Here is a 53,022-nt window from a genome sequence, read left to right on the forward strand (position 1 = left end):
TAAAAACAAAAAGAAAAGAAAAAGATTTTAGAGATCGGGGAATCCCTATGCAGATCATGTGATTATGTGACCTTTCAACCTACTCTGGAAGTAGACATTATAGGGTCTTCATAATATTGAAAAAAATGAATAACTGAAAAAGATATTACTGAAGTAAATTGCAGACTTATAACATATCTTATTCAAAATCAATACTTGGATAAATTAATAAGGGTATTTTACATGCTTTGTTATAAAACTAGACAAGTGTATTGGAAAGATCAAGACTGTATAAAACATTGTTAAATCCATAGGACTACAATGAATATGGACTCATTTTATCCAAAACCTAATTCCTCCTTGACTGTACTGGAGCATTTATTTTGTAGCTACAGTAGAACACACCCTGACCCCAGAATCCAGAGAGAGGATTATGTTAGGTTACCAAAGTGGGGAGGAAATAACAAAGGCCTTCGTGATTATAATTTTCAGTCTATTAGCAATAAGAACCACATGACCAAGGCAAATTAGTGGTGTATATTTTTTTTAATTGAAGTTATTGCTGGATAGATCTACTAAGAAGAGATTTCTTGTTTCTACAGAAGTGATCTGACTGGCTATTGTTTTTTTAAAGGCATTAAAGGTTGTTTTCAGCTATGCGTTCAATGTTCTGATCAGACACAATCCCTTCTGTGTCTGAAAGCACCTGTCATTTCCTAACCATCCCTGTTCTAAAATCAGCTGAGTGTTTTCAACTGGAATACCATTATAAACTCGGAGCTGAACTGTTTTTACAGTAGAACTGTACTGAAGTAAGCTGATGAAGCGAACGGCTATTTCCAACCGATCTATATTCTTTCAAGGAATATATTTTAAAAGAAAAGTTCAAATAGCATGCTATTGGTCAATTAATGTCTGTCTTTATATTAATTTACAGTCCCCGTGACTGAACAGATATGTTAGGGTAGTCAACGGTCAGGCAGGAAAAATAGTCTTAAGAGTTATGTTGTGTACTGTTATTGACAAGAAAAGCAAACAAAACAAACAACAGGCATCACTGTACTCCTACCTAGTTCACCCACCCACCCACCCCTAACTAATCTTTGTTTTGTGTGGCCAGGTTAAATTTGCTTTCCTTCAATTAGGTCAGGTCGTCCATTTAAAGACACAGATTGGCCTGCTCAATTGGACCAAAAGTTGTAAACATTTTAATCTCATTCCTGCCAAACCCACAAATATTAATACATATTTATAATATGCGTAATACTTAAATAAGTAAACCCTAATGTTACAAATAATTAGGACAACCATATGGTTCTCAAATATCAATTGTATTATTTAAGCTCATACATTAATACACAGTATGCAATAACCAAGCACTGCTCTCACATTGTTTTCTATGTTGGCCAAACTATTGTTTAAATGTGTTATGTGAAAAATAACATACTGCTCTGTTTTGACATTTCAAATTTAAACTGAATCTTTGGAAACTATGAGGAACTTCAATATATATTTTGATATATCGTTTATATGATTCCATAACAAGGTTGTTTTTTGCAGTGAAGGTTGTGTGCATGTTTTGTCTCATAAAGGCTGGAAACAATATACCCTGCTCCCTCCTGTCTTAAATGTGATGGTTTGCAGTCTAGCCAGACTGCTGGAATTCAAAGAATTTTGATCATGTTGAAACCTATGAATCACAACACAATAGCAAGCAATCCTCTCGTAGCTGCCAAATCATTTATCCAGATGTTTACCAGAAGTGTCCACAAACCTAGTACCTGTTATCGTCATTGAAGTGTAACAGTATTTTAATATTTAACTCAAATTCATTTAAGGACATTTTGATAAACTTCAGGATGAAGTGTAAAGGGAGTGCCAACTTGTGCTTTTCCTACATGCTGTTACAGTATATGTATATTTATACAGTATATAAATATACATCTTTGCTGATTTAAGGCACAAATACACTCCAGCCTGTTTCATAAATCCTGGCTATGAAAACTATCGCCATTAAAATAGCTTCAAAGACCTGCTCACAATAAGAACATAGGACCTATCCAGAAAGCTTTAACTGAGGAGTTATCAAAAACAGCGCTCTGGAATTTTAAATGGCTCTTTTTTAATTCATACAAATGCAACAAACAGATTTAAAAACTGTCGTCATTAATACACGACTCCCTCAACCCTCTGTACAGTGAAACCTGTAAGGTGGTTTAGTCATGGCTCCCATTTGCCCCATAATTTTATGAAACTGTTATCTGTGTATTCTGCCTTTTAACAAGAATGAAACTACTAGTGGACTGGCATTATTGGGTAAATGGGAGTCATAACCATGCTGTCTTATAACAGGTTCTGTGGTATTAAACTGCATTTCAATAGCATTGGCATTCTCTGAGGTTACAACACACACAGGTTAAATGCGGTTGTCAGTTCAGCTCTTAATATGGTTTGCATACACATACAGTTCGATTACAAAGGGCAGCGACAACTGTTAACCCTACTTGAACAAGTATCGAGTGCAGTTATTATTTCAGTTCGGTTAGTTAATGCGCACTAATTGTGTGTGTGTGTGTGTGTGTGTGTGTGTGTATTACAACAGCACTAACACAACCACAGTTGTTGCTCAGTGGATTTCTGCGCAACTAATGATGTCATTGTTTATCAGACATTTTGTGTGACAAACATGGCAAAAAAATATATAGGTGCCTGATGAGCCAAGTTGATTTTGTAATATTGATGAATAGAAAATTCATAACAACGGTAAATAGTCCACACATATAATACTTTTTTTATTTAATCAAAGTGCAGTTGTATAATATTTTGTTGTAAGAAACAAAAATGTGTACAATATGGGTCATCCCCAAACAGCACAGTGTAATTCGTTTTTCCACCGATAACGAACATCTCATTGGTGTGTTCTGGCACTCCAGGAAATGTCTCAGTAAATGACAGAAACACATATACGACTACTTAGTCATGCGTACGTTGGACACCACTCAAATGTTGAGTGCCCAAAAGACCGCCCAAATGTTTCAATGTACCGTCATGGTACTGCAGATCGTCACCACTGTATTTAGCAGTGCAGAAAAAGCAAAACAGCATTTCCGCTGGTTTTGCAGAAAAGAGCATAGCTGTGCTTGATGAGCTCTCGATTGATTACGTAGAGTACTTTCTTCCAAAAGCATAAACAAAAACACAGCCTCCATGTTGTCACACAAAACCTCATGATCGGCATGTAATGAGTTCAGTGGTTTGTTTAAACAGGGAGTGCACTCACTTCAGTAGTGAAAGGTGTGTGTGTACAACAAACAACCGCAGTGAGTGCCGTTTGTAAATATGGTTATCGATCAAACTACACTGTGTGTGTACGTATCCCGAGTCAGACAGAACACACATAGCACAGTCTCATAACCAAGGCTCCATACAGAGAGTGTTGTATTATTATTATTATTATTATTATTATTATTATTATTATTATTATTATTATTATAAATGAAAAGTTTGCCTGTTATTTAAAATGATAGTAACACTATAAAAATGTCTGTAATTCAAATGTAAGTACAGTACATATGAATAAGCGTATAATTTATTGTTAAATTCAAATTAAGTAAACAATATTTCATACTTACCCCTAACACCAACATAAATACACACATTTTAAAAATACTGCCAATATGAGCAAATACGGAATATATCCTAAATGAATGCTTCAAATTAATTCAGTACAGGTAATATGTTCTATTTGAATCACTGGCCCTTAATTTAACCCATACACAAAACAATTCTACAATGCAATCTAAAACTGCATGTCTTTTTAAAGTTCTGTCTTGTTCTCTAGAACCGATGTGTGGCAGTGGAGAATAGTGTGTTATTTAATTCCATCTCTCAGTGGCTGGCTTTGTTTCCCATCCCTAAATGGAAATGATTAAGAGTGAGTCAGGAGTTTTTGTACAGGTAAGTACTGTGCAAAAGTTTTAGGCAGGCGTGAAAAAATGCTATAAAGTATAGGTCAGGGGTGGCCAAAGTTGGCTCTTCCAGTCCTGGTCTTTGTTCCAGCCCTGTTCTAAATTGTTTAATTGAACCAGTTTAACCCCCATCCAGACTCTGAAGAAGTTCATCATCAAATTGTACCTGTTAAACCAAGAGTGGAATAGCCCTCTGGGACACCCTTGCTATAGATGGTGTAGTGGGGTAATCCAGAGCCTTATGTTTTCTTCTGGTGGCCTGGATTCAAATCCGGGTAAGGAAGCAGGTGAAATGAATTATGTGGTCTTAGTGAACACAATTAAGCATTATAGACTGTCTGACTTGAGACAGGATGTGCACAGGAGTTAAAGAATTAAAGGAGATGAGATTAATAGACACCTCAAATCTCACGCCTAAATGCACACTTGGAAGCATTTGTTTCAAACTCTCACACTCTTAAAATCTCACTCTACACAGAATGCATCAATTCCATGAAACACAAGAATGGCAATGCCTACACCACAGATAATTTTATGTGCAAGAAGTATACTCTGTCCTATTCTGTAGGTTACAAGGCTGTAATGTTAAATTTATACTGTATCATGAAACTGGGTGTAATTCAGGTAACTGGTTTATAAGCTCTACCCACCGTTGACTTTGTTGATTACCTGCCCTGATCTGTGTATTACATGTTTATTGCTGCTTTCTTTGTTTCTGCTTTGGTTTCTTTTAATATACTGAGGTCAGTTGTACATTATTATTATTATTATTATTATTATTATTATTATTATTATTATTATTATTAACAGTGATTGGTCATTTTCCTATGAACTTAATGTTTTACAGCCTTATTGTAATAGTATTAGGTGGTGACGTGAGACCCTTGTATTATAAGATTGCCTGTGTGTTGATGATAAAACTGCTAACCTCAATTAAAAAACAAACTCTACCACCCGTACATGGACACAACAAAACACCGGCAATACAAACAATAATGGTCTGCAGATTTAAAGATGAGAAATTTGTGGAAGAGCAGAAAAACATACGTACTCATAGAAAAACAAGCGACATAAATTGAACAAGAAGTTGCCCTTTGTGGGATATTAGACAGTTTAGACTACGGGCAATCAGAAAGCAGAGGCTCTTGAGTGAGGAGGAAGTCATCCAACTTCACTTTAATTCTAGCTTAGGTTTCTGGTGACACTAGCGCTCTTACATCCTTACAACCTTGTTATGCACAGTTGAGTGTACATTATTCCTTATATTATTATTATTATGACAAAATATGTTACTCACATGTCCAAAATCTAGAATACTTGTCTGTTGAGCTATTGCCTAGTGACTGACTAAAGTGTTGCTGATCAATATTTGTTTTTGTAGCTGTTTAACTTTATATCCAAGGTGACATCTCATCTTAGTTTTTTTACAACTTTCTCTGCCTGAGAATTAAGGGAGGCATCAATGATTCTTTTGTGATAACACCACACTGTACAGACGTTTCAAGCAATCACGTGTTTGACTTACTTCGGAAATGCAGTAAAGGTTAAAAGAGACAGACAAACCCCTCTGTGGAAACTTCCATACAAATTTGTTTCCTATTGATTTGTGTGAGAAGGATGAACACTTTGTATTTGCACTCACAGTTGCGCAGGTTTGATCTGTTCTAGACCACTGGACAGTTTGTGCTATCTTTTAAAAATCAACAAAGCTTCTGTCCACACCTAGTACCTAATAATGGTATCACAGTAGGCTGAATACGAAACAAGCAAAAGGTTTACTCTATTTGTTCAATCCAAAAATTCTTTAGACTATGGGTTCAAATCCCTCGGAACGTATGCTGATTAATTACACTTTCGCCAAGGTAGTGTAACTCCAAGAACGTTTCCTGGTTTATTACTTTTAACTATGTGGCCCTTAATTTTAAAACAATACCCTATAACCCAACCCCCAACACACATATCACAATAGGTAACCGTACACGTGGCCATTTGGCTTTATTATTTTTATATGACCACTTATTATGATAACCTTCTCAGTCCCTGCGTCAATATTAAATAGACATTGGGATTTTCGTTTATGCTAGGGTTTTTGAGGCTGGAAACTAGAATACGTTATGGTTCAAAGTCCCAGCACCAAAAAAACTTACGCCATGGGTACCGAAAATAATTAAATAATAATAATAATAATAATAATAATAATAATAATAATAATAATAATAATAATAATAATAATGTTTTCTATTCCTTCACAATTTCGTAAGGTGGCCACTACTGAAAATGAAATCACAGCATTGTGATTTCAGCCCCAAATCCCATGATACGAACCATCTCTATACATACAGCCCGATATGTCTATTTATTTGTATTCCTAATTGATAATGTGTTTATCAAATTAAAATCATTCCACATTTGCTTTGTACATTTATATTTTTCTGAAATGCTTAATTCAGCTAAGACTTAATTGCATAGCAGCCTGAGTGCACATTTGCAGTTTAAGTAGAATTGAAAATGACAGTTTCAGCATTCAGATGAAAATTTACAATACAGTCAGGTACTGTACATCACTTGTTTAACCAGTTTGAGCTGAGCCTAAAAAAATACAATTGGATATTTCAACCTGGGAGAAAACGGGGTAAAATCAATTGGCCACTACTACATTTATAAAAAAAAAAAAAAAAAAAAAAATAGCATGAATGGTACCGCAGCTAATGGTAATAGGAATGTAGACTAGGGCAGATTAGTAAGCTGTTGTATCAAACTTGTTGGGTGTGTAGCACCACATCTGCAGTGATAAGAGTGTGAGATCAACTAATCATTTATTGCATACACCCACCTGTGGTATTTGTTGTAAGGGATCATTCATATGGATTTATCCTTCCTAAGAGCAACCTACAGTAGAAACTGCCCCCTTCCAAAATAGGTTTATTTAACATATGTCTGTACTAATGATAGATTCTCCTGTGTCCTTATTATTGATGAGTCACCATGGGAAGCAATGGCAAGCCTGTGAGATGTCACCTGACAGGAACTAACTTGCACTGGTGCCTTCTTTCTACACCCACTAGTGGTACTTTTATTTTTAGGAGTCCCAGAATACTGCTTTCAAATGCACTGATGAAGCTGGTCCTTTTTGTATTCCCCAGGTGAAGGACAACAGCCCTAGGAGCACCATGTCTGTGAAGCAGGACAGCGCCCCGAACAAATGGGTGTCCCTGAAGAAAAAGCTCAACCAACCGGATTTGGAGGACCAGGCCGAAGCCAACTTGGAGAACTCCGACCCCGAGCTCTGTATCCGCCTGCTGCAGGTGCCCAGTGTGGTCAACTACTCTGGGCTGAAGAAGAGGTTAGAGGGCAGCGACCACTCCTGGATGGTCCAGTTCCTGGAGCTGAGTGGCCTGGACTTGCTGCTGGAGGCCCTGGACCGGCTCTCTGGAAGGGGGTGCTCGCGGATCTCTGACGCCCTGCTCCAGCTCACCTGCGTCAACTGCGTGCGAGCTGTCATGAACTCCTCTTGCGGCATCGAGTTCATCGTGGAGAATGAGGGCTATGTCCGCAAACTGTCGAAAGGTGAGCACTATGGTGACCCATTGGGAGAAGAATGCAGTATTCTGGTAGTTTAGAAACTGTTCGAAGCTGGAGTGCTATGCAAGTCAAAGGGCTGACATTCAAGATAACGCTGATGGATAAAAACACTGGTGTTCTGGGAACATTATTGATAGTATCAAATTGCATACATCTGTATGTACCTTAGTCACTCTCATATTTTTATGATACCGGTTGATTTCTTTCTGCCTTTACAGATGAGATAAGAGATATGTATGTTATTGACATACTGCACATAGTGCATGGTCGTTACACTTTAAAAACTGTCAGAACTATGAATTAAGTTGTGTCCTAGAAATAACCTATGCTTTTAAAACATAAAAATACCAACTATTTTCTCTTAGTGGAGCAATTTAGAACAATGTAAACTTGTATAAATATAGCCTATTGTATCTCCCCTCACAATAGTTCTTATACCTTTGAATAGATAAATACTAATCAGCAGCAATCAGAAAACAAAATGGATTTTGAGAACAGAAAGTCTTTTATGTGAATCTTAGGATGTAAACATCCAAATAAAAGGGGCCCTTATCTGTCAGCCCTTTAGGACATGAGTGTTTGGTGCTGTAAAAGGCCTGCTCACACATTTCATGCTGAGGACACTTGTCATGAGCTTTTCTAATTTAACTGTTAACATGATGGGCGGTTAAAGGGCAATTGCAAATAAAATATCTCAAAAACAACAAGGATTGTTTCTGCTCACCACGTTAGAGTGGACCCTACTGGCCAGGCACTTGGTGCGCTCAGGCAGACACCTGCAAGGCAAGGTTCCTGGGTGTAAAGAGGCAATTAGCTTGGGGATTGGAAGATGCACATTGACCTTCAGTTCTCCTGAGCAGTTGTGGGGAATTGCTGCAGTAAGGGCATGCAATTGGACAATCCAAATCAGGAGAAAAAAGTGGGGTAAAATAATCAGAGACTCTGAATTAAAAAAAAGAAAGGAAAGTCAATGCTTTTCAGTTTGCAGCATATTCAGATTCTGTACAATCTTGCCTGTACTGGTTTTGTTTTTACTGTCAACATGCTCCAGCAGTGGCACTGGAACAGTTTTTAAAGTGGGGGTGCTGAAAGCCATTGAACAAAATCTTAACCCCTGTATATGATGGAAGCCATGCAAAGCCAATGGGATTCTACCGCACCCCCAGCACCCTTGTGCTCCAGACTAATGTAATGAGAGCAGTTGCACTAAAATCACCACAGGTAAAGGAAAGGAATGAGAAGAATAATGTAGTGTACTCGATGACCCCTAACATGATGAGTTTGTATGTTGTGTTGCTTGCAGCTTTGGACACATCGAACCTGATGGTGAAGAAGCAGGTGTTTGAATTGCTGGCCGCCCTCTGCATGTATTCCACTGAAGGATACAGCCTGTCCTTGGATGCTTTAGAACATTATAAGGTGAGTGGTATGTGTGTGTAGGCCCTGCTAACTCAATGACACCTGCCTCTCAAGACCACCACTGACCTGCGTAGGCCTGCGTGGGGCAGCACTGGGTATTACACAATGAGCAGACAGGAGATGTGAAAAGTGCTATGAACTACTGTGCAGTGGCATTGGAACAATTCTTAAAGTGGTGGTGCTGAAAGCCATTGAACACAACTGTAACACCTGTATATAATGGAAGCCATCCAGCGCCCATGCTATTGTACACCAGTAACAATGATGAAATAACCTAATGAGCATTGAATAATAGTGAGATAAATCAATACATTAAAACTGCTCTTTTTTTGTGGCCTTGCAGTATTTTTATTTACTGACACTGCTGTAGACAAAAGTTTTACTGTGTGCATTAGGAAAGAACAGGAAAATAGTAACAAAATAGAAATGTTGCAAAAACAAAGTTACAAATATATATATATATATATATATATATATATATATATATATATATATATATATATATATATATATATATATATATATATATATATATATATATATATAAAATAATATAATAAGAAACCTTTATACAAAAAAAAGTTATTTTATTTAAAAATATGAAATTTACCAAGCAGATCATTACCCTATATGTTTGCTAACCATGGCATCCCTGACAAGTAATGCTACTTAATATCATATTAAATAGCTAATTGCGTTGATTTGAAAGATCCCAATAAGATCATTAGAGAAATTAATACTTTGCAGTACTTTCTAAGAAATAATTTGTAACAGGAGTAAGTTTCTAATACAGTGTTATTTTAATTCAAGGTGCCCTCTAGTGTCCAGCATTGCACAGTACAGTACATGACTGTAATAGGAGACAACATCAAGTCATTCTTTTTTGTTTTCCAGTTGATATTAGTTGCAACTTTTGCAGTTTTCATTGTAATTTTCAAACTTTATTCCAACATGTAATCTGAAATAAAGCTTGTCTCTCCTGCTATACCCATGTGTTAGTACTAGAATCAACAAACAGTCAGCTTTAAAACTGTCCCTATATGTGTGTGTATATATATATATATATATATATATATATATATATATATATATATATATATATATATATATATATATATATTTGTAAAATTGCAAAAATAACCATTCAGAGCAATTGCAAACATCATAAAAAGCTAATGGGCAGTAAGACAAAATCTAAAATATGATTTAATATTTTGGTTGTTATATGTGGGTTGTTCATCCTGACAGATTGTAAAAAGCCAGCTGTATCGCTTCAGCATGATTATGAACGAACTCCAGTCCACTGACAATGTGCCCTACATGGTGACTCTGCTGAGCTTCATCAACGCACTCATCCTGGGAGCAGAAGACCTGCGATTCCGGGATAAGCTCAGAAATGAATTCATAGGTAATGTGCTTGAATTCTATTGAGAACATGAGCAGCTGACCGGTACTGAAGTGGGATAGCTATCTGAGCCCTAGAAGACGCACTGTACCACTTTTATTAGTACTGGTACAAATATTAGTACTTGTTTGGTCATGGCATCGGAGGACGGAGGCCACTGACCTACAGTTCTCAGATTGCTGAGTTTTGTGGAAATTCTAAATTGGGGAGAAAAACTGGGGTAAAATAATTGTGCACTAAAAGAACTAAAAAAAATGGGGGACCTGGTTGGGCAGTGAGTTAATGCACCAGCCAGTGACCTCGGAATTTGATGGTCTCTCCTTCAGTGAACAGTGGTCCAGCAGACCACTTGCCAGTGATTGTACAATCCTGGCTCTGTAGACCAATCCACTTTTCACAAGTATAACAACTAAAAAAAAAAAGGCAATCCTGAACACATTTCTTTCCTTGCAAAAGTCTAAAAAAAAAGCCCTTTCCCACTGGTGCAGCACATTTACAGATAAAAAGTAGGTGAGGGACTCAAGGCAGTGACACATAACTGCAGCTTTACAAACAAGGCTTCCAGAAACCTGAGGAGGATGGGGTAAGTCTTCATGGACCTGTATTACAGTGTTGTATTTTTCTATGTATAGTACATTATACTGTAAAAAAACAAAACGCTTTACAATATCTTCACAACTTAACCCTTTAACTGTCAAACATAAATGTAATTGTCAGAAAATTCTGTTTTACAATACTATATTTATAAATAAAGATATACAATATCCCATTGGATTTTATTCTTAATGTTTAGTGAAAATTATGACAAAATGATAACAAAAGACTAATGATGTATATTAATATGCTATTCTAAATTATATAATAAGTAGAATCTCTCTGCATTTCAATATCATTAGGATTCCTAATCCATTCTACAGCAATGCAATTAAATAACTAATAGAATAGTTTCAGTGTCTAATACTGGAAAATAAAGACAAATAGCCATACACATGTACGAGCGGTGTATACACATACACAAGATCAGTTTACTTACATATCTTTCCCAAAATTGAAAGATTTGGCATTCATCTTGGACTACCAGGTTAATCCAGGTGCCACAGATTTTAGTCAGTGTGATCAGCTCAGTGACTAGTCTGACGATCTCTGGTCCTGGCTTCCTGATTCCAGGGGTGAAGGTCTTCCATGCTTTGCCACCTGTCCCACTCTCAACTCCATGTGCACTGAACATCAGGTCTTCTCATGTACAATTAGAGACACTCTAGTGTTCAGTTGCCATCAATTAACCACTACAAGTTCCACTATTGCCCCAAAGACTTTGTTATTAATTCAGTACAACACCCTGAAAAACGTTTACTTGAATGTATGAAGGCACATATTTGCACATGCATCTTTTGGCAATAAAAAGCTGTGTTTATAAACCTATGGGATTATGAACCCTATTAACAAAACTCACAAGTTATTTACAAACAAATGAAATCTGTTCATTTAATATGAAATATGAGCTTTCTTTTTAGTACAATGGACCCAGTTTAACCCAAGTTTTGGAAGTAAATATAAAACCTATAAACGGCTTAAGCAGAGTATACTCTCTTTATATTCTGATAAAGTATAATCCTTATTTCAGAAATTCGTAGGATGCTTACAATGGTATATACAGCTGCACGTGCTGTTTTCACAATGACAGTTGGTTGTTATTTTCTTATTGAAATAGTTACAATTCAAAATCTTGTTTTACAGCCTAAATGAACTGTATACCAAAAATGTGAATGGACACTTTCTTATAGAACACTGGACAGGAATTCAATTTTTGTTTTTGGATGCAGCCAGTAAAGTTATATACCGTTCAACCTAGCATGGTGTCAGTCTCATTCTCATTCTCTATAAGTGCACCACACACGTGTACATGTGTGTGCAAAATATGTATGCAATAAAACCTACTGTATGCTGTGCTACTACATTGACAAAAGTTATGCGTATAATATATTGAAAGGTACTGAAATTATTATTTTTTTTGTATGGGTAACAAGACACATTGCACAATTTTTGGATTTGAATAACTAGGTCTATTGTTATAATTTCTTGGATATTTTAAAAACGATTCGTACGTAAAACTAGAAGTTGCGCTTGTAACAAAAACACGTGTAGGTTAATTACCGTATGAAATCGAGACAGCCAAGTTTACGTAAAAGGAGATAAGGTGCACTACCTCGCTTGAAAAATGTGCGATAATGGACCAACAAGGAAATTGACCCGCTGCACGCCACAGCCCCCACCTCCACACAGTTCAAGGGAGGTGGGGGGGATTTTACAAAATATTACAAAAGAGGTCATTCGCCTGCTCAAAAGCAATGTATATGGAACAGGTATGACAAAAATAGTCGGTATAGAAAAAAAAAATCATAATACAAACTGTTCAGTCACCTAAATTATGCACAGCATTTCTTTGTGTAATTATATAACTTTTTTTTTTCAGCATGTTTAAGATCAAAATTATCGTTCTCGACTTGAAACAGTAGTTGAATTCAGTTATTTTAAATGTCTAGTTTCAAATAGCTACAGGACACGCTTGCTAATTGCCAGTCACCTGTGCGCGTATTATATTTAACAATTGAAGCTATACAAAATATACCTTCGAGAATATATATATATATATATATATATATATATATATATATATATATATATATATATATATATATATATATATAGCTAAAAATTGTGTGTTTCAATTGTGTTTTTGCTGAATGCACATTAATCAACCTCAGCAGGTTGCCGGACGTTTGACTAATTACCAATTCAAATGTCACTATATTGTTACACACGTGTGTGTTAACAGTACTCGGTGGATTTGCTAGGTTTGGTTAAGGGTTTTAAAATGTAGATTGTGTGTCTCGCGGGGGGCTACGTTGACAAGATCAAAATGTTAATAATGAAGTTGCTAGTTACATTTTTTGGAAATATGAAATCGTCATTTTAAACAAAATTAACTGTTTTCTATCGCTGTAATTTTCAGGATTACAGTTACTGGACTTGCTACCAAATTTAAGGTAAGAATTACAATGTTGTAGTTTGGTAATTTTAAGTAGATGTTAAGATATTTGGTGCGCAGCTATATTTCGTGTCTACAAGGCTCACAAGTGTATTGACATTATGTAAAGTTATGCAGTGCGGTCGTCATTGCTTCAGGACTATCTGGAAATTACTTCAAAAACGAGACTTGTGTTTTAATCAAATGTTTCAGGCTTATGAAGGATCTTCTCTACATCTAAAAAGCAGTTTCTAAACAACAAAAATACAGTACATGACACGGAAATCCCTTTTGTGCAGATGTACAGCAATGCACACCAAGTTAAGACTATTATCTGTCTGTAGTCCTCCACCATTCCCAAGTTTAGTGGACACCAGTCAGAAATATAATTGCAGTGGCTTATGTATACCTCAACTGTAAACAAGTGTTTTGTGATTGTTTAAGAATGCAGTATTGCCTGCTGCTCTTGGTAACCTTGAAAGCTAGGTGTGAAAATGGATTTGCATCAACAAAATGTCAGCCAATCCAATGGGTTATGAGTTGTATGGTGACTTCAGTTGTACAAAAAAAAAGAAATGAGTCTTAATTTGATCAATTATGTGTTCCTCGCAGGGAGAAAGAAGATGATGACCTCCTGATCCAATGTGAAACTTTTGAGGAAACCATGTCTGAGGATGATGAGGAGTTAATGAGAATATATGGTGGTATTGATATGAGCAGCCACCAAGAAGTATTCACAACACTCTTTAACAAAGTGAGCCATTAGAAATCCTTCAAACTGAATTAAGGAGGATACCGCCCAGTAATTCAAAATTACAGCAAACCGATGAGGTTTAATGTAAAATGATTATGTAAAGACATCGTCCACTTTGCTATGCTGAAAAAAAAAAGAATCTACTTGATTTGAAGATGCCAGAGGTGAATTTAGCTGGGGAGGGAGGGTAGGGGGTTGGCAACAGTCTAGGCCAGGGCCTCTCAACCCCTGGTGTCTGCTGGTTTTCATTCCAGTTACTTAACTAAACCCTTAATTGAACTAATAATTTGCTTAATTAGACCTTTTCCCTTGTATTCAGCTCTTAAACAGTTGCAGATTTCAAGTTAGCTATATCATTTTACAATAACTTCAACAACTAAGAGGTGAGAACAATTAAAAAGGTTTAATTAAGCAAATTATTAGCTCAATTAAGGGTGGTGTTAAGTATTTGGGAGCTTAGTTGGAATGAAAACCAGACAACACGTGGGGTCCCCAGGACCAGGGTTGGGAAGCCCTGGTCTAGGCTCTAGAGGAGTATTTATCCCTCATGTAACTGTCAGCAACACACAGAAGCTCCATTATACTCTCTCCAGGCAACCAGATAGGTGGGCAAAGACCTGGGCACTGCACAGAACGGGAGCAGTCGTGGTCGATAGAGGTTCATTTCCCAGTGGGCTGGGTTAACTCTGCTCTGTAATGACTGAGCCTGTTGCCTCTTGCCTGTTTCAGGTGAGCAGCTCCCCAGCCTCCCTCCAGCTCCTGTCGATTCTTCAGGGTCTTCTGCAGTTGGGACCTGCAAACCGCAACGCCTGGCTGGCTTTGGAAGCCTTGGTAAACAGAACCATATTGCTGGCTGATGACGGTAATCCAGGTTTATATTCTCCTCATCAGCACATTGAAAAAACAAATGCAGCTGTGTAAGACACCATTGTAGGGTAAAATAGCTTCTAACTGTTAGTCAATGGGTGATGTCCTAGAAATGTTTAATGTAGCCTAACGTCTGCAAGTTTCTACTTGTCTACAGAAAATAATGTTAGTAGGGTTAAAAATTTGCACTATACCTGCACCCAGGCCTGGTTTTCAGAATGTTTATAACCTTATTGAAATTAATAGGAGCCATGAGTTTGAGCAATCAGGCCCCTGCAAAATCCTGCTCAGAACTGTACTTGAGTTGTTCATGTGCTTTGACAGGAGCCCGATTGCTCACATACCATACATACATAATTGATGGTTGTTCTGAAATCCAGGACTAAGTTTCTAACCCAACGCTGTCATCTTTGGCAGCTAGTGCGGAGCATCTGTCCCTCTGATACACCTGTAAATGAGGTGGATCACCAGAGTCTCAAAAGTGACTACTTAATGGGGCATTCTATAGACAGACTTCCATGCCCAACCTCCCTAAATTAGAGGTGGTGGTAGTTCTGGAATGGTCACTGATCACTCCTAAACAAACACCCTGCAGACTTCATGCCAAATGGGTGATCCAACATCTTGTTCTGTTCAAAATATATTGTGTGTGTGTGCGTATATATTTGACTTGGAATCTTTTTGCCTTGCAGCTGAAGACAATTCAATTGACACCATAATGGAGAGGCTTTTAGTTTGCAAGAGAAAGTCCAGTGAGCAACAGACAGCTGAAGAGAGACCTGCCAAGAAAGTTGATGTGGGTGCACAGACTGACCTGGTGGGGAATGGATCAGAAATTCTTTGTGCAGCGTTCAAGCCAGCTCCAAAGCAATCTCCCCTACCTCCTCCTCTGCAAGCAACAGGGGGGACACTCCCTGCACCACCCCTCCTCCCGTATGGGCAGCCCACCCCCACCTCCCCTCCCCCCCCACCCCTTCCTGGTACACCTTGTGGAACGCCGCCTCCACCACCTCCTCTCCCAGGCATGGGCCCACCGCCACCTCCTTTACATGGCATGGGAGCATGTCTCCCCTCCTCCTCCACCACCTCTCCCAGGCATGGCCGGGTCACACCCCCCACCGCCACCTCCTTTGCCTGGCATGGGCAGCATGTCTACCCCTCCTCCTCCACCACCTCTGCCAGGCATGGCCCCACCGCCACCTCCTTTACCTGGCATGGGCAGCTTGTCTCCCCCTCCGCCCCCACCACCCTGCCCGGGTACAGGAGACATGCTAGTGGCACAGACCAGCTACTCCTTGGGATGCGCTCAGACTGACTTTCACAAACCAGTCCGCTACCCAACGCTCCGGATGAAGAAGCTAAACTGGCAGAAGCTGCCTTCTAATGCGGTGTCAGGTGTGTGAGCTCATGTAGTGTCCCAAACAGTATCAAAGAACCCATTTATCATTTTACTTTCTCTACAATTATGTTTTACTGTAGTTGTGGATTATTTTAATCTTCTAAAAAATACATGCAATTGTCAGTAAACTACTGCTCTAACCTCTTTCTGATGTACCCTTTTTTATTTTTAAATGCCTTTTGTCATGCAAAAGGCATAGATTACAAAGTTTGGCAGTATTTGTAGTACGTCTGCCTGGATGACACTGCGCTCAATGTAAGAATTTCACTGAAGGGAACATCATTTTAACACTGTTCTGTTCAAAATCACTAACAAATAACAGTAATTCAACATCTGGCCACCAGGTAGCACTGTCTGATATGCAATAATTCAAACAACAAAAGCCTAATATCTTTAAATGCTTAATACTTGCCAATGCAGCACATATCATCATTGATAAGTGCCCTCTTGCTCTTGCTATCCAGACAGTAACTCCATGTGGACATCTGTCCAGAGTATGGGCAGCCCCCTAGAGCCGAATTACTCCAGCATTGAGCAGCTCTTCTGTCTGCCTGTGGCACAGTCGAAAGAGAGGGAGGCTGCTACTCCTGTCAAGAAGCCTCCCAAAGAGGTGAGCTCTCATACTCATGAAAGGAAGTTTACTGTGTAAGCTATATTTATCACTGGATGATGTTGGCCTGGTTTTCTCTAGTTATTGACAATACCCGACCATTGCATTGTAACTTGTACTACAAAGTAAAATGCTACACTAATGAAGATCCTAACACCTTTAAACCGATTCTAACGTTTTTTCTGTTTGGGCATTCTCATTATGTTGTGCTTATTTTGTGTTGTCATAGGACATCACAGCTTTGACCTGTGCAAATATTTGGTTTTGGCTGTATACAGAGTTCTTTTTAATAACTGACATCATTTTATTAACAGATTACGTTTCTTGAACCGAAGAAGAATCTTAATTTGAACATATTTTTGAAGCAATTTAGGTGGTGAGTAACTTTTATAATTGGAAAAAGATGTGTTCTTAATGTGTCAAATGGCACTTCCTAGGGACATTTTAGCATGCTTGAAATGTTGATGCCTTGTAGAGTATATGCAGATTTTAAAAAAAATATGAAAATAATCTTGTTGCTGATTTATTTATCCCCCCCCCCCCCCCCCCCCCCCCCCCCCCCCAAACCATATTCCTGATAGTTGTAGTATTTTTTTTTTTTTTTTTTTTTTTTATATATTCACACATCTTGGGTAACTGTCCTCTTGCAACACTGCTGCTATTCTGAAATGAGCTGAGAATTGTGGGAACAGAAAACCAGCATAGAGAGTGTAATCTGGATGCACTGCAAACCTTTTTGTTTTTGCCTGGTGAACACTCCCAAGTAAATAGTTGAGTTATGAACCGTGCTGTGTGAATAAACATTTATACAGATATGATAATGTGTTAAAAAAATTATAACGCTGTGATACGGATAACACAGGACACAGCCAACTTTATGCGTTTCTTTTAAACTTTGCAGGGTGTTCTGTAACACTTTTAAAATGGTTGAACCAGCTGAATTATAAGCTGCTAAAATAATTACCCATCAACAATTGTATTTTCCAGATCAGATTTCTTCAGTATTTTCAGCCCAGCATACCTCCTGTCTAATTGTCCTTGACTGGTACCTCACCATGTCTTTCATTCCACTAGTTCCAATGAGGAGGTCGTTCATATGATCAAGAGTGGAGATCGATCCAAGTTTGATGTGGAAGTTTTGAAACAACTTTTGAAGCTGCTGCCTGAGAAGCATGAAGTAAATAAGCCCCCTGACTTCTCCATGTAACTTGACTTGGTGTTAACTTCCGTCCAATATTGTCTTCAGTAATACCACACTTTAGCATTTCATGCTTCTGGAGAGCTGCTTATCCAGTTGTCATGAAACTTTGTGTTGACATTAACCTAATTTAATGAGAGTATCAGATTCTGTTGATATATGGAGGTGTCTGTCCATCTGTAAGTCACATTTACATTCACATTACATTTTTGAAAATATATATATATTATAGAACAGAAAATACAGAACAGAATATGAAAACTACTAATGAAATTATTAATCACAATAAGCGATTCTCCATATTTTTTTTTTAATATATATATATATATAAAAAAAAAAATTATGGAGAATCGCTTATTGTGATTAATAATTTCATTAGTAGTTTTCATATTCTGTTCTGTATTTTCTGTTCTGTCCTGGCCATCCTCTTTGTCATCATGCTGATGGCTCTAATTTTGCATTTGCAGCTGTGATTTGGAGGGGGGGGGGGCATGTTTCCATGCTCATTTTATATGGATGAAGGTACAAGTTGGTCTGGTCTGATCTTGCACTATTGCACTTGCTTTGTTAAAGATTTTCATTGTGACATTTTTTTCATTCCTGCCTGTATCTAACATTACTGTCTGTTTCCACAGATAGCAAATCTAAAATCATTTCAAGGTGAGAAGGAAAAACTGGCAGAACCAGATGCATTCTACCTCCTCCTCCTTAGCGTGCCATGGTAAGTGATCAGCTATTTAAGTACGTGCTGCATCTTCATGACTGCAGTTAGTGACTTTGGGATTTTGCTATATGCCAATGCTGGCTCTTCAGTACATTATAAAGATCAAGGCGGAGTGATTTTATTTTTAGGATACTGTAAAGTGGTATTTGTTTTATGCATGCACACAGGATTTGAAATTCTGGACCTTGTAAAAATGGTCAATGACTTTGGTTTTCCTGAGCTTAATGATGAGCTGAAAAATGATAGTTTATCTACGATAAGATGTTAAGTTGATTTACAATGTTGCTATTTTTTGATGGAACAGAAACCCAGATATGTTTTCTGAAAGCACATTTTACCCTTAACGATAAGGAAGTATCAATAAATAGACATTGCTTCATGTTGAATATTATCAGTGTTGTGGAATACCACATTACATGTAATGCATTACTATAATCTGATTACATTTCAGTAACTTGTAAATGTAATGGTTCCTTTTTCAGACAGGTAATGAAATGTGGGAATGGATTACATTTTATGTGAAAGATAAGTTACGTGTGTGTGTGTGTGTGTATATATATATATATATATATATATATATATATATATATTTATATATATATTTAAATAAATAAAAAGCCTATCATGGAAATCAGAAAGCTTTTCAACAGTGCAACACTACATATCACACAAACACACTATATATAATCTTGCTCGAAAAATAGCATTGGAAGAGGGTGCAGCCTGACCAAACTGGAAAATGTACCTGGGAAGTATCTATGTAGTAATAAGTAAAAATAAACTTGTTTTAAGGCTCCTTTATCCAAGACGACTTAGAGATTAGGGTATGTGAACTATGCGTCAGCTGCAGTCTTGTTTACAATGTCTCACTCGAAAGACGGAGCACAAGGAGGTTAAGTGACTTGCTCAGGGTCACAGTGAGTGAGCTGGGATTTGAACCCGGGACCTTCTGGTTAAAACCCTTTTCTTTAACCACTGGACCACATGGCTCCTTGTAACTGTTCTATCATTTTCAAACTATTAAGTTATTGTAACTAGTTACAATTTTTTGCAGTTAACTAATGGATTGCTATTAACAATAACTATCCAGCACTGGATGTTGTACACATGGTTGGAAATTGAAATCTCTCTCTCTCTCTCTCAGCTACCAATTACGGATTGAGTGTATGCAGTTGTGTGAGGACACCAGCTCTGTGCTGGAGATGCTGCGCCCAAAAGTGGACTTGATCGATGCAGCATGTGACAGTAAGTAATGCTGCAACTCTGGGGAGGGGAGATAAGGATATAGAGAACCAACCATTCATCCTATTGTGAAATCTTGATATTGTAATGTGAACTTGTTTTTCTTTTGTAATTGGCAGGTCTGTTGACCAGCACTAGATTACCAAGCTTCTGTAAACTACTTCTAAAAGTTGGAAACTTCTTAAATTATGTAAGTATTAAATTTAAAAAGGTGTAAAAGTTGTTGCCTAATCCCCTCCCATCCAGATGTTTGCAGAATTGTTGAAAGGCAGTATTGTTTGTATTCTTTGAAATTATGACCAAAGAACTTTGTTTCATCAAAATAGGAATCTACCTGCAAGAGCAGGAGATCTGATCAAACTCAACAGTGTACGCCACAGATGCAGTTTTACAGTAATTTCATCAACCACCTGTAAGCCCAGGATAACCACATTGGTGGCAGATGCAATCTGGGGTGATTTTCCTCAGTGCTGTAAAATGCTTTGAGTTATTCTTCGGTAGTGTTGTGAAGCTGCTGAATATAGCAATGGGATCTATACTGATAACCACTATAATCAAATGTTTCTCTTATCTTGTTAGGGAAGTCACACAGGCAACGCGGAGGGGTTTAAAATAAGCACACTTCTGAAGCTGACTGAGACGAAGGCAAACAAGTCCCGTATCACACTGCTACACCACATGGTGGAGGTGGGACACAGGCTGGAGTGTATTTGCATCCTACTGTACATGATTCATTGTAGCTAACCCAATACCGTGGTGTATGAGCATGATACTGTACATTGTTATTGGAGCTAACAAAATGTCATATCGTTTTCATTCATTAAATAGGGGTCAGTTTTGAAAGAGACATGTGTTTTAGCAAACCATTTTCATTTTAAAACATGTGTCTGGTACCACACTAGTCCAGTTCTCAAGTATGATATTAAATGCTGTGTTGTGTAGACACTCGCCGTTTTTAGCACTTTAAGCCTGTTTAAAGGCAGCTAATATGATTTAAAGGCATAGTGTGGACAGGGCCTAAGGCATGGAAACAGAGCTTTCTTTAACCTAAAGTGTATAAAATATGTTTTCAAATTAAAATACATGAATAGAGCATGTCTTTTTAAAAATGAAAACCCTTTTAGCTAATGGAAGTGCAAATCAGCTATCATTTTATTTTATTTTATTGACTGCAATTACATTCAGTCAAAACTAAAATATTGTCTCTTTCTGTATTGAGCCAGTACAAATCTAAACTAAAATATTTGACCTAGGTGGAGAAATTATTTAATTATTTTTATTTTTTTTTTCTTGCGCTGTTAATTTCATTTCGTTGCATGGAATATTACAGGAATCGGTAATATTGCATTTTATTGTTGAATTTGGTCAGACTCATTTGACTAAGCTGTATTATCTTTATCAGATCTATAGTTTATTGCAGTGCTTGTAAAAGGTATTGAATGGTTATTGGTAGTGGCTTGCTTTCATTTTAATTCTGTGTGGGTTTTTTTTTTTTTTTTTTTTTTTAAGGAAGCTGAAGAAAACCATCCAGATTTGTTGCAACTTCCTGATGATATCGAATGTTGTTCAAAAGCAGCTGGGTAAGAAAACCAAGTTATTTTTTTGTGTGATTTTAATCATTTGTCCACTGGAATAATTTTCCATTCTGTTTTGATATGCAAGCTGTAAATTGCCTATATTTATTAGCATCCAACTACACATAGCAATGTGCCATTGGATTTAGATACTGAAAAGGGCACTAGCTGAAACATTTGTCAAATGGACTCCTCGATTCTACAGCATTTTAATGCATATAAAACAGAAGCTAATTACTGGTGTATATTCAACCCGCAGTATAAGTATTGAGTCAGTCCAGGCTGAAGCGAGTTCTCTAACCAAACGTCTGAAGGAGGCTTCCGGTAAAATAGCAGCATCTATAGAAGAGGTCAAGCTGCAGTATGCAAAACCTACACAGGTGAGTTAACAAACCATGTAACTTCAACCATTGTTTCAATAGCAATACAAATAGTGTTTCCAGCAGGGCTGAATGCCTGTATGATATAAATGATGTATTTGAATGTTATCTACTATGCTGGGACAGGGCTATGGAAGTCAGATTGCTGAAGTTTAGAGGCATTTGTACATCGGTCTGTCAGATTTTCCTTTTTAGTGTCTGCAGTGGATTTGTTATGGTGATGTAGCTTTTCATGTTACTGATGACTGGTAGGGAATCCATGTCACTAGTCCATTGTTATATCACACTTAAATTTGAACATAGAGCCGTGAGATGGTTCAGGCTAGCCAGTAGGCATGCAAATCGTAACTTTCTTTTTTTTTTAAATAAATGCAGGGTTTCTGCCAATGTGTTTTTTTTTTTTTTTTTTTTTTTTTTTTTAGAAATTCTTTATCTTCCCTGAAATATGTAAAACCTGCCATACTGCTCCAGCTTATATTTGAAGGTTTACATTGTATTTGCAGTCTGTGTACAACAGAGTACAGAAATTATGGCATGGCTTCTCACATCCAAGAAATGACAATGGGCAGCACTTCTATCAGTGCAAATAACCTCGCATCACAATCTAAACTTTGCATGGGAGTCTTCAGTCAGGATACCCAATGTCATAATGGAACTTGAGCCAAGAAACCCTGTTATAATGAAATTATATATATATGTGTGTGTGTATATATATATATATATATATATATATATATATATATATATATATATATATATATATATATATATATATATATATATATATATATATATATATATATATATATATATAAAAATATTACTGCCATTGAATGTAAACCAGTAACAGTCCATTCACAGCTGAATGGTTGGAGTATCTGAAGCCAGTGGGTTGATGCTGTCATTATACACGATATCCATGTCATATGTGGGTCAGTTTAATATTGGGTCAATATTAATATCAAGGATATTTTCAAATGGGAGGCATTCCTTTTCACTTATTCAGAATATCTCTGGATGTGTGTTTATGCTCCATTTTACTTGGGGGGCATTCCAAATATAATACTAAGTTTATGCAATGGCAAATTACTCCTGTGTTCCACAAATGCTCTCTTGCTTGCAGGTGTACTTGTTGAGTATACCAGCAGTATGTATTGTAATGTGATTTAGCTATGCTGGCCAAATCGGTCCTTAACAGAGTCTGGTATATTTTTGTACCTAGTCAATGTTTTCCTTCATAGAACAAACCTGTTTACCTCTTGAAATACCTAGACGAGTGAGCGGGCTCAGAACTTTCTATATCTGGACTGTGGCTTTGCCCTTTGACCCGGCTGGCATGTGTAACCATGTTCCACGTGGCACTGCAGGGTTTGATTTTTAGCCCAGACTTTAGCACGAGTATATTTTACACTAGTAGAGGGTGTTTGCTAATATGCTTTACTGTTGCTAGTGAGAACCTCAAATCCTCTTGAATTAGTGTTTGTATAAATCTGAAAACAGTAAACTATATTGTTGTGAAAGATTCCATAAATGGTAAGGTTCCATTCATGTACTGTATTTCATTTTACTGTTAGGAACTGAAGAAATGTACCAAGTATCTTTTTATACTATAGTTATTTAACCAGAATACTTTTTTATAAATATAGCTATTTTTTTTTTTTGTACCCAGATTGACTTCCAAAAAATGTGCCCATGGATTTTTGTTCACTTTTTTTTTTACTTTTTTTTTTTTTTTTTTTTTTTTTTTTTTTTTAAATATAGGAGAGTCTTGCTGCCTCTGAAGAGCTTGAGGATCGCTTTGGTGTCATAGAAGCCAAGAAGAAAGACCTGGCCCTGTACCTGTGTGAGGACCCTGCCAGGCTGTCTCTGGAGGAGTTATTTAATACAATCAAGACCTTCAGAGATCTGTTTCTAAAGGCAATCCAGGTGAAGATTTGTCCAGGTTGGGAAGGCAACCCTATTGAGTTTTAGAAGCCAAATGCAGAGCTTTTGTGTGTTGATTCTTTGAGGGAACATGATTGGACACTCCAGTTCTTTATCCCTATCTTCACATGGTCAATAAGTAAAGTGGAGTAACTGAAGCTTCCTTTTATTAAATGATAGCACAACATACAGCTGTACCATTTTTAGGTAAACTAGCGTTTTGTTACCTGGATATCTATAGCTTAATATTCATTTTAGTTCTTGATAGTTTGCTTATGACTTTTTGTGATGGTCACTATTGCTAAACATTGTATTTGAATTCACTGTTATCTAGAGTGCAGTAAGTATGGGCTGGTTTGTTTTCCAGGATAACAATACCAGGAAAGAACAAGCTGCAAAGGCAGAGAAGAGGAAGAAGCAGCTTGAAGATGAAGAATCTAAGAGACAAAAGGGAGAGAATGGGAAGATTAGTAAGTGTCCTACACAAGATGGAACCCCTCTTTTTTTGTGGGGTGTTTGTTTTTGTTTTTTTCTCTAAAATATATTCACCAGTTTTAAGGGGGTCCAGCAAGCAACTTTTAGCTTTTTACATGTTAATCAAACATTTGTACAGGAATGACCCATTGCATAATAGGAAAAGCAGAAGTGTATTGCAATATTTATCAAGATTTGGTCAATGCAAAACTGCTCAGACACTCAATGCAGGTCTGTAATTAGCTAAGCATGTTGGCATTTTGTACTGTCTGGTCTTGTCAATGCTTGTATTCCTTCCAGCTCTACTAGCTTTAAATATAAAAAAAAAAGGCATATGACATTTATAAAACTCTACATTCAAAAAGCTGCACTATGCAACAAGATAATTTCAGTGGAATTCCAAATAAGCCAGCCGTCACACTTATTTTTTGGTCCAGAAGTAACTAAGTGGGTTGTGAAATTGCTTTCAGGGGAAAGGATTAGTTTCTTTGGGTGTTGTGTGAACTCTCGACTCTAAGCGTGATGAGAAACTGCAGCTTGTCGGCTGATGGTGGACTTGAATTTTTGACAATTAATTTGCGCAGAAGGCAGTGAGTTAGGTGTACCTCTCTTGCCCCTCCAATGACAAGATTAACCCAGATGGCTCTTTGCCCCCATGCAGTTCGTAAAGGCCTACCGAAGCAGGAAGAGGTGTGCGTTATCGACTCTCTCCTGGCAGACATCCGCAAAGGCTTCCAGCTGAGGAAGACTGCACGGGGCAGGTGCGAATCAGAGTGCACTCCTACTAGTGAAACGCATAGAGGTAAAACAGATCCTGGTAAGAACGAGAAACCTCCATGTACCTGCGTTGCCAGCAGCCATGCCTCCCAACTAATCCAGCTTGTCGGCTTTGCTTTGCACTTAGAAAAGAGTTTTCTAGTATCAGAAGATTCAATCATGCATGCTGCTTGCACTGATACTGTACTAAACATCCCATTTGCTAGCAACAGTAACCATGATGCATGAGTAGAAAAAGCAATTTCAAGGCTGCAGACCTGTGTGTGTGTGTATATAGGTGTAAAAAAAAGATAGCTTAAAACTGCAGACAGCTGTAGTGGTATAGGAAAATTCTGGCAGTCTTGCATACCCTTGAGTGCTGAGGTTATATCGCACACTGATACTGCATATGCACTACTGTTCCACTGTCGTCCCTGCATTACAAAAAGGAGTACAATGAAGAATGAGACTAATCCCTGGCTTAAAAGTATAATTTATGAAGAAAGGTTGAGTTAATTGAATCTGTTTAGTTTAGAATAAAGAAGGGTGATTTGATTGAAGTTTGTAAATCCTTTAAAAGAGATGAAGGTTAAGATGTTGATTGAGTGGAGAAAAGAAAATACATAGACAGTTACCAAGTCATGCTGTTGCTGCTGACTCGTTAAGCTCTATTAAGAGGCAAGTACACAAAGTTCTAGGATCAGTTCACTACTAAGAACCGGACAAGCATTGTTCCATCCTTGTGTTCCATTAGTTTTGTGTAGATGGAAGATGGAATGTAGTTGTGAATGCAGGCTTTTGAATTTCCGTGAGGGATAAAGCTCTATTGCTGAGAATTATGCTGTTGGTGCCCATGACACGTGCCAGTTGATTTTATTTAAGGCTTGTGAAGAAAATGTAAGAAAGCCTTTGCATTTCTATAACTTCGTAATGTTGTAGGTGTGTTTTTTAAATTATAACATTTGTGTTTTTTAATGTATAATTATTTACTGTTTAGTGTGTGCAGTTTACTGTAATCTCTTGGTCTTAAATGAGAGGCAGGAGACTGCAACCGAACTGAAGCCTGTTCTATGTTTTTGTTTTGCTTTTAACTCTTCAGGCAGAAATGTCAATGCTGCAAGAGAAGAAGCAAAAGCCTTGGTTTCCGAGGCAACCAAAACCAGCAGCCGTCGGCCTCATTGCGCGGTTGTAATGGACAAAACAAGCAGTGTCATCTTGCCCCCTTCTGAACCAGACCTTGCAGTACCAAAGGAGGATACTAGTGCTGCATGTGCACAGCAAGGCCTTCCTCCATGCCAAGACACTACAGAAAAAGTCACTACACAACACGGCCCAAGCACGGTGACGCTTGCAGACACAGGGAATAATGGGAATCAATTGGACAATAATGGAAATGACACCCAGGAATCGAGTTCCCCTGCTCTATGTGAACCAGCTTTAGCTAGCCACACACTTCATGTTTTAAATGAGCAGTGTGAGGGTAATGGGGATGTTGATAGAAAAATAGGCCACGAGCCCAGTGCCGCACAGTTTGAACGTAACGGAAACAATAACGATGAAAGTGCCACACAGATTAAGCACAGTGATCCAAATGCACTTCTGCTTGAATCTGCAGAGCACACTGACAGCAATGGCAACGACGGCCCCCAAAATACCGCTTTAGACAGGACCACAAGAGAGAGCGACGTTCCTGATGGTATGAAGGGGGCGAGAGTCTCTGAAGAGCCATCGCCAGCAGTAGAATCAGAGCAAAGCACTTCCATTTCACGCAAGTCCACAAACTCCCAGAAATCTGCAGACAAAGGGCTGTCTAAACATGTTGGGAAGAATAAAAAGAAGAGTGGTAAAGGTAATCCCAGAATAGTTTTTGTGAAACTACCTAAAATATAGAAATATGCAGAATAAAGAGGCTGTGTATCTCTGTAAATATAAATGTTTAATTTTAAATATGGTCTATTGCCTACAAGTGCAGTGCATTTAAAAAAGAAGAGTTCACTAAACTGCAGTTTTTGAGGAATGTTGTTAGGAGTTTTGGGGACCACCTTGTGTTTTCATAGACATTTGGTAGCTATTTAATATTCTTTATGTTGGCAATTACTTAAGTACCCTTTTAGTTCATGTTTTTGAATTTGGTTTCTACTTTTCACATCGGTGAAACTTAAGCAAACCAATAAAGTATAAAATATCTTCAATGCTAGCCAAGTTCAACCACACTTCAGTCTGATAAACTAGAATACACTTTTGCTGCTATTCTCAATACAAACTCATACTTTAAGAGTGTGCCTGTTGATAAGTCATTTCTTTGGGTATTTTGAAAAGGAACAGATCATTAAGAAATGTATTTTGTGTCATTTTCAAGAAATACAATACTACTTATACCATACCCTAAAGCACATGAATTCTATGTTCGATGTTGGATGTAGATGTGCGAGGAAGGGTCTAAAAGACCAATGTAATCGATACACAGTCAAGCACATTTTGCAGGGGCTCTTTTTTTTTTTTTTTTTTTAATTGGTGCATATTATCAGAAGGAACATATTTAAACTGCATTAATAACGGGGTCATCTAGGATTTTCGACCTTCAATACCACAGCTGCTTTCAGCTACACAAAGATTGCAGCCATTTTTGAACATTGTTCTTCTGTTGACATAAACTAGCAGACTGGAGAAGCAGGGAGTAAAATGTTTGCCTAGCTGAACGTAGGTCAGATCTCCATTGGTAGAGTCTATTAAATGTATGTGCCTGTAAAGGACAATTGATAGGTTACTAGCAAAATTAACTAAACTACTTCAGTGTGTCAAAGGGCTGCCACAACCCTTGAGGAATTCTCTTGCTGTGGCGTCAACAAACAGAAATCCAGTAGCTGTTTGTTTTCTTCCTAGTCCACTTCCTGAGCCCCAGCCCCTAGTAGGGTTGAGGCAAAGGGCCTTTTTGGTACAAGGCTGTATTGTCTATACAACAAAATAAAATGGAAAACAAGCACTTATTCACTAAATAAAATGTTTTGATTAAATCATGTAAAAAATATTAGTTGCCACCCCGCCCCATAATTTCAGAACACTGTAGGTCAGGACAGGGTTTTTAAGTTGCCCTTAAACTGAAAGAAATAAACACGTGAACTGAGCACTAAACACTTGCTTAATTTGTACTGCTTCTTAATTCTGAATCATTGTGATAATGCAAAACTTACAAAATAAAAAAAAACATCTTGAATAAATGTCTGTAGGTTTATTCAAGATACTTTTTATTTTGTAATATTGGTATTTCAGTTAAGGTTGCTATTTATATCCTGTTAATTATATAATATAGCCCTAATTTACACTAACTCCCAATTAAATAATAACACTGATCAGATGTTCATGCTGTCTGGTGTCAGGAATAGTGAACAGCTGGTCAGTGTTAATGATTTGAGCGGGAGAGGGCGATATACTATTAGAAACTATATTAAACTTTTAAAATATATATTTTTAAAACTCTTAATAAAATAAATATTGATGGTACTTATTTAAAAAGCTATTGTATTGTAATACTGCCTTGAGATAATGAATTAACAGAATCAGTTTTGCAAAGGTTTAGGGCTCAATTCACACGTTGATTTCCTTCAGTTTAACGGCAACTTCCAAGCCTGTTCTCTCTCGCTGTGTTCTGGAATTATGGGACCAGGTGGCCAGGCTCTAGTTGCCACCCCACATTCAACAGTTTTTAGATTATTTTAATGTTGTTTAGGCCCATTTAGTCAAGTACCAGGTGCTACATTTTTAAAGTTTAAATTCATACTGTGTATGAGGTCTACATCAAATAAAAGCTTCAATCAAGCTCTATCCAGTTGTACAGATCCAGTATCTAAGGCAGGGGTCTTCAACCCTGGTCCTGGAGAGCCCCAATCCTCCAGGTTTTATAGGTGTCTTTACATCATTGGCTAAAGATCTGGAACACCTGTTAATCTTGACTAATTAAGCCAATAATTGGTTTTATTAAGTAACTGAGAGCTTGGTTAAAATGAAAACCAGAACACCCTGTCACTCTCCAGGACTAGGGTTGGAGACTTCTGATCTAAGGTAATTGACTTGACTTGTTTGGCCTAAACAACATCCCATAATGTAAATAGTTGAACCAAGTCTCAACTTCAAGGTAACTAGGTGGCAACTGACACATTTTTAAATGTGATTTCACTCAATGCAATTGTACAAAAATAAATGTTTTTTGGATTTTTTTAAACAGCAGTTTACAAGGAAAATGGACACACACAATCAAAACAAGGTTGTAGTTTACAGTGAGGTAGGTAAAAATGGGTGTGCACACTAACATTGTCAAGGGGATGTCCATGTGATTAATTACAGCTCTGGTCACTAACACACACAAATCTAACACTGTCATTGTTTTTTAATCAACTGTGTTTTGCATTTCCATCAGAAGTGCAGGACCTTTTACTTTCTTACTCCAATAACCTTCAAATCAATACCGACTCTAAAACTTTATACTCCTTTTAAATAATGTGTTTTTTCTGAGTAATTGAAATGCAGAGCCAGGAATATAAATAATACTTGGAGTACTGGGACTTTGGACTTTTCATTTGCCGATCAGAGCAGCTGTTGCTATTGCCTGATAAGTTGTGTGGCACGATCCTTGCTAAGATGAATACCAGTACATTGGCTTTCCAGACAGCCACTCCCCACTTCCAGCCCTGGTTAAAGTTCCTATAATTTAAGATACTAAAAATGCAAAATCACACATGACACCAAAGTAATAATTTTCCTACATTTTATTTTCATGTCCCAGACCCTTAAAGAGTTACAGAACATTCTGCAGCTCGCAACATTTAATCTGGAATCGTGACAGGAGGGGAAAAAAAAAAAAAAGTATATGCTAAGGGACATTCCCTTGTGCTGGTTTTATGTTCCCCTCTTTTCACCACAGTACCAGCATTGGTGCAAGAGGGATCTGGATACACAGCGATGTTTAGAAGAGCAAATCTTTGTCCTGGTGAATGTTCTGTTGTAAAAGTTGAAAGAAAACAATCCCTAGTTTATTTACCTCTGAGTGAATAAAAAAAAAAAAATCACAACTATCTCGAATGTGTTGGGGGGGGGGGGATGCAATGTGGGCAACTAGGGACACAACAAAGGTAAAGTATTTTTTGTCTTAAACACGGCAGGGGGTCCTGTTACAGTTTAAGAGTAAAAGTGAATTTTATTACTTTGTTTTTTTTGTCTTTTTAGTTCAGTAATGATGTTGCTTGTATCACTAGGCCTCAATGCTGTGATTAAGGTAGTGAAAGGGTTGTGTGTTAAAACAACCAGTAAATAGGATCTCCAGAGAGCCCTGATTGCTTCTGTGCTACTAACTGTTTTTGTATGTTTTTATATTTTATTTTTGCAGGTGGACCATGGAAGAAAGGCAAGACAAAAGCCAAAAGGCCATGTTGAGTTTGGGCAGGTGGCGTGCCTATCTATATGGTGTTGTCATTTTGTAAAACTGTAGGATAGTGTACTTCTTTGCTGCCTCCCTGATAATGCCATGAAGCTAATACTCAAGTGTTGTTCAAAGAAGACTTTTTGGGTTGAATCACAACAACGGGACTTTAAGTATCCCAGGGTTTACTTCCGGTCGTCCCGTGAATTCGAGGATCTAAAGAAACAACTGCCACTGATTAAGCCAGTCTTGCTTGAGATCCAGTGATTAAAAGGAAGCTTTAAGGAAAAGACTGCCAGTGATAGACACACACTTCAGGATTAAAGGGCCATGCTTATAAAATCATGTGTCACCATTTTTTTGTGAAAGAAATGCACCAGTAATATCACAAAACGAATACAATTTTGAAATTCACAGCCACTAGGGACTGGTCAGTAAAGAAGGCTTAGTACAGTAGATCTAAAATTGGAAAGGGACTGGAAGAAAGTAGTCTTCGTATGATGCTGGCCACAAGGAAGGATTTCACTATATGGAGAAAAAAGATTTAAAATATGTATATTATTAATTGAATCATATTCCTTTCAATTCTCTGTTTATTTTTTACAGACCAGCTTTAAAGTGATAAGGCGAGTGCTGTAGGTAGCGAGCACACATAACCAAGCAAAGCCGTCATTGCTTTTCTGGACGCACTATTTCCTTTCTACATGTGCTGCCTTGCATCTTCTTTTTAAAAAACTATACTATTCTGAAACCTGGCCTGTTACATAAAACTGCTCAAATAAAAAAGGCTTTCAAGTCGCAGCCAATGGGCCAAATTGTCTAAGCATGTACTTAGTAGCTGCTTCTGTGTTTCTAACTTGTATAAAAGCTAAAGTTGTAATCGTGTTAATTCAAGGACCCCTGTGGTGTGTTCTTGCTTCCTTTTGTAACGTTCATTGAAATCCCTTCAGAAAAAACAAAACCAGTGTAGACCCAAGCTTTATTCAAGCTCCATATAACTACTTGTGGTTGTTGCTGCTATTCTATACTGTATGTACAGTATACTTACAGAAGATTATAAAGTGGTTAAATTCAATGACAGTAAAAGAAAGTCCATGCCCTCCTTTATAAAAGTGTACAGCAGTAAATTTTTCAGTTTTCCCATGTTATGTTATCCAGTTACTATAGTTTATCATTTTACTATGGTTTGCCTTGTTAGAAAACATGTTAGAAAACTTGAGGAGGAAGGACTGGCCCCATATGTCAACTATTAACCAATCAGATTATAAATAAACCTGACACCCATCTTATGCGCAATTGGTCACATCCCTCCACCTCCACCAGACGCCACTCCTTTTTTCTGTCCTGCCGGCCAGGTAGTGGGTCATCACAGCAAGCAGATCTGAGGCCAAATGACTCCTCTTTATCTTATCTATTACTTATATATACTGTAAGCTGTCTTGGCATTTATACTGTTTACAAAACAATATTACCTGTATCAATAGGTTTGTATTTTCTATTGGTTATTATTCTGAGCGGCACATGATCATAACAATATTCTTCATGTATCTGACAACTTCATATACAGAACTGTAGTTCTTTATATTGGTTTGCCTTCATATCTTAAATAAAACCATGAAATACCATTCTTGCTTTTTGTTTATGTTTGCCTGAGGCATTTTATGAAAGATGTAATTCATTTTAAATCATATTCCAGCTAACAATGTTCCCTTTAATTGTGTTTAGTATACAATCCCTGTGGATCCCTATGCCACATAAAAACAGAACATGGAAAATTGAAAATGTGCTTACAAAAATCTTAAGCAAAGCTAATCTATGATGCATACTGTATATGTTTTAGCAGGACAGCTTCTCAAAATCCGTACAGTTCACATAAACCTTCTGCAAAGGTTATTAATAACACACTCAAAGGGTTTAATCATAATGTACAGTAGGTCACTAGCCACGTTACAGAAGATAAAGATAAATTTTGGACAAAAGATTTTACAGATAAAGCCTTCATTAGTCCCAGCATTCGTAGGCCAGAATTTATATTACCATATTCTAAGATTTGATGTCAAAGATTAACCGATAAAAATAACATGGTTAACAATATAATATGATATCTTTATATAGCACCTCTCATAGTGGACTACCATCACAAAGTGATTTACAGAGGTTGGCTGTGAATGCTGCATTATATGCAGAGTCACTTACAATAGGACATTTATTTAACATCTCATCTGGAGGACGTAGCACAAGGAGGTTAAGTGACTTGCTCAGGGTCACAGAGTGAGTCAGTCAGTGGCAGAGGTGGGATTTGAACCAGTGTTTGTTTCTGTGATTTATTTTATGTAAATTGAATATTTATTTTGTACCAGTAATTGTTTTAATTCACTTCCATATTCCACAAACATGGACCTAAATATTAATTTATGCACATTCATTTAATGTATATACCTGTATCCTTTATAGTTAAAGAGTTATATCCAGAACAGTAAACAAAAAAAAAAAAAAAAAAAAAAAAAAAAAACCAACAGGCTAAATAGCTCGGACCCTAAATTAAACGTGTTCTCAACACTTCATTTCTTAATTGATGATACGGTTTCCACAGTTGAGTTGGTGTCTCGTGCGCATCATTTTCGCACAAGTGGTATCTCGTGCGCACCACCTGTGATAAGCGCCAGCTAGCCTAGCCGTGCAGTCATTTGGCATATAACGCAAATTACACTGAAACATGATGCACACAGCTAGACATTAAACTCATATACAACATCGCAAATTCTTATTAGCTAGATTTGTGCATCCTATATGAAATGTAGGATTCTAACGAGTTACGATTGAGTTATGCACATTCTCAAGTGAAGAAATCCCGAAGCTGTGTTACACCGCTGTTATATCATGCAAAGCTACCCAGCCCATGGTGCAGCCCATTACGTTACTTTCCTATATATGTCGGGACAAGTGTAGGTGTGTGAGTTGCTGCTGCTGACATCACACTCGCTAAGTATTGGATCGTATTTGGTTACTCGGTGTTCTGAGTTTAGATTCAGGACGTCTGTTTATTCCAAACTGTCTGCAGCAGAAGCGGCGTTGGTGTAAAGATGTCCAGCGGCTGGGGAGCAAAAGATCATAAGAACTACTCCAACCCTCCAAGCGCTGGGACCAAGCGACCTAGAAGCGACTTTGGGAACAAAGTCACAGTCGTTCTCGGAGCGCAGTGGGGAGATGAAGGGAAGGGGAAAGTGGTCGATCTGCTTGCAACAGAATCTGATATAATTTGCAGGTGCCAGGTAAAGAAGGTTTTTTTTTTTGTTTTTTTTTTTTTATAGATGCATGCATTTTTTGGTAGTGTATTTTGTGCATAACTTTGTAAATTTAAACAATTAGCCAATAACCAAGACGGTGCCTACACCAGCCAGTTAGTTTAATATTATCTGTATTACGTGAATTCATAGATACGGGGTAGGGACAGAAATCATTCACTCCTGATGCAGTGTGCAGCGCTATTTTAGTAAAGCATCTTAAATGTTACAGAAGTTCAACGAATAATTTTAATTTAACGTGGCCCTATTCACAAAGTTTTAACTTTTAAAGATGCTGTTCGCAAATGTGTTAAATAAAATACACATTGCATGGTGTCTGTTGACAGACTTCAAATGTAATCTTTAAACAACTTTTAAGATATATTTATATACTATAGCGTGTTATATCTTTTAATTTTGTAGAGTGAAATAGTTTTACTATTATGAAAACAAGTAGCGCAGACTACATCTTACACTGATAAATCTGGCTCTAAAGTCTCTTATTGAATACCAAGCATGTATAATGTGAAGGTTAATGTCAGTGTACAAACATACATATAACTATAGATTTAACCTTGCTGTGCATATTAATTAAAATAGACGCACTATTGCTAGACCAGCAGCATGGAATGCCTGCCACACAAAAAGTAGCCTGGCAACTATAAATACAGGCAGGTGATTGCCCAGTGAAACCAGAGTAGTTTAATATGGCTGAGGGATTCCGTTACAGGGAAGGCTGTGTCCTGAACCGCCTGTCAACTCCACATTCTCAAACTTAGAAATGTCACAGCAAATTGGTAGCATACAGTTTGTAGCCTAAACAGCAGTTGCCTAGTGGTGGTTTAATGTGGTGAGAGAGTGTGTATACGTTAACATACTGTACTATATAGTATGTATATACGGGGACACACACACACACATATATACCAAATCGAACAGGTCGACAGCTACATCTATCTGGGCCATGAGCTGACGATGGAGCACAAGAACAGCCGGGAGCTAGCGCGCAGACGGAAGGCCGCCTGGATCAGCTACGCCTCCATCGCCGAGGTGGTCAACAACATGGGCAACAACATGACCCGGTGTGCCGAATTGTTCAACAGCACCGTGCTGCCGGCGATGCTTTACGGCGCAGAGACATGGTCGCTGACTGCGGCCGACCGGCTGAAACTGGTCGTCACCGAACGGGCGATCGAGCACCCGATGGTTTGCGCCAAGCGGATGGACCGGATCAGCAACGAGCAGATGCGGCAGATGACCAAGGTCAAGGACGCGGTCGAGTTGGCCGACAAGTCGAAGAAGCGCTGGGCCGGCCACCTGGCAAGGAGGACCAACGGCCGATGGACACTGGCCGTGACTGAATGGCTGCCACTCGACATCAAAAGACCGCTCGGTCGTCCAGCCACTCAGTGGAGAGACCAGCTCCGACAAGAAATGGGACGGAATTGGATGTGCCTGGCACGAGACCGAAAGGCTTGGGTACTCCGCTGTGGTCTGCGTCGACCAGAATAATAGCTGGCAACGATTAACAGACCGATTGACGATATATATATATATATATATATATATATGGTATATGAGTGAGTCTTAGAACATAATTTATTTTGGCTTAGAAATATTAGAATCAACTCAGGCTGTCATGCAAACATTTCTCTAACTTGTCATTGAAGATGCTGGCACTTAAGCGGTCTCAGCTGGATTGAGATCAAATCATTTGAGGTTGGCAGCAGTCCTGTCTGAATACCATGCATCATTTACTTCCTGATGGGGATTATTACCCTTCTGAAAGGTTTCAATAGTATATGCAGTGAGTGTAATAAAGTATAGTGAAAGCATGGTAAACCACAGCCCTTGTAGAAATGGTAAAGCATATTAAAAAGAAAGGGTAAACCATGGTAAATGCATGGGCAAACTGCACAATTACTTTGCACATGTACAGTGGTAAACATTTATAAGGGCACTACCAACACAACAAAAGTTCAGTATCTGTTGGGCTGGTTTGAAAGGCATAGCAGGTTCTTCACATGCCTCCTATGGGCTGCTCAGTCACAAGATCTCAATGAGCTGCAGCTCCAGTTTGATCTTGGCAATGTCTCCCGACAAGCCAAAGCCAAACAGAGGTTGAGCTGAGGCCATGGTACTTTTTAATAGGGACCCAAACTGAAAACTGAAGAAAGCGTAAATCACACTAAAAACAAACTCTAGCAAGCCCTGGTGGCTTAACAAGTATCTCCCACATGGAGTGTCGGGTGCGTCATGCAATCAGAGCAGCGACAAATCCTCCAAGGAAAACCCACCGGAAACCATCTTTCTATTGCCTTAAGCCTGTTTGGGGACTTTAAAACAACAGAGGGTCTACATTTTATACAACAACCTCTTTGTACAACTTCCTGTTTTGTGTTCTTACCATATTAGACGTTTGCTTCCTGGTTCAAATGTCAGGGATTTTTGAGTACCATTTGTGTTTGATTTCCACTTTTAACATGTTATGCTAATAATCTTGATTTATTAATGTTTTGCTTTGCCCTACATCAGTGGTTCCCAAACCAGTCCTGAGGACCCAGTGTGTCTGCTGCTTTTCATTCCGACTGAGCTCTCAATTATTTAACTAGACCCCTAATTGAACTTGAATTTGCTGAATTAGACCTTGTTTAATTGTTTTCAGCTCTTAACAGATGCATATTGCAAGTTAACTATTACATTTTATAAGTAACTTGAACTCTGCAATTGTTTAAGACAGGGGTGTCAAACTCAGTTCCTGGAGGGCCACAGTGTCTTCTGGCTTTCATTCGACCCAAACTCTCAATTACTTATTAGTCTAATTATTTGATTAATTGGACAAATTTAACACTTCTCTCCGGGCCTCAAAATGTTTCAGTGTAGTGTATCTTGATTCAAGTGCATTTTGTAAACCATCAATTGTAAAAGACCTTAAAAAATATGAAATATGTCCAATTGAACAAATAATTAGATCAATTATGTTAATTGAGAGCTTAAGTTGGAATGAAAACCAGAAGACGATGCGGCCCTCGAGGACTGCAGTTTGACATCCCTGGTTTAAGAGCTGAAAATAATTAAAAAGGTCTAATTAAGCAAATTGTCAGTTCAATTAAGAGTCTAGTTAAGTAATTGAGAGCTCAGTTGGAATGACCAGGGTTGGGAACCACTGCCTTACATCATATGGTTGTAAGACATTAATCCACATTATGGTTTTACCTTGCATAATTTTAGTAACTGAGATTTACACAACATAACTTACCAATCTTTGAAAATGTGGTGTAGGTCACATATGTTCAAGGATTTTGATATTACATGTTTAGATACTATATCGGGTGGGCAACCCTGGTCCTGGAGGGCTGGTGTCCCTCCTGGTTTTTGTTCCAACTGTACCCTAAATTACTTAACTGGACCAATTAAGTGCTTATTAGAAGCTTAATTGCTCCAATTAATTAATTAAGGGTAAAGTTGGAACAAAAACCAGGAGGGACACCAGCCCTCCAGGACCAGGGTTGTCCACCCCTGTACTATATAAAGCAACTGTGCGGTAGTATGGGGACACAATAGTCACAATCACAATATTACAGTTTTATCAGCACTGTCAAAAACACAGAAACCATGGAGAAATTCAAGCCTGAACTGCCATCTTCAAGAATGCTGTGCCAGTTACACTGTGTCCTCCTTGACTCACTCAGAAGAATTGTGTTCACGACCGTTATATAACACTATTTTAACCAATATACCGAATATTCAAATATAAGAATACAAAAGGCAAATAATTAACACAAACTTGAGAGCAGTAATTCTCAGTTATGAGTTGTAATTTAAGTATGAGCTATTCCGCTTACACATCACTCTCCTCATGTGAGGGATTTTAAACAGGTTATTGCTGGACTTGTTATGTAAGGACAGTTAGGGATAAACTTAGGTCACGTTCACATCAGAAAATTGAAACGTGAGCAGGGCAGGCTGAATATTGCTCTTGCTTGAATGCGAGTGAGTCACCATGCCTCAGCTATTAAAATAGCTCCTTCTGAAGAGGAAGCAGTGGTACAACTTGTCTCCCAGCAGCTCTCTAGCAGTGCAGGTGCATTGTGAGGAAATGTAAGATCTGGGTTCAAATCCCAGCCCAGCCCCTGACAGACTATTGATCTGGAGAGTCTATTTCAAATGCAGGTATGAGGTATAAACAGATCTTACATGGGAAGGTGTGGAAAGTTTCCGATTTGAAGGGCAATGGAGTGCCTTTTTCCTGTTTTACTCATCCACTTCAGAGAAGGGCCAAGAACAGCTATAATGACACCGATATATGTTATTGTGGCAAAGTGCTTAAGTGAGTGCAGGTGAAGGCAATGCAGCAGTGTGGAAGGAAAGACAGGCAACGATTTACAGGTGCAAGGGTATTTATTGGTTTTCAAAGTCCAGAGCCTTATGGCAAATAATTAATTGATAAATGGTGTAAAGTGATGGAGTGGAGTGTATCACTTTATTTGTAATCCCTGGGTTTGACCCGTAACCAAAAGTCCAGTTTACACTGACACATAACACAAAACACATACACAGTTCCTACAGTGAGTGAGTTAGTGCTCGTGGTGCAAAGACAGTTTCTCCATGAAAAGGGAAGCGCTGGAAGGTGGCTACAGCTCCAGATCATGTTAGTCTTCAAAATAACAAACAAACAGTGTTTACTTGTCAAACAAACACAACACTTGTACGTATCACACGATTCTCCTTTTAGGTTGTTCTAACCATTTACGAAGGAACAGATTACTTTCACTTCGACCACTATTTATACCCTTCCTCATGACCCATTGGTTAACGAGCATTCTGCTCCTCCAGTCCGTTGATGCCACACTGTTTCCTGTCCGGGTCATTGAGTTTGGGTACCGTAACTCCACCCATTTTCTAGATGGCCAACTTCCACCTACCTATGGGAATAAATTGTCATGCCATTTAGTCCAGGGTACTCTGTGTCCTTTACACAGAAAGGGAGGAAGATCTAACACCAAGAATCATATGATCTCTGTGACAGTTATATAAAAACTTTGCCTACATTTACTAAAAACATATTTTAGTCTGCACTATACTCTCAGAAGTCTTTTACAATGTCAAATATCCACAGCAACAAAATAACAACAGTACATATCCATACCAAGCACCCATTCATAGCTCCTCGGTCATGCCAGTGAGTAAAGAACAGATTGTGGAAGCACTTTTTCCTCAGCTGTCTCAAGAAGAGCTAATTCAAAATGAAAAAGACACTAAAACCACAAATATGGTAACATCTACCACCATCATTCAGCAGTACCTCCACTTCAAAAACACAGAAACCATTGAAAAATACAAGCCTGAACTGCCTTCTGCAATAATGCTGTGCTGCCATCTGGGAGCCAAAGGCTATTAACACTGTTTTATGGGTTAACAAAACATATGGACTGGGTATTCAGGGTTTTGTTGAAAGCTGTTGTCTCCTTGGGGTTTTATAGTGTTCTCCAGGGGATAATACCGCCCTTAATCTTTGGCTTTGGGTACAATAGTTTTCCCATTATAAGCCACAACCCCAGTCCATTGTCAAACATTTTTTCTTACATTTTTCTCCAGAAACTAGGGAAGCATGATGGACCCTGTCTCTTTGTAAAGTAATTTTATATTTACTTACAGAGGCCACTTTTTTCATGTTGCTGATGGTGACTTCTGAATTTACTAACATTTGTGTTTGTTAATCAGAAAAAACATAAACTTCTAGTTTCATAAGTAAAAGAACATTTTCACCCTTCTGTTGCTTTCAGGGTGGAAACAATGCCGGTCACACAGTGGTGGTGGAGGGAAAGGAGTATGATTTCCATCTCTTACCCAGCGGAATCATCAACCAAAAAGCCATTTCCTTGATCGGTAGGTCACGTTTTAATGGTTACCATACTGCAAGTCTGTATAGTTAACCTAGGGGAGGTGTCTAGCATCTAATATGTGCTATCTAATGCCATCTGTAGGAAACGGTGTTGTCATACATCTGCCTGGCTTGTTTGAAGAAGGTGATAAAAATGAGAAGAAAGGTAAGGACATTTTTCTACTAAATTTGAAGTACAGTATGTCACACTCCACACGTTTCCATGCAGAGAACTGCTTATCCAATTGACATAAAAGTTATTGAGCATATCAGAATCTGGATACATATTGATATGTGTCTGTTCATCCACTAGTCTTTGTCACATTTTTACTTATATCTGAGAATCCCTTATTAAACTGTGATTAAACATTCATTTCTGATTCCTATACGCACTAGTTTGAACACACTGTTGATAGATGTCATGGTCCTCAACGTTTTCACTATACGGATCGCTCTAATTTACAATGTGTAGCTATTGAAACGCTTGTTTAATATATACTCAAGTTCTGTGTCCAGAAAGCCCCTGTGACCTCTTTGAGTATTGAACAACACCCTTGACCATTTTCTCCTTGTGAGATATTGTATTTATTTAATTGTTAACACCTTACAATAGGTGGCAGTTTATATGAATAAGGCTGTTTTATGGGAATGGCTGTGGAATTGATCATGTATTGAAGTTTAGAAATCAATAGTATTTTTTTCCTCCTCAATAATAATCTGCAGCACACACCACCGAGTTCACTTTTGGAGTTTGAGTGTACATGGCTGAAAGACCATTGGACTTTGTTTAGTTTGTAGTAATGCAGTTTTAACCTTCCAGTCTCACCGAGTATTTTTCTTTACAGGATTAAAAGACTGGCAAAAAAGATTGATCATTTCAGATCGAGCTCATATTGGTACGTATTTAACATACCTACAGTAGGTAAAGTCTTCAGTATGAAAAAAAAAATCTGTATTACTGGATTGGTTTGCTGGACAAGAATTGCAACCACATCCAGTGCAATATAATAATAATGATCTCTTTTTATATATGTTTGGGCAATAGTAGAAGTTCTTAATCTGGCAACACTGGTCCAACATTGAGATATCAAAATATTTAACATTGGCATTGGCTTTACTTTTGTACTGTGACTCGAACCCTGCTGGTTTGTCGTGCTTGGGGTGGGTCATCTGTTGCCTATTTTACCCCATTCAGACCCACTATTTACTAAATATCTTAGTATCCCTCACTAGATTCTTATCTCTTCTTAAAAAATAGCAAAATAGGTGCACTAGCAAAAGATGTTTCATCCGTTTACTACCAATGGAGAATACATGGACGGGATATTTGTTCTACATTCTGACCCTGTAAATGGCTTCTTCAAAAGTGACTGCTACACTATTCAATTTTGGGGGTGAACTAACCTGTACTTAGTTTGTTTTGTTTTTTCCTCTCATATACGGTGCCTTCAACCACGCTCAACTCCGGTTCTAGAGATCGACTGCAAAACCCAAACCGCAATCCTCACAAATATTCAAGGGATGGATAGCCATTGGACTAATGTACAATGCTCTATCATTATAATGCTCATTATTAAGCATAGTTAAGATAATACATGTGCATGTACAAAAGGTCACCTTATATAGAGAAATCATTGTAATATAGCTAAAACTCCACTGTAAAGACTGCAGCATTTTTTTCTAAGGCATACAGTATAAATGTGCCCGGACATATCTAGAACCTCATACCCAACTGTGATTAAACTTCATATCGTTGCTCTTTAGCATAAGCTATGGAAAGTATGCAAACCTGGGGGTTTAATGAAGCAGCTTTTCACATGGTTTGACTGAACAGCACCTTTCTCTCGTTGACAGTGTTTGATTTTCACCAGAAAGTGGACGGGCTTCAGGAAATTGAGAGACAAGAACAAGATGGGAAAAAGTAAATAGCACATTTAGACTATTAATTGCCCTTTTAATACTTGTGGCTACAAGCAAAATCCCACTGCGGTGTGGTATGTATGTACAGTGAATGTTGCTATTATAGATGTATTTGCATACGACACAGGCTAATTGAAACAGGTTAACCATACAGTGCGTTCTGTTTACATGAATAAACTCAATGCACAATACTAGTACAAGTTATCTTTTCTTTTAAATTTGGCCTTTTGCCTCTATAGCATCACTGAACAGTCGGGTCTCATGGTACAGCCCTTTATTGCTAATCAGTCTTCCAAACAATTCTTATTTATGTGCCATTTTAATACAAATTGCTGCATACAAAACAGGCACACTTGACACAAAGCAGTAGCTTTTATATAGTTTTTTTATGTGTAATCTAAATCTTAATAAACAAAACGCAGCTTGTTATACACAAGGGATTAAAATAACGACATCCCTTGCTTGCACAGTATTGCTTTGTTGAATGTGACGTTCAGCTGCTGTGTTGTTCATTTCTATAGCATTGGAACTACCAAGAAGGGAATTGGGCCGACATACTCCAGTAAAGCAGAGAGAACTGGCCTCCGGGTGTGTGACCTGCTTGCTGACTTTAAGGATTTCTCTTCAAGGTATGACCCTGGCTGCTCTGGTTATCAAGAATACAAAGAATGCAGTGCTGAACCTTGACCTGCATTCATATACCAGCATGCACAATAGCATCTCATTACAAATGCAAATATAATGAGATTTGTGAGAGCGGTTCGAAACCCAATCAGAAGCTAGAACTGCTGCAGAACTATATCACGACAACCTAGATTTGATACAGATGCCTTCAGGAATGTCTATACCAAGTTTCATCACAATTGAATTAGCAGCTCTCAAAATACATGAACTAACACATACATGAACTAACACATGATTTTCTATTGAACTCAAATTGAATTCTGTCCTTGAAGCAGACATCTCTTTGTTACAGGAGATTTTATTTATACAATTACAGGGTTGACAATATGGCATCCCTAGCACTTTACAGTTTCACACAAGAAAGTGTCAGAGATACCAACAATGGTAAGGGCATCACGCTGGTGTCTTACACTAACTAAACAGTCAAAACAAAAACAAAAATCCTAATAAAACAAGCGTTTGACGTACAACGGCTGTGTCCTATCTATCTTGTATAGTCCCACGCCAGGAGCTCTACACTAACTAGTCTCAAACATTAGAGTTGACAACCTGGTCAAATCTGCCTTTACCTGTGCAGAGGGGAGATTTGTCTTAGTGATAAAAACTACCTGTTGTCAGAAGCACTTTTTAAAGGCAGAGTATCCCTGCTGAGCCGTGCCCACTAGCTAGTTGAGAAGCAGCTGCCGTCATTTCCTGCATTCTCCAAACTCTGCTTAGGCAGGGAGTCCAGCTGTTGCCCATATAGCTGACTCAACTGCCCCTTTAAAAGCCAGTGCCGTGACCGTCTCCCTGTCTCAACCTCCCATACATATTTTTAGGCTTTTTACCATATTATTGGCTGATAAAGTGACTTAATGACACACAGGTTTGAAATGGGGGAGAAAGCCTGTGTGCCTGCACTTTTACTTGTTGTGATTCATACTTTTAAACAGCTGCCTTTTCATGATATATATATATATATATATATATATATAATATATATATATATATATATATATATATATATTATATATATATATATATATATATATATACTAAGCATGAAAAGGCAGCTGTTTAAAAGTATGACTGGTATTTAAACCCAGGACCTCTGGTGGTTTGCTTAGCTCTGACAACAAGACCTCACTGCTTCTCTCCTAGTCGCAGTGCCTTTCCTAACTCTGGTGTGCAATTGATCTTATTCTTTTTTTTTACTGTGTTGCAGATTTAAGCAGTTGGCCCTGCAGCACCAGTCTATGTTTCCTAGTCTGGAGGTAGACATTGATGGTCAACTGAAAAAACTAAAGGTAAGGACTGAGGAAGTAGTCTCAGAATATTATTAAACTGTGTATAAGAGTCTGCTGTCAGTAAGACCATCTGTGAAGGGGATGCAGAGGGTTACAGCTTTTATCTGGTACAGAATAAAGGTCAGGGGTCCCATTTGCACAGCACTCGATTGCTCTGCAATGTGAGAGCAGCACATGGACACAGAAGTGTGTGCTACATATGTGATGTGTTCAAAATAGTAAAATTACCAAGCAGTGTGGCAGATCTATTCACTTGACATTTTATTTGGTTTGTTTTTTGGAAATATTAGTAACCTAATAAAAATAGACATATAAGAAACATAAATGAATGGATGTCATGTTCTAGAAAGGATGTTCCAGTTAAATACAGAATAGCTAGACCTTATAGTATTCATTTAAATTTATTTGAAGTGCCAGTTAAAATGTAGCTTTGAAGACACCCCTGGCTAGTGCACTAACCAAAGCTTCATTTTCAATTTCTTATATAAAATGCCCCTTGTTCTTTTGTGGTGTTTTTTTTTTTTATTTTCTGTTTCACCTTTTACCCTGGATACTTTAGATTCCTGTGTGTAGCATAGACCATGGCAGGAGAGATCATAATACCTGTGTGACCCCGAAAGAGAGAACACTGAAGAGAAAAAGGAGTGTCTGAGGTGGTATGCCTCTCTCTCCTCCTGCCTCCCCCATAGTCAGCAAGCTACAATAATCTTACAAGGGTAAAGTAACAAGACGTGCTTTTGTTTCTCAGGACTATGCTGAGAGAATACGGCCCATGGTGAGGGATGGTGTCTATTTCATGTATGAAGCTATTCATGGACCTCCAAAGAAAATCCTAGTAGAAGGTGCCAATGCGGCCTTGCTTGACATTGACTTTGGTAAGTCTGTTCCCAGCTTGGATTTTATATATGGGACTGAAAACATACATATGTTCCTACTATACACAGTTGATGTAAAAACTGCAAAAAAACAAATTGCAATTGGAAATGAATGCATGTGGTTACAAAACAAATTAGGATAGATGCATGCCTAATGGGACATGAAGGTTTGCTTAGAATAACCTCTAGCATAACAAATTATAACAATAACAGTACAATTAATTTGATTCAGAGGCAAAGCAACCTTTTTAAAATGGAGCAATGCAGCTTCCTTTCCAAATTAAAACCGAAGCACATAAGAGGGGAACATGGTACATTTTTATAATTTTTTCTCATAAAACCCTTATAAAAGTTGCATGTAGTAAAATCATAGCCAGTGTGTTTTAAGACATGGTAAAACATAGGTAATACCTAAAGGGGTGTAGTACAGCATCAATAAAAACACATACCCAGCCATGGTAAACCATGTGTAATGAACAGTATAACCACAGTGAAAGCATGGGGAAACTGCAGAGAACATTTCCCGTGGTGCACTTTTATAAGGGCAGTGCTTCATATTGTGTATTTCTTGCTTCCAGGCACATACCCGTTTGTCACCTCGTCCAACTGCACCGTGGGAGGGGTGTGCACTGGCCTGGGGATCCCCCCACTCAACATCGGGGAGGTCTACGGGGTGGTGAAAGCTTACACCACACGTGTGGGCATTGGAGCTTTCCCCACAGAGCAGAATAATGTGAGTGACCAGACTTGAGGAGGCACATGCACTTTTACTAAGCAGTCTGATCATTTTATCACGTGTCTCTCACAATGGGAAAATATACGTTCAAAGTGATGTGAAGTGATGTGTCGTACAGTAAAATAGTTATGTATCTCCAAATGGTTGACCCTCACATGCTTGAATGACATTGATACCCCAAGGACATATAGGTATATTTACTTCTAAATTTGAATTTGTACTAAATGTGTTTAATATCTTATTATGTGTATAATTGTAATTATACACATAATAAGATAGTGTAATACAGCATAGCAAAAGCAATTATAAAAAAAAAAAAATTGTTAAGTACTGTGAAGCTGAGTGAGGTCCAGTAAAGCATATTACAAAACATTGCAAACTGTGCTAAGCTATGGTAAACGCGTTGTACAACCAAGGGAAAAGCATGGGAAAACTGCAGAATTTTCTGCAGGTCAACCCCTGTGATGATACTTGGTGGCAGGGGTAGTACACTGTCCAGAAGTCAGTTTGAATGATTTTTTTTAATTTATTTTTTTACTACATTGCAGGAAGTTGGAGAACTGCTACAGACCAGAGGCCATGAAGTGGGCGTGACCACGGGCAGGAAGAGGCGCTGTGGTTGGCTGGACCTCGTCATCCTGAGATACGCAAACATGATTAACGGCTTCACTGCGTAAGTGGACAAGCCTTTCACTGCAGTGTAAATTTCGCCTGTCCTATTAAGTGACAGCATCAGGGTCTGCTATGAACGAATGCTCTCAAGTGTCGTATTTCATCTCCAAGTTCAATTTGTGACCGACTGGTCAAACATGGTGACCCTTACCGCTTATAATTTCTCAGAAAAGCTGTGCTATTAAAATGTTGTATTTTTCACAATATCAAGGTATGCAAAATTGGCACAATGCATAATAAGGGAAGGTTTAAATAACAAAATCTTCTGAAATGTTCTCCTCTAACACACTTTTGGTGCCAGTATCCAATCTTTAACATATACATTATTATATTATATTTTATAAAAATGTTAAAAGATTATAACAAATTGTTTTCTGCATTGTAGACTGTGCATACTGTTTGATTGCAAACTTCTGGTCAAAATTTCTTTAAGTAACTGCAGTAAATAACATTGCTAAATTATAGCCTGTTTGTTAAAGAGTAAGTAACAGGGTTCAGAAAAACATAGCGTTGCACATCCCCACGTGCTGCTGCTACTGTTTAAATAATCTACCTGGTCATTTTTCTTTTCATTGTTAAGATTCTAACCACCTTTTATCCTTATAACTTTAAAGTCTGTTTCAAAGCTATTTTCAAAATGTCTGTACTCATGGATCTTTGACACATTTAATAAAGTAAACCACCGTATTTTATTATTTTTTTGTTAACCTGTGGTCTTCATTAATAATAATACCTAGTATTCCAACTTCTCTTCCACAGTTTAGCTTTAACAAAACTGGATATCCTGGATGTTATGGATGAGATTAAAGTGGGAATTGCCTACAAGTTAAATGGGAAGAGAATTCCATATTTCCCAGGTATGGTCTTGGCATGGTGTGTGTTTGTTTTACATTCTCCCATTACTGTTTAAATAACCCCACAACAGTAGGGCTATAGTGGCGGTACATCAGGCTTACATGTTTTGCTCTTTCACTTGTGAAAACAGGTCATGGTGGCCTATTTAGGCAAAAGTACTGGCATTTGAGTGGTTGGGATAAGGAAAGCTATCATAACAAAAACACTTATGATGATGATTTACTTTTTATATAATGCTTCTGTTTCAATAGCCCGATACTTATTTCTGATCAGTTGGGGGAAAGTCATGGTACTACCTTGAATTAGGTCAAAACAATCAAAATTATAGAAAAGTAAGCATGCTGACATCTAGGAAACCCACAATACACTGGCCAGAGCAACCACAAGAAAGCAGCAACTGCCTGATCTATTGAGAAACATTTACTTTTAATATCCACCAATGGATATATTTTGTAAGAACAGTTTTATTTTAAAACATAACACCAAAATACTAGTTATAACATAGGCACATTACATTAAAGAGTAAGTAGTGGTAAAATATAGCATTTGCTACAACTGTTTAAATAATGTACCTGTAATTTTTCTTTTCATTGTTAAATCCTGACAACTGTTTACACTTATAAGTTTAAAGTCTTTCAAGGATCTTTTCAAAATGGCCGCTGTAGTGCACTGGGGTTTGAGATCTGTCCTCTAAATCACTGCAGGAAGAAAAAAAAGTGCTGTAGCTTTTCTTTTCCGTCCCACCATATGGAAACTTACAGGTACATTATTACTTGTACTAACAGCTGGGGACGTGTAACACTATTTTTCGAAACCCCGCTGCTTACTCTTAAGCTACTCTTCTGGGTTGCTTTTTACTAGTTCTCCGTTTTTACAGAAATTGGTTCTTGGAGTAAAGACCTTGTTAAATCCCAACTCTTCAAAGCTTTTTACTCCAGTTTGCAATTAAAAAAACAAAAAAACAAAAAAAACAATTGGAAATAAAGTTGCTAATGTAACTCATGTGAAAGCATTCGAAATGTTCTCTTGCAACATTTTTTGCAAATTGCAGATGAGTGTTTGATTGGCTGAGTGTCTCTGGGTTTCTTTCAGCTAACCAAGAGGTCCTGCAGCGACTGGAGGTGGATTATGAGACCCTGCCGGGCTGGAAGAGCGACACCACCACTGCCAGGAAGTGGGACGACCTGCCGCCCAAGGCACAGAACTACATCCGATTTGTGGAGAACCATATTGGTGTTCCTAGTGAGTCTGCACCAGAAATTCCTCTCTTGTGAAGGCATTTACCCTGAGCAAGTTTTCAATGGAAAAGTGTACTGCCACATACTCAAGTGAAAGCATACCGAGATGTATAGTAAAGTTAATTTTTATTTAAAAGCATGTGGGGAGGCAATCATTTAATATGTTTTTCTAAAAAGCATACCACTTCTTAGTCTTGCCTGATTTTAAAGTGTATCCCAATTCTGAGTGCACACATCTAACAAGACTGATTAGCACCCCTCTAAACATATTTCAGTTGCTTTTTTCCAGTTTGAAAAGCCTTTTGTATCCAATGCTGGACAGTAGTCAAGCTCAATATAACTATCAACGTAACTACTTATTCCTGTAATACAACAGTATTACCTTATTTGTTAAACCTACATGTTGTAAAACATTTGAGGAGCAATTTTTTCAACACTTTTAATTTTAATTTATTTGGCATGCCAATGATATCACGATGTTTAACGAAAAACCAATTTCAGTACCAGTGTGCAACAGTGCCATAACCACTGTGCAGCAATATTTGTTCCAAATCCATTGTAATTGTGCTGTCATTGCTGGTAAGGTTGTGCTCTGCAAATCATTGTTCAAGGTAGGGTTTCTTCAGGGTAATACACTGATATAAAAATGGTATCCCAATAGTTATTTTAAAACCAGCTGACTACCACCGGAGCCCATGAAATATACATGTTAACAAACTTTACAAGTACGTGTTTATTAATTGCTAACTTCAGTGTGCCTAGAGATAAAGTGTAAATTAACAAACCAGAGTGGCCTGCAAGGTCTATATTGTGATTAATCAGGATGCACAGCAGTGAAAACTAGTGAAGAAAGTAATGAATAGTCGCCAAGGAATAAGATTTTAGTGTGAAATTTAAAGTGAAACTCTTCAATTGAAAGGCACGGACAGAGTAGTCTTACTGATAGCCTGGTCAGACGGAGGAAGTAAAGAGTATATTAATATGAATCTTTCTTCTTGTGTTCTTCTTTTCTTTCCAGTTAAATGGGTTGGTGTCGGAAAGGCCCGAGAGTCAATGATCCAGCTGTTCTGAATACCCGTCTGCCTCCACTCGATCAAGACCACGAGGCTCCCTGACAGCCTGCTCAACACACTGTAGTTCCAAGTGATGTTCATGGTGATGCATAAATAGTGGAAATCAACTGAATCTTTACTAGGCAATATGAGTGGTGACACTTTAAAAAGAGACAAAGGTGTGGTCTGAGGTTTTAACTAAAAGCCATACCCTTTACTGGCATCTGTACTGTTTTCACTGCAATTGAATTTCTTACACGTTTTTGAAATTATAGGGAGATATTGGACACATAATTAAAAAGCTTACTGAAAATTCCGTGTTTTTGTGTACCTTTTAATGGTATTGTTTACTTCTCAGAGAAAGTCAATTCTGAATTGACAAAACATGGGGTCGGATTCAAGAAGCAAAGGGTTTTAACTGAAATGAATAATTCTGAATGAATAATCTTACCTTCCATTCATTAACTCACAGGTGTAGTTTTGAAAGGAACATAAGATTTACCTAAGATATATTTCTGTTTAAATTAGCACTGGTAATTATAGGTTTAAGAAACTCAAGTGCACATGTAACAGACTAACTGAAAGTAAGGCATGCAAACTGAGAGCTTTCTTTAACCTAGGATAGCAACAGACCTCTCCTTAAGGTATGCAAACTACACCTTGAACAAACAGTTTTGAATAATTAGGGTGCTCTTGTATTATGTGTATCTGTTTGGCGTTACTTACTTCAATAGGCATCCCGCTATTTTGATTTACTGTATGTATTACATTGTATGTTCTAAAGTGTAAAGGCTAAGAAGTATTGTGATTGAACTGCATGCTGTCTGAATGCATTTATACTACAGTGCCCATCCTTTCTCCATCAGGAAAAACAGAATCAAGCAGCTAACTTTTTCTAATAAAGTAAGATTAACCTGCTCTTGGCCAGTATCTGAATGCAGCCTTCAAACCAGTTTACTAATTGTTAATCATTTACGGGGGTTGGACAAAGCAATTACAAAGCCATAAAACTGTCAATGAGGATGAAGGGCCACTCCAAGTAGCCAGAACAGCACTGATTCACCAGTCTGCAAGACTGCACTTACTGGGCTGCTATCGTCATCACCCAAAACTCTGCCCCTGCTGAATTTGAGAAGCTAAAATGTCTGTCAAGTCTTTACTTTATTGACTGTTTTAGTAGAGTATCCACGATTATACACTGCCACAACTTTTACAAGCAATTAGATCGCACTGTCATGATATTCTGCAGACTACTCCAACTGTTACGCAACTGTGCAGACTACTCCAGAAGAGATCAAAGTAAACAGCAAAAACATTTAGAACATCTGGGGGAAAAATCAAAAGAAAGTAAACAGGGCACATTGTAAGGTATTTTTCATAAAGAAGTGGTGTATAAAAGCGATGATGTTTTTAGTTTACCATGGTTCGCCATGTTTTTTTAAATATACTTTCTATACGTGCTTTACAGTGGTTGTCTGTGGTTTATCATGCTCTCACTATGCTTTAAAACACTTTAGAGTGTTTATAAGGGCAGGACTTCCTAAACTGTATCTTCAAGCAACATTATCGAGTGCCGAGTAGTTTTTGTGTGCTGCATTATGCCAGGACACATCACAAACAAACGCCATGCATGATATATTGAGTTCAAAGGTTACTCTCTATATCGGTCAATGACAACACCTGCTTTAAAAATCAAGGCACCCCTCAGAAATCAAACTGTCAACTTAAAACAGTAAAATGTACCACAGTAAAAAAAAATATCTGGCATGCTTTAATCTGTACTGGGCCTAAATAGACAAATGGCAGCTTACTGTAGTACCTTTTAACTGACAGCTGGTTTCACAGACCCAGGGTCTCACCAATGCTGGACTGCCTCATATTACCTCAAGTAAGGTAGTCGACAATTAGTACGAATTAGAGTCTGAAACCAGCTGTAACAGAAATCACACAGATATCTTTTTATTTTGACTAATCCACAATGTCTGAATGATAGCTGTTACCAAGGAAACAAGCACGCACATCCTCTTTATTCTTCGAATCTAACAAGAGCTGATGAGCTCAATGCTGTCTGTAGCAGTGAAGCTACAACTGGAGCATGTCTAAGTTCAGAGATTCCTGGGTTAACTCAGCAGAAATCAGAGGCTCTCCCTTTTCCATGTACCCTGGAGGTGAAAATGATAAGAAAAATTCGGGCCGCTGACTTGGTTTCTTTTTATGTAATGATGCGTGTGATAGTGATTGCCAGCAGTGGTATTATGGTGTATGGCAAGCTGTGAAGCATTGGAAGCAGATAACTAATAATACTGGGAAAGAGTCCTTGTGATTTGTTGCTATATCACAATCCCTGTTTCAGCTCCTTGAAACCTGCTTGACACTACATTATTCTGTGAACCAATAGATATGTTCTTGTTTCTACTCGCAGCAAAGGGGGGTTATAAATGATATATTAAAGCCCTGTTGTAGTTATGGTTTGAATTTGTTTTTCACATTTAGGCATGGGGGCCACATTTGAAACGTTTACTTTACATCTTAGATGCTCCTACTTTTTTGTATATAACTCGTCCCCTCTGTAGATATCACAACTTTATATGACTCGTCTCTTTATGCTGCTTTGGTTGTTGTTGCACACGTGAAATGTTTTTGGACAGATTATGATTTAGTAAAAGCTCAGTGTTGATATTCTGTTGTAGGCAGCACCCACTCTGCCTGTTAATAACAAAGTCGGCGGTCTTTGACAGAGATGGAAAGTCATACCCACTAGTGATCACAGAAAATTGGAAAGCGGTGGATAGAATTCTTTGTAACAAAAAAACACAGAATCTGTTTTAATGATCATCTAAAACAGACCTGGCTAACCACCATCTTTTTAGTTTAAAAAGTCATACTGAAGTTCTTAAAGACCTGCACAAAAATGTGTGGTACTCATGGAAGAATTAAAGGGCTGCCACATAAAATAAGATTAATTTACTAAAACTGAATAGCTGACTATAGTAACAAAGACATTGTTTAAAAAGACATGAGGTTTAATCAGACTGCAAAAGGCACCACTTCGGTGTTTGTGCTCATTAAACATCTGCCATGCTTAAACACAACATAAACCTATCTGTCTAGTCTTGTCAAACCCATTAAGAGCCTGGAATGGGATACTTAAACTCTAAATGAAAAAAGCCAATAAGCTAGACTTCATAAGGCTCGAGCTATCTGTTGGACAGCCGCGGAGTGCGTTCGCCTAGGGAGCGTTCACAGTGAACTGTGTTTGGCTAGTTGAACGATTTACTTAACATTCCACAAACATTTAAAAATGGCGCTTAGATCAACTTCGGATTTAGCTGCACTAACGGCTTCATTAGTCATATTAGACAAATTTATGGATGATAGCGACCTTATTAGCATTCAGTTGGTTGAAAATGAGCAGAGCGAGACAGGGATTCAGAGCTAACTCAATTTTTATTTGCCAACACAGAACTGATCAACAGGCAGCTGAGTGCTGCGCTGTATATGACTCTCCGGTTGCCATCAACTCCAGCCACGCTCTAATCCAGTACTCCCCAATTTCTCAGCACCGTTCCGTTTGTCTCTAGTTGAGATTACACGCCGAGAGGATACCTTCCGTTTTTCATTAAGAAAACCTGATTCCTCTTTTCTAGCACCCCTCCAAACCCTTCTGCTCTTTTATTGTGTGAGTAGAGTGCTGCTGCTGTCCCCAGTCCCGCCGCCGCTACAATATGTTTTATATTGAGTAGTCTAATAAAACATCAGAAAACGTAACTTGAAATAGTTTAATAATCGCATAATTTAATAGTGAAACCTGCAATGCAGTACATGACGGCTCAGCTGTAGA

General features: G+C 38.0%; 3 protein-coding genes across 4 annotated transcripts; all 3 read left to right on the forward strand.

Annotated features, from left to right (window-relative positions):
- The first annotated feature begins 3,817 nt into the window (after nt 1-3,817).
- LOC121330223 (inverted formin-2-like) lies at nt 3,818-13,404 on the forward strand. Its single transcript, XM_041276566.1, has 5 exons — nt 3,818-3,936; nt 7,091-7,514; nt 8,833-8,948; nt 10,197-10,356; nt 13,367-13,404. Exons 1-5 carry the CDS (start codon nt 3,898-3,900, stop codon nt 13,402-13,404), a joined length of 777 nt encoding a protein of 258 aa, XP_041132500.1. The 5' UTR covers nt 3,818-3,897.
- Nucleotides 13,405-15,996: 2,592 nt separating this feature from the next.
- On the forward strand, nt 15,997-32,320 carry LOC121330222 (inverted formin-2-like). 2 transcript variants are annotated; one of them, XM_041276564.1, is made up of 16 exons: nt 15,997-16,397; nt 16,866-17,011; nt 17,326-17,387; nt 18,086-18,188; nt 18,845-18,930; nt 20,078-20,178; nt 20,295-20,365; nt 20,755-20,862; nt 21,685-21,755; nt 22,009-22,129; nt 23,891-24,055; nt 24,420-24,522; nt 25,188-25,343; nt 26,382-27,131; nt 29,505-29,561; nt 30,663-32,320. In XM_041276564.1, exons 1-15 carry the CDS (start codon nt 16,052-16,054, stop codon nt 29,558-29,560), a joined length of 2,445 nt encoding a protein of 814 aa, XP_041132498.1. In that variant the 5' UTR covers nt 15,997-16,051; the 3' UTR covers nt 29,561; nt 30,663-32,320. The 2 variants fall into 2 exon arrangements, with proteins under 2 accessions (XP_041132498.1, XP_041132499.1); XM_041276565.1 differs by having other exon boundaries at nt 25,188-25,328.
- Nucleotides 32,321-33,696: 1,376 nt separating this feature from the next.
- Nucleotides 33,697-50,097, forward strand: LOC121330407 (adenylosuccinate synthetase isozyme 1 B-like). The gene is made up of 13 exons (XM_041276905.1): nt 33,697-33,967; nt 39,766-39,868; nt 39,967-40,029; nt 40,709-40,759; nt 41,718-41,784; nt 42,305-42,412; nt 43,672-43,753; nt 44,502-44,628; nt 45,207-45,361; nt 45,913-46,037; nt 46,796-46,893; nt 47,984-48,133; nt 49,148-50,097. Exons 1-13 carry the CDS (start codon nt 33,779-33,781, stop codon nt 49,198-49,200), a joined length of 1,371 nt encoding a protein of 456 aa, XP_041132839.1. The 5' UTR covers nt 33,697-33,778; the 3' UTR covers nt 49,201-50,097.
- The last annotated feature ends 2,925 nt before the right edge of the window (nt 50,098-53,022 follow it).

This window comes from Polyodon spathula, chromosome 17 (genome assembly GCF_017654505.1).
Source record: "Polyodon spathula isolate WHYD16114869_AA chromosome 17, ASM1765450v1, whole genome shotgun sequence".
Classification (NCBI taxonomy): Eukaryota; Metazoa; Chordata; class Actinopteri; order Acipenseriformes; family Polyodontidae; genus Polyodon; species Polyodon spathula.

Bases quoted from the DNA above. Each gene is read 5' to 3' on its own strand.
- LOC121330407 (XM_041276905.1), top strand. From the start codon at position 33,779: ATGTCCAGCGGCTGGGGAGCAAAAGATCATAAGAACTACTCCAACCCT. The intron at 39,869-39,966 runs GTAGGTCACGTT...TGCCATCTGTAG, and splicing joins AAAAGCCATTTCCTTGATCG to GAAACGGTGTTGTCATACAT. The intron at 40,760-41,717 runs GTACGTATTTAA...TCTCGTTGACAG, and splicing joins TTCAGATCGAGCTCATATTG to TGTTTGATTTTCACCAGAAA.
- LOC121330222 (XM_041276564.1), top strand. From the start codon at position 16,052: ATGGCATGGGAGCATGTCTCCCCTCCTCCTCCACCACCTCTCCCAGGC. The intron at 17,012-17,325 runs GTGAGCTCTCAT...TTTTATTAACAG, and splicing joins TCAAGAAGCCTCCCAAAGAG to ATTACGTTTCTTGAACCGAA. The intron at 18,931-20,077 runs GTAAGTGATCAG...TCTCTCTCTCAG, and splicing joins CTCCTCCTTAGCGTGCCATG to CTACCAATTACGGATTGAGT.
- LOC121330223 (XM_041276566.1), top strand. From the start codon at position 3,898: ATGGAAATGATTAAGAGTGAGTCAGGAGTTTTTGTACAG. The intron at 7,515-8,832 runs GTGAGCACTATG...TGTTGCTTGCAG, and splicing joins TGTCCGCAAACTGTCGAAAG to CTTTGGACACATCGAACCTG. The intron at 10,357-13,366 runs GTAATGTGCTTG...TGTAATTTTCAG, and splicing joins GCTCAGAAATGAATTCATAG to GATTACAGTTACTGGACTTG.